The 72,089-nt window shown below is 41.0% G+C and overlaps 2 protein-coding genes across 2 annotated transcripts; both read left to right on the forward strand.

Annotated features, from left to right (window-relative positions):
* The first annotated feature begins 4,604 nt into the window (after positions 1-4,604).
* On the forward strand, positions 4,605-17,654 carry LOC127580577 (troponin I, slow skeletal muscle-like). The gene is made up of 6 exons (XM_052034165.1): positions 4,605-4,625; positions 8,237-8,278; positions 11,462-11,593; positions 14,106-14,195; positions 14,284-14,457; positions 17,550-17,654. Exons 1-6 carry the CDS (start codon positions 4,605-4,607, stop codon positions 17,652-17,654), a joined length of 564 nt encoding a protein of 187 aa, XP_051890125.1.
* A 14,000-nt stretch (positions 17,655-31,654) lies between these two features.
* bpgm (2,3-bisphosphoglycerate mutase) lies at positions 31,655-55,231 on the forward strand. Its single transcript, XM_052033880.1, has 3 exons — positions 31,655-31,790; positions 32,929-33,571; positions 53,198-55,231. The coding sequence occupies exons 2-3, from the start codon at positions 32,974-32,976 to the stop codon at positions 53,374-53,376; spliced, it is 777 nt and encodes a 258-aa protein (XP_051889840.1). The 5' UTR covers positions 31,655-31,790; positions 32,929-32,973; the 3' UTR covers positions 53,377-55,231.
* The last annotated feature ends 16,858 nt before the right edge of the window (positions 55,232-72,089 follow it).

Below are 72,089 nucleotides of genomic sequence, written 5' to 3' on the forward strand. Positions count from 1 at the left end.
AAGACCAGATAACTGTGACTTTAAATGCAAACGTTTTATAAGTTCCTTGGCTACCAAAGATCTGGGCTCACACTAAGTGTGAGGGACACTCAGTCCCTCCTGATTCCTTATTTACTCCACCCTCCAAGGGTCATTTCCACAAGTTCTCGGCAGTAGCATAAACCCACCCACCACCAGCACAAATCTGACACCATTTGTTGGGTGGCATTCACAATGCTGTGGTGTGTAAATGTATTGTTATACCTTTCTGGACTAGATGCTTCAGACGGGTTACCACCCACATCAGAGCACTCCACAAGCTGAGTTAAAAACTGAGGTTGGTAAATATGTGTAAGCAGTCAGGCATCTACAAGTGGGGAAAGTCTAACAAAGTCCAATCTGTTAGTCCCCAAACTGCTCTGTGTTGAAGAATTGAAGCAATGTTGTCAGTGAATGAGAATGATGGGTTGACCGACATTTGATACATGAGCGACCTTGAACTTTCCCAGAATTTTATCACATCATCAGGTCATCTCAAAGTGTTTCACAGCCAATTACTTTTATAAGACAGTTGCTGGTGTTAGGTAGATAAAAATGCTGCCCACAATGGTGCACAATGCCAGAAACACTTCTCATTTCGCTGTTGCTGATTGAAGAAGGAACATGGACCAAAATAATGAGAGAACTCCACGTACTTCTTTAAACAGCGCAATGTCCAATTGAACAAGCAAATAGTTTTGGCTTAATATCTGGTCTAAGTTGTTGTTTGTTGCCTAGAAATTGTAACTGTACATTGTGCGCAGATTAGATTATGCTTGTGATCATTTCCAGGTCAAATAGTGGCCATCAGGAAATTGGCTCTGACATTTCCAGGGGCAATTCAGCTTGTTCGCTGGGTGCCAGGCTTGTGTGTAACAGTATCATCCTGTGCACAGCAGCCGTTCCTGCATTTACCCACAGAAACTGGCTGTTGAAGGTGTGAACTACAACCTTTGTTTTTCACTTACAGTTCACCAAACCCCAGAATAATTCAGCAAGGAGATGAAAATTAAAGGGTCCCCGCTGAGACGTCAATGTTTTGTCTGTCTTCTCTGCCAGACTCATTTTTTCTGTACTCCACTTGTACCTAGAGGGAACACTGACAAAGATAGTTAACAATCTATGTTATGCACCTCAGTGCAAGATGCTGTAGTAACAAGGCCCTTGGTGGGTCTGTACCTGACTGTGGTCACTCATGGCACAGGTCCCAGACCATTGCGTAGTAGGTGAAGAGAACAGGAGAGCAATGTTCCACCATAGACTGGCTCCTTACCTCATGGTAGCCTCTACTGTGGCTGCTGGATAGTTTGTTCTTTCAGAGCTTGATCGCTTCCCAGCAGTCAGTGCAGTGCAGCAATGTATGAGAGCTGGAAGCATGACTGGGAGCTGCTATCACAAAATATGCAGGTAAAGATTTGTGCGTGATTTAGAGTTAAAACCAGCCTAATAGTGTTTTATTGGCCATTTCACCAATTTCCCAATTTATTGCTGGTAGCATCCATGTAACATCCATTTATTACCTCAAATAAGGGTGAACTCCAATTTCTAAGCACATGTAGTCAATTTCTGGAGTGAGGCTTGAATCTACAACCATCTGACTCGCTGGTGAGAATGCTGAGCAAAGCCAACAATAAATATGTGTAGACACCCTATAGATATAACAATGAACCAATCTGCTGCACTTCATGTTTGAACAATATGAAAGTAGGATCCAATAATTCTGTACAATAAGATACAACTCAACTTATTCAATAGCACTTGAATATAGTGTACCTTCAGGTTCTTTAAAGCTTCCAAGCAAGTATTGGAAGATAATGAAAATATAACAAGAATGAGTTTAACAGGTCACTATTTTATCATTATACAGGTTCAAAATGTCAGAGGGAAAGTAAGTATAGTTTTCAATTTAGTTTTTAAATTCTATTTGTAAATTACAGCTTTTCAATATATAAGTTCCAAAAATTATATTAATGGTAAATATCCTGTTTCCTTTTCTCCCAATATACAGCACTGAACAGGTTAGTTTTGGTTTCCTTTCAATTCCTCTCTGTGAACAGTGTTTTAACAATGAAATCAAATCAGCTCGAATGACTATAAACTATAGCTGAAAATTATTGGATATGTAGTTATGTGTAAAAATCAATAATTAGCATGCATTTTATAAATTGTACTGTTTTCTGTTGCCCTCATTTAATATGAATGTCGAGAATGGAAAATAAGGGTTTGAACTTCTGAGGGATCCATTGCACAAGTGCATTAGAGTAGAATCCCAATCTGTCCTGGGCCAAAACTCTAATCCAGTCTGCCACGATGAGCCTATTTGTGTGGTCAAAGTGGGGTTACAAACCGGCATCTGTACCTGTCCCAGTCTGCTTTGTAGAATGTATTGGATCACACCTGCTTCACCCCAGATGTACCAAAGCCTTGCCAGACCAAAAGGGAAAGCACTCACAAATATCAGTGGCCATGAAGACAAAAGATAATCAGTCATCAGTTGCAGGATCATTCAAAAGTCCGCAGCAGAATTTAAAACGGTTCTCTCTTGACAAGAATTGTGCTATGTAAAGGCAGGAAGTGTGTAGAATTCCTGAAACAGCCAATCCAGTCCTTGGCATTAGGGGACAGTAGGCAGATAAATCATCCTCTCCCTCCTGAATGCAAAATGACAACTGACAAAAAGAAAACTGCAGGATAGAACCAAGCTCTCCTTCTGAGTTTTGGACCCAGCAGAAGATTCACTCAATCTCCACCCATAGAACTGACTGGGATTTTGGGCCTTTTGTGTTAAGCCACTTTATACACCCAATGTTGTTACCATTCACAGCCAGTACAATGCAGTAAGAATGAGACCCAAAGTGAAGCTCCTTCTATACTGGTTATAGAAATATCTAATATGATCAAAATCAAGAAATTTAGTTGGCAAATCAAAAAGTGTGAGTGATTGACCAATTCACACCTCACGAGATCTTGGCAGCAATATTAATGAGGAATATTTATCATACAACTGCTCCAAAAGGCATACAGAACTTAATCCTTGAGTAAATAATTGAATAGTCAAAACTGTGTTTGAGGAATTAAGCAGTTGCTAAGGTGTGGCTAACCATTCATGGATAAGGTGTTACCAAAATTATATGCAAGAACACCTAATGATAGTAAATGGGGAAAATACAAATGTAATTTTCAATGTTGTTCTAAAGAGCAGAGAGGTTACAGAAAAGCAAAAAGCTGCAGATGCTGAAAATCTGATGTAAAACAGAAAATGCTGGAAATACTCAGCAGGTCAGGCAGCATCTGTGTAGAAGGAAACAGAGCTAATGTTTCCAATTGATGAGCTTCCATCAGAACTGAAGCAGTAAGTCTGCTTCTCTCTCTCCCTCTCTCCAGATGTTGACTGACCTGCTGAGTGTGTCCAGCATTTTCTGTTTTCATTTTGGAGAGATTATAGGGTAGTTTAGAAGGATTAGGCTGGGGCCTCACAATATGATGGACATATTTTGAGTGGGTAACTAAATGAGAGGAAGCTTGTAAACCTAACTTACCAAAGTGTTTCAAACAATCTTATATAACTCTGACTATAACTTTTCAAAACAAAGAAGGGGAATAAGACTTGGAGTTCCACAGTGTTTTTGGTTACCACAGCATGTCCCAATATGTTTTATAGTGCAATGAAATGCAGCAGCCAATTTGTTCACAGCAAGCTGCCACTGTTAACTAAATAATTTGTTTTAGGTGTTGGGTAGGAGACTTTGGATGACATGGTGCTAGTTTATGCTGCTATATTGAAAACAGGGTTGAAAATAAAAGGCTGAATGTTTGATGAATTTGGGGTGCTTAGGCTGGAGCGTAGAGATAGACAGAATTGGGCCCTTTGGCTCATTATGGCCACAGCAACCATCAACCACCCATTTACACTAATCCTACATGAATCCCATTTTATTCTCCCCACATTCTCATTAACTCCCTACAGAATTTACCACTCACTAGGAGCAATTTACAGCAGCCAATTAACTGATCAAACTGCATTTCTTTTACATGCGGGAGGAAACCAGGGCACCCAGAGAAAACCCACACAGTCAAAGGGAGAACATGCAAACTTCACACAGACTGCAGCTAAGGTCAGGATCGAAGCCAGGGCACTGAGGTTGTGAGGCAGCAGATCTGACAGTTGCACCACTGTGTTGCTCTGTTGGATGCTCTGTTCATTTTATTCTTAAGCAATCTAGACGACAACACTGATCTAATAACTGCTCACACAAAAAGATCAGGCATTTTTGCTTTTTTTTAAGCAGAAAATTTCACCTGAACTGGCCAAGAAATTGCTTTTCAGGGAAATTCCTAACAAGTAAAATAACTGCAGAATGAGATGAGTTTATGATTATTAGACAGATTTTAATGTGCATACTTCATTCATTGGATGTGGGTGTCACTGACAAGGGCCAGCATTTACTAACCATCCCTAATTTCCCCTGAGAAGGTGGTGGTGTTTGTCTTGTTGCACTTCCCTAGTGTTCTTGGATAGTGTGTTCCATGACAGTGATCCTGCAATGATGACAGAACCATGATATCATTCCTGGTCAGGATGGTGCATGACTTTGACAGGAACTTGGGTAAGTAAGAAAAGATGAAAGAGTGAGGAACTGGGGTGTGATTATTGGTAGCCTTTATGAAGGTTCCAATAAAGTTGATTGCTACATGGATATTATTTCTAAACTACTTAATAATGTTGAACTTACATATAGATCACTGGGGGTCCATAATTAGAGTATTGTTTGCAGGTTGTCTTGCACCATCATTAAGAACATTTATACAGTGGGTGTTTCAAAGAACAGTACTTAAACAATATTGGTTACAAAGCAATAGTCACAAAATCTGACTTCTCATCAGAGAAATTTGAAATGTATCGATAAGTAAATACGAACAGACCCTTTAATTTGTATTTTAAGAAAACAGAATATTGCATAACATTGAATTTGGGAGATAACGTAAAGCAGTTGATATTGAAAGCTGGGTAAGGATATGACAAGTTTAGCAAGGATATAGAAAATTTGGCAAGGATATTGGCAAGTTCAGCAAGGCAATTGATGTGGCAGGCGTGACAAACTAAGCAGCAGGGTTTCTTTCAGATAAAATGCTGTTGTCTCCTGCCCTACAAATGGAGAGATTAGCAGCCTGTTGATCCACAGACGTGCATCCAAGTGGTTGGTCTGCTGGGTTGAGGAGGAGGTGGTGGTGTGGGAGATCAGAGCCATGATTAGGAGTAAAGCCTGTGAAGGGGAAGGGAGTCAAGGAAACTTGCCACCATTGAAGAAATGGTGCAGCCCAACTCAGGGGAAGCCTGAGTCTTCCTGATGATCCCTGGAGGAGAACAACGTGGCCATGAAAAAAACAAATCTTAAGTGTTTTCTAGATCGTTTCTGCTCCAGACAGCTTTTGTTTCTTGTCGGGGTGCTGACATTGCCCATCTCCAATCCCACTCAGGCCTCTATATTTTTAAACAAGGCCACTGTTTCCTTAGTCCATGTTTCCTGATGGTTAATACAGGAGAGTCAAATGGGATTAGTGAGAGCAGCCAACTCTGACTCTTATACTGCCCAGCTCTCCTTCCTGAAAGGTGAGTCAGTTAAAATTGAGATCCATAGAATTGGCCAGGATCGGATAAGGTGGGGAGGAATACTTGCGCAACATTCTAGAGCTTTACGCTGCGATGCTGAAAAGAAACTTTTAGTGCAATTTGATTGTGGCTTTAGTGAAAGCCTTCAGGGAAGTAAATAAAGTAAATAAAGCTTATGACAGTGGGGATATTCTTGGAAAGGGTGATCACAGTATAATTGAATTTCTCATACAAATGGAAGGTGCAATAGTTCGATCTAAAATCAGTGTATAATGCCAAAGCGAGGGAGACTACAACAGGATGAGAAAGGAGTTGGCCTGTGTAGACTGGGAACACAGGCTATATGCTGGGACAGTTGAGGAGCAGTGGAAGACTTTCAAAGAGATATTTTATGGTGTTCAACAAAAGTATATTCCAGTTAAAAGCAAGGACAGTCAGGGTGGGGAGAGCTAGCCTTGGATAGCTAAGGAAATAAAAGAAGGCATCAAGCTAAAAGCTCATGCATACAAAGTCCCAAGAGCAGTGGGAAACTGAAAGATTGGGAAAACTTTAAAAAGCAACAAAGAACCACTAAGCAAGCGATAAGGAAAGGGAAGATAGATTATAAAAGTAAACTAGCACAAAATATAAAAACAGATAGTAAAAGTTTTTATAATTATGTAAAGCAGAAAAGGGTGGCTGAAGTGAACATAGGTCCCTTGGAAGATAAGGGGGAATTAATATTGGGTAATGTGGAAATGGCCATGGCTTTGAATGACTATTTTGGGTCAGTCTTCACTGTGGAGGAATCATCTAACCTGCCAAGGAGAGATGTTATGGATGCTATGGGAGGTGAGGACCTCAATAGTATCACTAAAGAGGTAGTGCTGTGCAAACTAGTGGGCCTAAAGGTAGATAAGTCCCCTGGACCTGATGGGATGCATCCCAGGGGTACTGAAAGAAATGGCGTAAGTTATAGTAGAGGTTTTTGTGATAATTTACCAAAATTCTCTGGACTCTGGGCAGGTCCCTGCAGATTGGAAGAAAGCGAATGTCATGCCACTGTTTAAAAAAGGATGTAGGCAGAAGGCAGGTAACTATAGGCCGGTTAGCTTAACGTCTGCAGTCAGGAAAATGCTTGAAACTATCATTGAGGAAGAAATAGCGAGACATCTGGATAGAAATGGTTCCATCAGGCAGATGCAGCATGGATTCAGGAAGAGCAAATCCTGTTTGACAAACTTACTAGAGTTCTTTGAGGATATAACGAGCACAGTGGGTAGAAGGGAACAGGTGGATGTTGTATACTTGGATTTCCAGAAGGTGTTGGATAAGGTGCTGCATAAAAGACTTATCCATAAGATAAGGATGTAGGGAGTTGGGGGTAAAGTATTAGCATGGATAGAGGATTGGTTAACCAATAGAAGGCAGAGAGTTGGGATAAGTAGGTGTTTTGCAGGTTGGCAGTCAGTGGTGAGCGGGGTGCTGCAGGGGTTGATGCTAAGTTTGCTGATGACACAAAATTGAGTTGGAAAGCAAATTGCACAGAGGATGCAGAGAGTCTGCAGAGAGATATAGATAGGTTAAGTGAGTGGGCAAGGGTCTGGTGGATGGAGTACAATGTTGGTAAATGTGAGGACATCCACTTTGGAAGGGAAAACAGAATTATTATTATTATTTAAATGGTGAAAGTTTGCAGCACGCTGTTGTGCAGAGGGACTTGGGAGTGCTTGTGCATGAATCGCAAAAGGTCGGTTTGCAGGTGCAACAGGTTATCAAGAAGGCAAATAGAATGTTGGCCTTCATTGCTGGAGGAATTGAATTTAAGAGCAGGGAGGTTATGCTGCAACTGTACAGGTACTGGTGAGGCCGCACATGGCGTACTGCGTGCAGTTCTTATAAAAAGGCTGCAGTACTCCAGATGCAGCCTAACCAGTACCTTATAAGAGGAGATCTTATATAAACATATAAAATTATTTAAGGGATAGACAAGATAGAGGCAGGAAAGTTGTTTCCACTGGTAGGTGATACTAAAACGAGGGGACATAGCCTCAAGATTCAGTGGAGTAGATTTAGGATGGAGATTACGAGAAACTGCTTTTCCCAGAGAGGAGTGAATCTGTGGAATTCTCTGCCCAGGGAAGCAGTAGAGGCGACCTCATTAAATATACTTAAGACACAGTTAGATAGATTTTTGCATAATAGGGGAATTAAGAGTTATGGGGAAAAGGCAGGTAGGTGGGGCTGCGTCCACGACCAGATCAGCCTGCTCTGCCATTCATTAAGATCATGGCCTACTCCTGCTCCTATTTCTTATGTTCTCATTGTTCAATTACAAATGCTATTATACTATAATTCTTTAGAGCCAGTTCTGCAGCAATAATGATGGAGGAATCATTACAAGGAATTGTCTGTTAAGTTTCTTAGAGCTCCTGCATAATATCATTGGTGGATCCACATGTATTGAGTCTGTCATTTAATAAACTGCAATATTTAAGAAAATATTTCAGGCCCACAGAGCTATATATACGGATCTGGCAATTTGCCATCTAATTTATTTTTTTATTTACTTACACTTCCTTATTTCTGTCTGATTAAATGTATTCCTATTTCTTTATTTTATACCAGAAAAGGGCCAAAATCCCGATTGCACGTAAAATACACCTCAAGGTAAGACTTTGATGCACTTACTGTGATTGTGCTATAAACTCATTGCTGTGTCACTTTATTCAATCCAGGAATAGATAATGTTCCCAAAAGAATACTCCTCGCCATCAATGTGAAATCCTGGCATGCCAGACGTTACATCAGCCTGTTGGTATTTAACAGACAATGCTGTCCATAAAAAAAAAACAGAAGCTTTTAATTCCAGAGCTATATCATGAGACAATTCCTTTGCTGATGCACATGAAGATTCACTACATTATTTCAACTAACTGTGGAGCTGTCAATTTGTGTGCAGAGCAGGGTTCCATTAATAGACAGAAGCAGCTATTACAGAGCACAGTTTGATCACTACGGATGCCAAACTGGTTCCAATACGGTTTGTTAACCTTTACACTTGCACATTTATGGTGTGAGTCATGCTGGCTTTCAAATTGGTAAGGGTTTGGTGTACATGACTCTAAGGGGGGAGTTCACCAATCACAGTAGGCAACACCAATTTGACTTCAGTGGAGCGAAATTGCCACTCAATTACGAGTCAACACGAGAACATTCTAGTATCAAGTAATTACTGAATGTTATGTGTGTCTGTGTGGGTTTCCTCCAGGTGTTCTGGTTTCCTCCCACATCCCAAATATGGGAGGACGGGGGGGAAGTTGAATAGAATGTCGGGGGGAATAGAAAATAGTAGAGGCCAATATTGTCAACCCATCCTCAAAAGACAATCCCTTTGTCTCGGAAATCAATCTAGTAAATTTTCTCTGAACTGCCTCCCTGCAAGTATATTCCTCCTTAAAGAAGAAGACCAAACAGTGTGCAGTACTCCAGTAACGCCTTCCCAACTACTTGCTGTACCTGCATGGTAACTTCCTATATTCCGTGTGTGAGCACATCCAGATCCCTCGTGTACTGCAGCACCCTGTAGTCTCTCCTCAGTTAAACAATATTCTGCTTCTCTATTCTTTCTGCTTCACATTAGCCACATTATTTTGAATCTAGCATATGTGTGCCCAATTGCTTAACCTATCTAATTTCCTTTGCAGACTCTTCTGTCCTCCTCAGAAGTTGTCAGTCAATTTGGCTAAAATATACAATTATTGTAAATAAGTGAGCCCATAGCACTGATCCCTATCATACCCCAGTACTTATAGCTTGACAACAGGAAAATGATCCATTTATCCTGAAACTTTATGTTCAATAATAAGTCCTCTATCCATAATATATTTTCCCCAATCCCAGGACTTTTGTACTTGGTGTTGTCCGTGTGTCTCAGCTGGTCAGAGATGGGTGCTAATAGCTGGCCAGAGATATGTTAATCATATCCACCTATAGCAATAGTTGAGGCCGGTCAAGGTGACTCCTGGGTCAGTGCTGCTCCCCTACTTTCTACCTGTGAGTTAAAATCCTTACCCATGCTGCTCCAAACTTTGCCCTGCTTTTTGATTCAATCCTTACTTTCTAGATCCTGTCCAGCTCTCTCCCCTTTTCCTTTCCTGCCATTTCCAAGCCCTATCATACTTTGCACCACCTCAACTCACTGGGCCCTCCTCCTCTTGCCACCATTCCTTCACCTCCCTTCCTTGCTACCCATATTTTTGGTATTCCAGAGGCATCTATTCAAATCCAAAGGCTAATACACAGTCAAGTAGCAAGTCTCTTCTCAACATTACCCCAACTGTGGTATCTGAAGTGGCTACTGTGATAACTGAAGGCAGAGGCATATAAATTACTTTACTACAACTTAATGGCATTAAAACAGCACTGTGTACCACCTTCATGCTGTTTTACATAAATTTCACAAAGATAGTAATATTCATTTGCAGTGTTTATGAAACAAGCACTGTGATGTGTCAGTTCCAGTGTGCTGTTAGTCTTTTGATCTTTGCAAGTTCCAGCAACTGTTAGCATTTAGCCTAGCAGCTATGGCTCTTGGCTCTTTGTGGGATATTCCATTACACAAACAGTACTATTCCAGGGGAGTGCTGATGCATAGTGAATGTTGCAATGGTAAGAAGGGGTGGGATAGTGCTCCCTGAGTCTGCGACCTGGACAGGCCAGCGAAGAACAATGCTAGCAGCAGACATGTTCTTTGTGAATGGAGACCATGGAAACCCACCAGACTCCTTCTGACAGGAGGTGACTAGGGAGGTCTGTGTAAGGCATAATACTATGAGTACAGTATGATATGCACTTTGAAGCCAGCAATTCTAGCAAATCCCTAAACATTCTGCTGTGAGCTGAAGGAGAAGTAGGTGAAGTCTTTTCTTGAGTTTGGAGCTAGATTGTCTTCTCCTGCTGTGCAGCAGTGAGAATCAAATAGAGGTGCAGGATTGATCAATGACAGAAGCCTGAAATGAACTTGAGAGACTAAGAAGCTGAGAGAGACGATGGCCCTGGCCTCCATGGATCAGGCATGTGTGTGAAGTTGTATTTGAGATCATAGGAGGTCACAGATCTCACAAGGACAAAGAATGCAGTGTTGGCCCTTTAAATAGCTGGTTGCCTGTGAGTCAATAAGAACAGTCATTGTTCAACCAGTAGGCTGAACATCTTATGCCAGGCATATTCAAGAAAAGCACAACTGTCAATGTAATTTGCATGGTTTTTACACTGGAAAATGGGTGCTAATACAAGGTCAGGAGTTCAACTTCCTGATGCGTGTTAAGACTTATTGAAACAGGTGCAATATTACGCCATGGGCTCAGTCATTTTTCAGCTGCCAAACATCATTTTGTTGTGAAATGGAATTTCTGGCCAGGAACTCCCAGACTTACAAGGAAACCAATATTTGTTATACTGGGATAATTAAGCTTATTATGATGATTGTGTTGGTAGGGCAAATCATTTAAAAGCATTATGAACAATTACTTTGCATAAATAATGATCTGCCCACTAAATATTGGCTTTGTCGATGATTTTAGTGCATCAGTTTATAGATAGTATATATCAGTTGATATACAAAATATCCATATTAAAGGCTACTTTAAATCTCCAATTAGCTTTGGTAACCAGTGTTAATGGTCCCCAAGTAAGCAATGGCTTTTCTGCTACTAACTTTCTAGTGTGAATCAGATTAAGAAATCATTTCCCTAAAGTAGTCAAGAATCCTTTGTTTTTTTTTCAGTCCATAATGAGCTAGTACTTAAAGTTTAAGATTTCAAATCTTAATATTTCTGTGTTTTATATTAGAGTTTGATGCTTGCAAATGCCTCCAAGAAACTGGAAAAAGAAAAGAGTGAAAGAGATACAGAGAAAAATCGTGTGCTTAAGGAAACTGTGCCAGAACTTAACACGTCAAGCCTTTCAATTCAGGAATTGCAAGTAAATTGTGGTTTATTTTTCAGTAAAAGCTCCAATCAATACAAACTTGTAAACAGTTGAATGGATGGAAGTCTTTGGATGTCAGTCAGATAGTTACTCTGCAACCATCCAAGAATAATCTGCTTTCAGAAAGTGTAGGATGCAGAACTTCCTGAATTTAGAAAATATAGTCTTACATTTTCCAACAAATAATGCTCACTTTAGTGCCTGCCTATTTTCCTGCTGTCATGTCCAGTCCACATTGAAATTACTTCTGTATAAGGGTCATATAATGAGAGAATGCCAAATGATGATTTTCTGTGTTTCATTCCTCATCACCTCATTGTTTGGACAGCAGTAATCTCACCCATGTACAACAGAGGTCCAAGGTTACTACAAACTAAGGATTGAGTGAAAATGAATCATGGATAAATATTTACAGCTCTAACAAGACACTTATCCATCACTTATAGAATTCTTCTGTTTAGTATACACCAACCAACTAGTTAATCACTGGCTATTGTGCTTCTTCCTTACTTCTTCATCATGGTTCCCCTTCATAAAATGCAACAATTTGATTCCTATTAACGGTTCTATCTACTTTTGCTTTGCAAAAAGGCTGGTGGGTTGTTCTGGTGAAGCTGTGCTGGAGCTGCACTGAACCCACTCACCACTACCCCTAGACCTGAGGAAGTAGGAAAACACTCCCATTTGCATTTGACCAAAGAGTGTCAGCAGCCACATGATGCCATGAGGTACAGCAAACTTTTTCTGGTTGCATGGTTCGTTCAAGACGCACTGATAATTTAGACTCTTGACTACCATATCTGGACACCACTGAACAGTCTTTGTACAAGTGGATGAAATGCCTGAAAGCTGAAGATATTGGTCTATTATGTGCAAACTAAAGGTCTTAAAAGAAATGCATTAAAAATCTACTTGTAAAAGAGACTAACGTCTGCTTGCATTCCTGTTCCCTGGTGAGCCAATGCCTCTTCATGCAAACTGAACAAAGACAAATTAACAACGCCATTGAGATACTAACACCTAAGAGATATGGATCTGTGTCCCAGCTCTTTCTGATTGAATATTGGAGGTGGTGACCTTCTTCAATCTGCCTTTAGTAGTCTGAGTACTCAGAGGAAACATAGATGGACTAATCATTTGGAACTTCAAATTAATTATTAATTCTAGACTAAAGTATAAATTAGAACATAGAATGTTACAGCACAGGACAGGCCCTTCGGCCCACAATGTTGTGCCAGCATTTTATCCTGCTCTAATATCTATCTAACCCTGCCCTCCCGCATAGCCCTCCATTTCTCTATCATTCATGTGGTTATATTAGAGTCCCTTAAATGTCCCTGATGTATCTGCCTCTCCAGTTAATGAAAAAAAAACAGAATTCTGATTCACAAATGAATCCATGCAAGTACTAAGGAGGTTGACTCTTAATTGTTCTCTGAAATGGCCTAGCAATTCATTCAGTTCAAGGACAAAGAAGAGACTTCCACTTAGATAGTTCCTTTCATACCCCAAGTGTTTTACAGCTGGTGAATTGCTTTTGAATTGTAGTGCAAGAAACAGCACCAAAATTGCACTTAGAAAGCTCCCACAAAAAATGTGATATTAACCAAATTTCATTTTTGTTGTTGGTTGAGAGATAAACATTGGCTGGGATTTCTTTGATTTAGTCCCATGGACTCTTTTACATTCACCTCAGAGCAGAGATGCTAAAGACAGCACCTCGACAAGTGTAGCACTTCTCAGTATAACACTAGAGCTTCAGCCTGGACTTTGTACTTGTATGTGCTGAACCTCCTGACTAAGGGGTAAAAATGACGACATGGACAATGCAGTTATGATCAAAGGTCATTGACCCGGGACATCTTCCCTGATTCTTTCACCTGACCTGCTAAGTGTTTTTTTGATGTCAGGGTGATGCAAGGAGGGAGGCAGATCATTTGACCTCAATTTGGAGTGAGGGTAAACTGAATGGAAAGTCAAAGTCAAGTTTGTCATATGCACAGGTGCAATGAAAAACTTACTTGCAGCAGCATCACAGGCACATAACATCATAAGCAGCATTCACAAGAAAAACATAAATTATACACTTTTTAGAAAGAACACTATCAGGACAAAAGAACAAAGTCCATTTTAGTGCATAGTGATCAAAGTGGTCACAGTGTTGCTAAACTGTAGTGATCAGGATTTTGCCGCTTGGTTCAAGAATTGAATAGTTGAAGGGAAGTAGCTGGAATTGCCATTCAGAGGTGTTTTTATACACCAACTTATGAAGCTGACATTTGTTAAGAAATGGTACAGAGGGGACCACTTTCACCATTGTCACCTTCGTTGTTATAAGATAGAGCAGATCATTAGTGGTCTGCACAGTGTTCACCCTATTAAAGTCAGGCAGTGAAGGTAAATAATTCCTCCTGAAGAATGTAAAGAGGAGAACAACAGCATTGCTTTTGAATGAGGCTTTTGGCTTTTCTGACCTTCCTGTTCATGTTGTTTTGGAATGTTTTAGAGTATGTGCAAAAAATTCCACCAGATGATCGATAGTGTTGATGCGGAGCGCTATGATGTTGAAGTTAAAGTATCCAAAAATGCCAGAGAGGTAAATTGGTTAGTTCTCATTTTATTGAAGAAAACTGTAGTTGTAAATTCTCGCAGGATCGGTTGACAATATGTTTTATTTTATTTAGATCGATAACTTAACCCAGAAGGTCTTAGATCTCAAAGGCAAATTCAAACGTCCAACCCTACGTCGAGTCAGAGTATCTGCTGATGAAATGTTGGGTGCTATAGCAGAGACCACCTACAAAACTTCCATGGATTTGAGGTCACATTTAAAATCAGTGAAAAAAGAGGATGAAAAGGTATGATATTGTTATAGAGCATATTAGTTATTAATATTTTTGGTTCCTCAATCTTCAGGTTATCCTGATCATTTAGTTTACTTTTGTGCTGGTTAAATTGTTATCTACATTTATAACGTTCTAGGAAAATGTTGCACAGGTTACGTTATACCTGGTTTGGTTAAACTACTGTATTTTATTTTATGTTTTATGTATTTTGTCAACATGTTAAGTGTTGAAAAATTGGTCACAGAATCTATCTGTACTGAAAGGAAGTATACAAGCATTCACCATCAGCAGATTCTGTATCCTTTTCTCTTCACAGCCTCATTTCACTTCCTTTCGTATTTCTCACTTTATCTTTTGTTATGCCTTTTCCTTTCCTCATTAGTGTTCCTGCTTTCTATCTTACCTCCTCTCCCACTCAATCTTCTTTTGCTTTATATTGTGTACTTTCTCTAGCATTCTCTTTGGTATTGGTATTGGTTTATTATTGTCACTTGTACCGAGGTACAGTGAAAAACTTGTCTTGCATACCATTCGTACAGATCAATTCATTACACAGTGCAGATACATCGAGTTAGTACAGAGTGCATTGAGGTAGTACAGGTAAAAACAATAACAGAGTACAGAGTAAAGTGTCACAGATACAGGGAAGTGCATTGCAGGTAGACAATAAGGTGCAAGGCCAAACAAGGTAGATTGTGAGGTCAAGAGTCCATCTCATCGGATAAGGGAACCATTCAATAGTCTTATCACAGTGGGATAGAAGTTGTCCTTGAACCTGGTGGTATGTGCCCTCAGGCTCCTGTATCTTCCCTGAATGGAAAACTTTCAGGCAATGTGCTCGTGAGGGTAGAAGTAGGAGGACAGGACAGATGCATGTTTCGCTAAAGAGTTGGTGCAGGAGTGAGGGCTTTAGGTACTTGGATTATTGGGATCACTTCTCAGATAGATGGGATCTGTACAAGAAGAACAGCTTGCACTTAAATTGGAGGTGGACCAATATTCTTATGGGAGGTTTGCTCACTCTACTCAGAAGCTTTAAACTAATTTGGCAAGGGAGTAGGAAGCATATTAGCAATGCAACAGGTGAGGAGAAAAAGGTAGAGGATAAATCAAGCAAGTCCTGTGGCCAGAGCAGACAGAGGCATGTTAGGCAGCATGGGGGGGAGGGGGGGGGTGGGGGGGGGGGCGGGGTGGTTTGCTGGCAGGCTCCACTGTATTTAATTTAATGCAAGGAGCCTCACAGATAATTCATGATCTTAGAGTATGGATCAGCACTTGGAATTACAATGTTATTGCGATCACAGAAACATGGTTGAGGGAAGGGCAGAAGTGGCAGCTTAATGTTCCGGTGTATAGAAGTTTCAGGCATGACCGAGGGGAATGCAAAAGAGAAGCAGGAGAACATGAGGGCAGTACATATAGAGTATTAAGAAAGGCAGCAGACATAAACCATGTAACTAGAGGCTGGTGAGCCTTGCATCAGTGGTAAGGAAATTATTGGAGAAAATCATAAGGGATTGGATTTATGCACATTTAGAAAGGCCAGGGCTGATCAGGGATAATCAGCATAGCTGTGTGGGGGAAATCTTCATCAATCTTCTTAGCCACCTCTTCAAAAACTAATTTGATTGTGTTTTTGACAAGGTGGCTAAGAAGATTGATGAAGATAGGGCAATAGATGTTATCTATATGGACCTTAGCAAGGCACTTGACAAGGTCAAAGATGGTAGGCTAGTCCAGAAGGTTAAGGCACACGGGATTCAAGGCAAGCTGGCTAATTAGATCCAACATTGACTTGGTGATAGGAGGCAGATAGGTGGGATTGCTGCTGGGACGTTTGTTATTTTTTTATTATATAGTAATGACTTGGATGTTAATGGAGGAGGTACAATCGTTAAGCTTGTGGATGAATGGAAGGTGGTGGTGTTGTGGATAGTGAATCGGATGTCTAAGGCTACAGCAGGATATAGATCAGGTGGAAAGTTAGGTGGAGCATTGGCAGATGGAATTTAATCCTGACAAGTGTGAGGTGATGAACTTTGGAAAGCCAAATAGAGGTAGGATATATATAATGGTAGGGCACTGAGGAATTTTGAAGAATAGAGGGACCTTGGGGTTCAGTCCATAGTTCCCTGAAAGTGGCAACACAGATGGGGTGGTGGAGGCATTTGCCATGTTTGCCTTCATAAGTCAGGGCATAGAATATAAAAGTTGGGATGGAATGTTGGAACTATACAAAACACTAGTTCGGCTGCATTTGGAGTATTGCGTGCAGTTCTGGTCACCACATTATAAGAAGACTATAGTTGCTCAGGAGAGAGTGCCGAGGAGATTCACCAGAATGTTGCCTGGGTTGGTAGATTTTAGTTATGGGAAGAGATTGGATCGGCTGGGTTTATTTTTCTTGGAGTGAAGGAGTTGGAGGTATATCAGATAATAAGAGGCATGGATAGGGTAGATAACCAGAATCTTTTTCCTGGGGTCAGGGTAACAAAAACAAGAGGACATAGTTTAAAGTGAGAGGAAGGAATCTGAAAGGAGATTTGAGGGGAAAGTTTTTTTTTTACACAGTGAGTGGATGATATCTGGAACTTGCTGCCAGAAGAGGTAGTGGAATCAGACAAAATCACTACATTTGAGACATTTAGACAGGCACATAAATAGGCAAGGCATAGAGAGTACAGATCTAATGCAGGAAAATGGGATGAGTACAGATGGGCAAAAAGGTTGGCATGGATGTAATGGGGCAAAGTGTCCATTTCTGTGATGCACTGTAATGGTCCCAGTAGAAAGTCTACTCCATTAATAGGGTTGAGCACCATGATAGTGGAAACATGGTGCTTCTTGGAGCTCTCCAGCTCTGGCCTCCCCCAGAGTCATTCTGCCTGCTCAATCTCCAATCTGGTAAAAGGCATCCATGTAAGAGTAACCATCACTTGAGATGTTGTGGTAAATGATGCATTTACCATTCCTTGTCTGTTTCTGATATTTCAGGAAATCACATTCACATGAACTAAGTCATGTATACAACTTAAAATGGGCATGGTTATTCTCCTTTTTGATATGAAATTCAATTTAATATGTATATTCTATTGTGATTGAAGGAACACAAACAGGTTGAAGTCCACGACTGGCGGAAGAATGTAGAAGCCATGTCTGGAATGGAAGGAAGAAAGAAGAAATTTGATACTGGTGCTCCACCTCAATAACAGGTAGAGTGATACAATTATCCAGCATGGAAACAGGCCCTTTGGTCCAAATTGTCCATGTTGACTGAAGTACCTTCCTGAGCTATTTTCATTTGCCTGTATTTGGCCCATAGCCTTCTAAACCTTCCCTATCTATGAACCTGTCCAAATGTCTTTTAAACATTGTAATTGTATCTGCCTCTACCACTTCCTCTGGCAGCTCGTTCTATATACCCACCACCTTCTGTGTGAATACCTCCCATGTACATATCCAGGAAAGAGCCAACAAAATAGGTTTTCTGCCTCCACTCTGTAAAAAAAACATGCCCTTGGTATGTACACTGGGCTTTTAAAACCCTACATCATAGCACAGGAAACGGGCCACTGAGATTCAGGAGAGGTGAGTTTGATGGTCAGTGCAGGTTACACACATGACAGCTGCTAAATCACATCTGTAACATGAGAAACAGCTGGAAGCCTCCACATCTTTCCCTAACTTTCCAGTTCTAGATGTTAATGCTGTTGCATTTTTGGTTTGGATATGCCTTTCCTGCAGAACAAACACAACATAGGATAGAGGGGGGGTAATGATGGCGATGAAGATGTTAACCATAACGGAATGGAAAATACTGTTGATGCAGAGGATGAGTGGGGGAAAGAGAATTTGTCTTCTTTTACTATGGAAGGGAAATGATGAGAATAAGTCTATATAGTCCCTGGAACATGGAACTGCCCAAAACTTCACATCCCTGCATCATTTACCTTTACACTTCAATGCAAAGGGCTAAAAACTGTAACCCAGGGGAATTAGACAATCAGTATGTGGCAACAGGTACTTCATGGGGCATAAGGGAGCCAGAAAACTGAATGAACTGTGTCCCTTTCCCAGTTGAAATCAAGGAGGGGACTTGCATTGCATCAGAGTCATCAGATCCAGAGTTCCTGATCAAAGAGATGACTCAAAGTGAGAAAATATGGACGTCAATTCAATCATCATGTTCATAAGCCTCAGGACATCCCAAAGATGGTTACAGTCAATCAATTAGAAATGCAACTGTTGCATTCAAAGTGACATCTAAAGAGGATAGACACTTGTTTTCAGTTACATGTGCTAGAAGTGGCATGTAGTGGCTCTTGTGCATTGGGCTCTGCTTCCAACTTTCAGTTCCACTAACTTGAACAAAATCAAATTCCAGAGACAGTAGAGTCAACAAGATGGATGCAAATGGTACATGTGACTGGGCACAGATTTCATTGTTCCTCTGGGCTCATTCTCCGCGGATATGCAAACACAGACAGGCAGAAACATCAGCTATGCCTTTTATTGACTAACGGTGTCAATAAAGGTCAAGGCAGCTGCGTGAGAGTCTGCAGGAATTGCACCCTGCAGATAGCTGGTGATCTGATGGTTACTCTGCCTTAGATCCACAAATAAATGGCCTAATGTTATTAAAGATCAAACAAAATCACATTCTTTGTTCTACCTTTCAAATACCAGTAGAGATGCAGGCTTCTTTCTCAGAAGTTTTCGGGGTCTGCCAACCATTCTTGCAGAAGGTAATTTGCCGATTGGTTAACGTACAGATCTAGTGCCCAGTGCAATGGCAGTGGCTGGAATTTATCTACATTAAGTTAATATTTCTCGGAATAGCAATGCTAGCTAGGCACCTGAGCCTCCCTCCTCAGCACACTATGCAAAGGGCACATGGAATGAGACGCGTTGTCATCCCTGGAAAACATCCAATAGCTAACAGTGCCTGGACCAACCTGGCATCATAGGGCTGCCTCACTCTATGACTACCAAAGGCACAGGTAATCAACTCTCTCATTACTGGTCATTAGTTCCAACAATAGGAAGCAGTAGAATAGGGAAAAAGAAAGCATGTTTGGATTCTGGGAAATTGCAGTTTGAGGGAAGAGGGGTTTCCTACTCCTTTTACCCACCCTCATGTAAACTGCAATTCTTCCAACTCTGTACACACTCTGAATATCAAATCGGACCCCTACATTTAAGTCAAAAGCATCTGATAGAATAGGTGATCATGAAACAAATGTACAGTCCCCTTTCATGCAAGGAGCAGACCACTTGGCGCATTTCCTGTTCCATCTCCTCGAAGGGCAGCACAGTGGCACGGCATTTTGTGCTGTTGCTGCACAGCTCCAGCAAACTGGGTTCAACCCTCACCTCTGGTGGAGTTGCACATTCTCCCTGTGATCCGATTTCTTCCCACATCCTAAAGGCAGATTATTGATTGATGTAAATTACTCCTAGTGTAGGAAGGTAGGAGAATCAGGGTGTTAGTGGGCATGTGAGAGAAAATAAGTTCCAGAGAAATACAAGGAATAGGACTGGTGGGAATGGTCTGAGAGCTGGCATTAACTCAATGAAACTAATGGTCTACTTCTATGGCATATGAACAAATGAGAATCCAATTAACCCCACTCCCTTGCTCTTTCCCTATAACCCTATGATTTTGTTATCTGTGAAAAGGTTTAAACATTCTCATTGCCTCAGTTTTCAGATCTGAAGTTATTTTAAATGACTTGTAAAGCCATGTTGAACCTTTTGAACATTGATTTTGAAGAGCTTCCTTTAGTCTTGCTGAGCACATCACTATTTGTGGACTGTTACGTGTCACGTACTTCTACCATAGTTAGTGGGCTAGTCAGCCATGAATTCCTTAGCATCCACCAAGTGGACTGAGCTTTGGGTCAAGGAGCTTGCTTGTAATGCAGACCTAAGCAATCTCAATGTGAATAGCTTGGAGATCTACAAAGGACCTGTCTTACAATTCTTTTTAATTTGCACAGCACTTTACTCAAGACACTATTGTAAAACCTTATTCTCTCTCCATATAACAAATCAGAATTCTAAGTCTCTGTAGAATTTTGGACAAGTTTTTCTAGATATCACCCTTAAAATTTAATGTGACTGGAGTTGATATATTTGCTTGGAAGATGATACTTCTCAAACTCTAAACTCAAAGACGATCTGGCTTATAGTGCTGAAATAAAAAGCAGAACATGCAGAAAACACTCAACAGATCAGGCAGCATCTCAGGAGAAACAAATAGAGTTAATGTATCAGGTTGAAGATCCTTTGTCAAAACTTGCTCAAAGGCTTGAGCGATGATGACAATTATAAACCTAAATCTATGAGAAGAATGCTCTTCTCTCTCATTCTTGGTTAGATATTACCATTATAATCTGCTTAGTTTATTTTACATACGATGCCACGTAATAATTTGGATATATTTACAGATATATTTTCAGATACAGAAATATTTGGTTTTTGCATTACCTGGAGGCTTTTAACTCTTTAAAGACAAAAATCATACTTTATGATGGAATTCATTTGGTTAGTTATTATTGTGTTCCATGTGTATATCTCTGTGCAGTAAGAAAATAGAAACAGTTTCAGAGGGCCTCAATTCCTTTGAACAAATACAAACAGGGTTGAATTCAGGTTTCAGCACCGTTGGAGTAATAAATGATTTCATGCCCACTTTGATTTTTGTTCTAGTGACTTAACCTAGGGCTTCAATCACTATCAGAAATACTAACACACCTATTCAAAAACATGAGTTATAAAGTAATTGTCCACAAATGGGTAAATTCTACAAGAAAATTCCTCACACAAAACAATTCAAATTGCACCAAACCAGCAATGAAAATAATGTCACTGAACTTTTATTAGGTCCAGCACAAATTTAGAAATATCTAAAATAAAAACAGGAAATGCTGGAAAAACTCCATAGGCCACGTAGCATCTGTCTAAAGAGAGACAGTTAATGTTTTGAATCTGAGGGTCTGCATCAGAACTGGGAAAGAGATATGTTAGTATCCACTGTGACTGTGTCTATGTGTACAGATGCAATTACGTAAAGAAAAACTGACTGGTTCTTGGATCTGTAATTGCACCAGCTTTTGCTGGCAAATAGTATTGACACCATTTATTCCACAAGATTTGGAACAGATAGCTATAATTCACAGTTTATTACAATAAATCTAAAATATGGCAATCTCTTTCATTGAAGATCATTTTGGAAGGTGGATATTATGAGAAGCATATCTGAAAGACAATAGTCCAATTGAGATGGAACATCATACACAAGGCTGAATGACATGTTCAACAAGAAGAGTCACTGAATGAGACTCTGTATCTGAATTAATGAAAGACTACAAATAGGCAGTTTTAACTCCTCCTACACAAAGACCTTTTCAACTTTGAAAATAAGCACGCATTTGCCTTTCATAGAAGTTAACTCATGTAGCTTTGCATTGAGAAATGTTCTAATGTTAGAGAAATATCCAGAATCAAAGAGTACTATTTAACTCACAGCCTTTAAAAATAATGACAAATACTTGGTAATATTTGGAAAGTAAATGATGGACTGGTATTCAGATTGCAAAGGATGTTGTGAAGTCAACATTTACTTTGGTCTCTTGAAAGAAATTCGAGCATTTGTGGAATATTGCAATGCATTGCAGTTTGCATTTAGTTTACAATCCACGTATTGCTATTTCAGCACAATGATTCAGAAAATAAGTGTAAATGATGATCGTTGTAGTTAGATTATCTCAACAAAAACAAGATTCTTCTATTTATTTAGGTGTACAATTATTCTCTTTTAATAAAGGTGTATGCACATTGGATATCTTCATAGTCTTTTTTTAAAGAAAACCTTTCTCATAGGAATTCTGACCTCACTCATTTTGTAGTATGCAAGTCTGTGTTAAGATGGGCTAAGGACACAGGTACACAAGTACCATACACCTTAGGCCACAGGGTTAGTGAGGGTATAGGGAAGTAAATGGAAGTGCTTAAATAGACTGAAACCATCATGGCAAGAGTGAGTATGAAGACTCAGGAAAATTAACAACTTTTCTGCCCCAATCAATCTCTAAAACTGTAAAATATGTCAGAGAAACTCAGTGTTAAATAATAAGTATGTAAAATAAAAGCAGAAAGTGCTGGAGATACTCAGCAGGACAATCAGCATCCTTTGGAGAGAGACAGAATTGCTACTTCAAGTCAATGACCTTTCTGATGAAATATCACTTGCTACGAAACTCCAACACAATAAGAATGTTTCAAAAAGGCACAGTCAGAATTTATTCTGAGAAGTTTGGTAAGTGAGTTTTACTCTCCTGTTGCTTCTGAGGTTCACCACTTTCAAAGGCTGATAGGCACACCACCAGGCTTGTTGGAATTTGTGTTTGCTTGTAAATCATTGATAGTCACACTATGGATGATCAGAGAAGAACACAGATTGTTAAATTCTAACTGTATCCTGTTTATGTTTGCATGATGGGCTCCTTCAGCATTTCCTGTCAGCCCAGAGGTTATTTTATAGAGCTCTTGGTTCTTCACGTATTAAGATAGAAATTTTGGTCAACTTTTAGTCTATATTGGTTTACCATGAGTTAAGAGTATACTTCTGAAGACTAACTACATCTTTCATTCAAGTTGGGTAATCAACCATGGTTCAGTGAGGAATGCAGAAAGGCATCACCAGGGACCAACCACTGATCCTGGAGGAGCTGACTGGCTCCGTCCATTCCTTTGATTCAAATAAAACTCCCGGAAGCGATGGCTTACCGGTGGAGTTGTACTCGGCTCTGTGGGACTGGATGGGCCCGGACCTGCTGGAAGTGTACAATGCTATGCTTCGGTCTGGCAATATGTCCGTCTATGAGGAAGGGCACCATCACCCTCATCTACAAGCAGAAGGGGGAGAGGGGGGACATCAGAAATTGGAGACCCATCTCACTGTTGAATGTGGACTGTAAGATCCTGTCCAAGGCCATCGCCAACAGGGTCAGGTCCGCTCTGGGACAGGTGATTCACCCGGACCAAACCTGTGCTGTACCTGGCAGGAAGATCTTTGACAGCCTTGTGCTGCTCAGGGATACCATCGCCTACATGCAGGACAGAGGGGTGAACACCTGCCTGGTCAGCTTGGACCAGGAGAAGGCCTTCGACAGGGTATCACACACATACATGCTGGACGTGCTTTCCAAAATGGGCTTTGGGGAGGGAGTCAGGAATTGGATCCAACTGCTCTACGCAGACATCTGTAGCGCAGTCCAAATCAATGGGTGGGAAACAGACAGCTTCCCCATCAAGTCTGGAGTCAGGCAGGGCTGCCCTCTCTCCCCTGTCTTGTTCGTGTGCTGTATAGAACCCTTTGCCGAGTCCATCAGGAAGGACGAGAGCATCAGAGGGGTGACGTTGCCAGGCAGTGAGGTCACCCAGGTGAAAACCTCCCTGTACATGGACGACGTCACTGTCTTCTGCTCGGACCCGAGGGCAGTTCGCAGATTGATCAGCATCTGCAACCAGTTTGAGTTGGCATCAGGGGCCAGAGTCAACCCCGCGAAGAGCAAGGCCATGCTCTTCAGCAACTGGCCTGACCGATCCATCGTCCCCTTCACCGTCAGGCCTGACCATCTGAAGGTGCTGGGGATCTGGTTCGGAGGGGCCGGGGCGTGCAACAAAAATTGGCGGGAGCGGATTGGGAAGGTGAAGCAGAGACTGGGACTGTGGAAACGGTGCTCCCTATCGATAATTGGGAAGAACTTAGGTCATCAGGTGTGAGGTGCTCTCAGGGCTGCTGTACTTGGCGCAGGTGTGGCCTGTTCCTCGCTCCTCTGGCTTGGGAATCACCTGCGCCGTCTTCTGGTTCATCTGGGGATCCAAGATGGAGCGGGTCCGATGGGCCACCACGCACAAGTCCCTGGACAATGGGGGTAAAGGTGTCCCCAGTGTCACCCTCCTCCTGATGACCACCTTCGTCTGTGGCTGCATCAGACTGTGCGTGGAACCGATGTATGTGGGCACCAAGTGTCACTACGTACCGAGGTTCTACCTGTCCCTGCTGTTGCAAAGGATAGGCCTGGCTGCATGGCCACACGGCGTCCCAGTCAGCTGGACGCTGCCGTGTTACCTGTCCTTCGTGGAAAAGTTCTTCCAGACCAATACCTTTGACCACAAGTCCATCAGGCAGTGGTCAGCACGGAACATCCTGCAGGCACTGCAGGAGAAGGACTCAATGAATACTGTGGGGTGGTTCCCTGAACAGACTGTTCAGACCATCTGGCAGAATGTCTCATCGCCAGAACTCACCAACAAGCACCAAGACCTCACTTGGCTGGCAGTGAGAGGGGCCCTCCCAGTCAGATCTTTCCTGTATGGTTGGAACCTCATTCCCAGTGCGCGTTGCCCCTGGGAGGACTGCGCTGGGGATGAGACAGTCGCCCACCTCTTTGCGGGCTGTAGGTTTGTGAGGAGGGTGTGGCGAAAGATGCAAGGGTCCTTGTCACGGTTCATCCCAAGCAGCAGCATAACAGAGGATTCTCTGATCTATGGGCTGTTCCCGGGGACACACACACAGACGGACATCAGCTGCTGCTGGAAGGTCATCAACTCGGTGAAAGACGCTCTTTGGTCTGCCCGAAACTTGTTGGTCTTCCAGCACTGCGAGATGTCCGTAGGGGAATGCTGCCGGCTGGCACATTCCAGGCTGCAGGAGTACGTGTTGAGGGATGCACTGAAGCTGGGCGCAGCCAACACAAAGGCTCGGTGGGGAAGGACTACAGTTTAGGGTTCTTCTGCCACTGGAGAGGGAGGGGCAGGGTCAGGGAGAAAGCCCCTAAATATTGCAAATACGGGACCGGTAGTTTCCAGGGAGCCACACATGTGGCATCGGTGCTGTTTTTCTATATAAAAAGGTAACACTAATGAATGATCTGTACAAGAATGTAAAGGCTTGCACTGTTTTGTAATTGTATATAGTTTGTCTTTTATTATGAATAAAGTTTATTTTGTAAAAAAAAAATCACCAGGTAACTGACGAATGAGTTGCCAATGTGGCAAAGCTGCAACATAACCAGCAGATGGATAAAGCTATCCTACAACCAACTGATCATATCAAAGTGTTGCAGTCCAGCCAGATCTTGTCTTGAATGGTGGTGGACAATTAAACAACGAACAGGAGTTAGAAGCTCCAAGAACATCCCTGAATTCAGTGATAGTGGTCCCCAGCATGTGAGTGCTAAGGACAAGGCTGAAACATTTGGAAGCATGCTTAGTCAGAAATCTCAAGTGGATGATCCATCCTGACTTCCTCCTTTAATCCCCACTATCATAAAACCCAATTAATTCAACACTCTCCATGTGATTTCAAGAAGCAGCTGAGAGCATTTGAGACAGCAAAAGCTATGGGACCAGATAGCATCCCAGTATGTTCCAAAATTAGCTGTGCTTTTAGCCAGGTTTTACACTACAATTGCAATGCTGCCATCATCCAACAATCTGGAAAATTGCCCTGGTATGTTCTTTTCACAAATAGCAACCCAAGTCCAATCCAGTTACTATCTGATCAGTCTACTCTCAATTATCAGCAAACTCATGGAAGGAGTTCACCATCTTCCAGCAGCACTTTAGGTTTGTCCCAGTATGCATCCCTGGGGACAGTCTGTAGATCAGAGTCCCAGGCTACGCAGACAAGGATCCTTCCATCCTTTTCCAGACCTTGTTTGCAAATGCACAGTACCCAAAGAGGTGGGCTATCATCTCAACTTTATGGCAGCCATCCCAAGGGCAGCCAGCATGGGAGTGAGACTCTAACTGTGCAGGAAGGATCCAACAGGGAAGGCCCCTCTCACTGCTGGGTAAGCAAGGTCTTGGTGTTTATTGAATTATGGCCATGAGGCATTCTGCCAATTGGTTTTGACTGTCTGCCTGGGCAACCACCCAATAGGATCCATCGTGTCCTTCTCCTGCAGGACGTTCCATGCTGACCACTGCCTGATGGATGTGATCAAAGGTGCTTTTCTGAAAGAACTTTTCTACAAAGGACAGGTAGTGTGGCAATATCCAACTGAATGGGACATTGCATAGAAGCAAGGCCAGGCCCATCTTTTGCAACACCAGGAACAGGTAGAGCCTCAACACATAGTGACACTTGGTGCCTGCACACTTTGGTTCTATGCACAGCTTGATGCAGTCACACACAAAGGTGGCCATCAGAAAGAGGGCATACAGTGTTTACTATCCACAAAATACACTGCAGCTTTACACCTAGGAGGCTCAAACAGCACTTCAAATTCACATTTACCACCAAGAAAGACACGGGCATTAGGCATTTGGGAACACCAGGATCTGCAGGTTCCCCTCCAAGTAACAGTCCATCCTGATATTGAAACATATTGCCATTCTTTCACCATCACTGGGTCTAAGTCCCAGTGTTGTGGGAGCACTGTTACTGGGTACACTGCAGCAGTCCAAGAAGATGGCTTTGCGCAAACTTCTTAAGGGCAGTCAGGGATGTGGAATAATTACTAGCCTTGCCAGTGATGTCCAGGTTCCAGAAAATGAATAAAGGTGTGTGGGTGGTAGGAGAAATAGTGGAGAGTTGATGAGAATGTGAGTGCTTATATGGAAATAAATGGGACAATGCAATGGATAGGAATGCTGGCAATAGATTGATGGGCCAAATGGCACGAGAAATATTAGAGTGATGGCTGGTATAACCACTACTCAGTGAGGACCTGATACATATTGGAACCAAATACACGGTGCTCCCCTATGATGTGTCACCTATAAAGTGTCCATTGCATAGCCGAGTTATCCCAAGAGAATGCAGACGTGCAGGGAACAATGAAACCACAGCTTCAAGTGTGTGGGTGCATTGTCAGTCCTGCTCAGGTGTTGTCCAAATTAAGCATCCCTGGGACCTCTCTGGACTTGTCCAGGTTTTTAAACATGCCACGTAAATAGAAATACTTGTTGGTGTAGATGATGCATGCAGCCTGAAGGGTGCAGATCTCTGGTGACTGCAAGAGTTTCCTGTTGCACTTAATACTATGTTATAAAGCAAGGAACAGAACAAGTAAAATAGTCTTAACTATTCATCGATTGTGCAGACCGATGCTGACTTCTTCACCAGGTCTTGCCACTTATTTTAAAATAAAAACAGTAAATTTTGGAAACGCTGAACGGGTCAGGCAGCATCAATGCAGAGAGACACAGGGGCAAGGTTTCAAGTTCAAGACCTTCATCAGATGAAGGATCTCTCCACAGGTGCTGCCTGACCTGCTCAGAATTTCCAGTAGTTTCTGCTTTCATTTTACATTCCCAGCCATCTGCAGTTTTGTTCTGTATTTTCCACCCACCACTTATCTCAGATAGAGAAACAAAGGACTGCAGATGCTGGAATCTAGATGAAAAACACTATGATGCTGGAGGAACTCAGCAGGCCAGGCAGCATCCGTGGAGAAAAGCAGACAGTCAACGTTTCAGGTCAAGACCTTTCTTCAGGACTGAAGATAGGAGAAGGGGAAGCCCAATATGTAGGTGGGGAAAGCAGAGCAGTGATAGGTGGACAAAAGAGGGGAGGTGGGGTGGGCACAAGGTGGAGACAGGAAGGTGCAGGTAAGAGATATTGATAGGAAGGTGCGGGGAGAGCAGATCCACCAGGGGATGGGTCAAAGGTAAGGAGGAAAAGGGGGCAAGGGTAGAAAAAAAAAGAAATAAGCTAGGAAAGGGAAGAAAAGGTATGGTTGGGGGTGGAAGTGGGAATTACTTAAAGTGGGAGAATTCAACATTCATGCCGTTAGGCTTCAAGGTTCCAAGGTGGAAAATAAGGTGCTGTTCCTTCAGTTTGCGCTTGGAATTCTCCTGGCAGTGGAGGAGGCTGAGGACTGACATATCTGTGATGGGGTGGGAGGGGAAGTTGAAGTGACTGGCAACGGGGAGATGCAGATTGCAGTTATGGATGAAACGCAGGTGTTCTGTGAAACAGTCACCTAGTCTGCGTTTGGTCTCACCAATGTAGTAGAGGCCACACTTGGAGCACCGAATGCAGCAGATGATATTAAGGGAGGTGCAGGTGAATCCCTGTCTCACCTGGTAGGACTGTTTGGGTCCCTGGATGGAGGTGGTGTAGCACCTATGGCGGGGCCAGTGGAAAGCTCCTGGGCTGGGCGCGTAATTGGGGGGGGGGGGTTGGTGGTGAACCAGGGAGTTGCAGAGAGAGCAGTCCCTGAGAAAGGCAGAAAGGTGTGGGGAGGGGAAGATGTGAAGATGCGCTTGGTAGTGGGGTCCCGTTGGAGATAGCGGAAAATGATGTGTTGGATACATAGGCTGGTAGGATGAAATGTGAGGACAAGGGGGACCCTATCCTCGTTGAGTCTAGGAGGGGTGGGAGTGAGAGCAGAAGTGTGGGAAATGGCAGAGATGTGGTTGCGAGCTCTCTCGACCAAAGTAGGAGGGGGAAGCCACGGTTAGTAAAGAAGTTGGACATTTCAGATGCCCTGGAGCAGAAAGCCTCATCATGGGAGCAGATGTGGTGGAGGTGGATAAATTGAGAAAAAGGGATAGCGTCCTTGCAAGAGACAGGGTCGGAGGATCTGTAATCAAGGTAGGGGTTCAGTGGGTTTGTAGAAGATGTCAGTGGATAAGGAATCTCCTGAGATGGAGATGGAAAGATCGAGGAAGGAGAGAGGGGTGTCAGAGATGGTCCAAGTGAATTGGACAGCAGGGTAAAAATTTCTGGCAAAATTTATGAAACTGTGCAGTTCCACACGGGTGCAACAGATGGCACCAATGCAATTGTCCACATAGCAAAGAAAGAGTTGAGGAATGGGGCCGAGTAGGCTTGGAACAGAAACCATTCAATGTAGCCAACGAAGAAGCAGGCATAGTTGGGGTCCATGCAAGTGCCCTTAGCTATGTCCTTGGTCTGTAGAAAGTGAGAGGAATTGAAAGTGAAGTTGTTCAGCGTGAGGACAAGTTCAGCTAGGCGGAGGAGAGTGTTAGTGGAAGGGGACTGGTTCTGTCTCTGGTCAAGAAAGAAGCGGAGGGCAGTGAGGCTGTCATGATGGGGAATTGAGGTATATAGGGACTGGACGTCCATGGTGAAAATGAGGTTGTGCGTGCCAGAGAACTTAAAGCTATGGAAGAGTTGGAGAGTGTGTGATGTGTCATGGACGTAGGTGGGGACTGGACAGAGGGGACAATATAGTGTCCAGGTATGAGGATACGGGTGCCGTGGGGCAAGAGCATGCAGAGACAATAGGTCTACTGGGACAGTTCACCTTGTGGATTTTGGGGAGGAGATAGAAGCAGGCAGTCCTAGGTTGCGGGACTGTCATGTTGGTAGCTGTGGGGCAGAGATTTCCCGAGGTGATGAGGTCAGTGATGGTACAGGAGATAATGCCCTGGTGGGGTCATTGTTCAGGGGTGGGTAGGAGGAAGTGTCCGAGAGTTGGCACCCAGCCTCTGCAAGGTAGAGGTCAGTAGGCCAGACCACCACAGCACCACCTTTGTCAGCAGGTTTGATGACAATGTCAGGGTTGGTGTGGAGAGCAGAGCTTTCAGAAGAAGCAAGGTTGGAGTGGGTGAGGGGATCTGAAAAGTCAAGACAGCTGACCGTTGGCTATGAATTGGTCCAGGGAAGGTAACAGGCCTGATGGGGGAGTCCAGGTGGAAGAAGAGGGCTGGAGGTGAGAAAACAGGTCATCAGAAGGGGGAGAGGGCTTACCAAAGAAGGCAGCACAGAGGCAGCGGAAAAAGAGCTAGGCATCCTGCCAGGCTCAGAATTCGTTGACGTGGGGGCGTAGAGGTACGAAGGTGAGGACAGACCACTCAGCCTCAGAGAGGGGGAGGTCGGAGGAGATGGCAAAGACCTGGCAGGAGTTAGAGTTGGGGCTAGAGGAGGAAGGGTGGGGGGAGGGGGGTAGAGGGGCTGGTGAGAGGAGAGAGGTGAGAGGGGTTGGGAGCAGTAAGGGGGTGAAGAGTGCGATGAAGGATAGGTGGTGGATGTAGGGGAGGGAACAAGAGGGGAAGAGGAGGAGAGGTCAGGGTGGGTATAGGGGATAAGGAGGCTAGGAGTGGGCTGTTGGAGGCGCAAGGTCGGATGCAGAATTAGCAGAAGATGGGGGAAGAAACAGAGCAGAGGCAACAGACAGGGAAGCCTGGAGAGAGGTGGGAGGAGCAGAGAGTGGTGCAGGGCGGGGGTGTCCGGGCGGGTGAGGGAGGGAGGGAGGGAGAGGGGGAGGGGAGAGGGGGAGGGAGGGAGAGGGGGAGGGGAGAGGAGAGGGGAGGGGGAGGGAGGGGGGAGAGATGGAGGGGGGAGGGAGAGGGAGGGAGGGGGGAGGGAGAGGGAGGGAGGGGGGAGGGAGAGGGGAGGGAGGGGGAGGGGGAGGGAGGGGGGAGGGAGAGGGAGGGAGGGAGAGGGAGGGAGGGAGGGAGAGGGAGGGAGAGGGAGGGAGGGAGGGAGGGGGGAGGGAGGGGGGAGGGAGGGGGGAGGGAGAGGGAGGGAGGGGGAGAGATGGAGGGAGGGGGGGAGAGATGGAGGGAGGGGGAGGGAGAGAGTGAGTGAGGGAGGGAGGGAGGGGGAGAGGGAGGGGGAGGGAGGGAGGGGGAGAGGGAGGGAGGGGGAGAGGGAGGGAGAGGGAGGGAGAGGGAGGGGGGAAGGGGAGGGAGGGGGGAGAGATGGAGGGGGGAGGGAGAGGGGGGAGGGAGAGGGGGGAGGGAGAGGGGGGGAGGGAGAGGGGGGGAGGGAGAGGGAGGGAGGGAGAGGGAGGGAGGGGGAGGGAGGGGGGAGGGAGAGGGGAAGGGGAGGGAGGGGGAAGGGGAGGGAGGGGGGAGAGAGGGAGGGGGAGGGAGAGAGGGAGGGGGAGGGAGAGAGGGAGGGGGGAGGGAGAGAGGGAGGGAGGGAGAGAGGGAGGGGGGGAGAGAGGGAGGGGGGAGAGATGGAGGGGGGAGGGAGAGAGGGGGGAGGGAGAGAGGGAGGGGGAGAGGGCGAGAGGAGAGGGAGAGAGGGGGAGCCGGAGGACCTCCGACTTGGAGCAAGTAGAGAAAGAAAGAGAAGGCCGGAGACGGACGGTCCCTCTCGGCGGTGAGGGAGGCGAGCGATTTCGAAAGCAGCGACCTCCAGCAGTCAGCAAACGACAACACATTACGGGCACTCTGATTGGTTCGCTGTGGGAATGTTGAGCGGCGGTCCCTGATTGGCAGCGCTGGTTGCTGGGTTACGGAAACTGTGCGATGAGGGGGAAGCGACAGAGGTCATGGCGATTGCGCATGAGTAGTTGGGTGGCAACGGGCTGGTGTGAGGGGAGGATAGGTTCCTGCAGAGGGATCCAAATGTAAGTCTGGGGTTTACAGATGAGGAGAGAGGAAGAAAAGAAAATGATTGGGGAGAAGATGGGGAAGGAGGGAGGAATGGGGAAGGAGTGGGGGTTGGGGAAGGAGTGGGGGTTGGGGAAGGAGGGGGAAGGGGGATGGGGGGAGAGGATAGGGGTTGAGGGATAGAAGGGGTCAGTGAATGCATTCCATAATGTAAACTTCTGTAACTTCAAAAAAAAGGTTCCAACCTGCTCAAAGTCTGTTAATTTTTTTAGAAAGAGAGCAGTTATTTTTAATATTGTTGAATTTTTACCCATCCTGGTATGTATCCCTGTCGAGGATTTCCATGTCCCTTTGAGTGAATCTGGGAGCTCCTTTCCCTTTCTCTCTCTCCAGCGGTAGCCCTGTGTGTTTTGCTGCCACGGGGAGTGTGTGTTTAAAGGCTGATGTTCTCGGATTGATGTGCAGCTAAAAAGCAGAAGCCTTGTCTAGAAGGAAACACAGGTTACATTTTAGTGGATGTTTCTGGATGTAGGCATCCATGTGCCATTTGCAATGCCTTTTTGGTCAATTTTGCATTCTTTTCTCAGTAACAGACAATCCGGTGGAAGAAACCGGTGGGTCGAGCAGCATTTGATGCAGGGTTTTGACCTGAAACATTGACAATTCCTACTCTTTCCCCACCCCCACCACCTCCCACCACAGATGCAGCTCTTGTTCTAGATTCCAGCACCCACAGTCTCTGGTGTCTCTTGGGATCTGGCTAGGTGAAGTCCAATTTCTTGGCATTTACTTTGTAACATGACTGTTTCTGAAAAGGCCATGGTGGGACCAAAGTGGAAAGGGGAAATATTACATAAGGGATGAGTGTATGAGTAAGATATTTGAATTCTCTAAGCTAGTAGGGCACTAGATAACTGTACCAGGATGAACTTTGATCTTACTCTTTCAACTAAATTTAAAATAGCAAACTATTTAAATATAGTGTAGTGATTGAGGTATTTGCTGATGCAAGAATAGCTGTCTCATATTCTCCCCATAAGGAAGTCTCTCCATGTATCTTAAACTTGCTGTGCTTTTAATATATTAAGTGGTTATGTATCCAATCTGTAATGATCCATGCAATACCTCCAACAGTTTATTTTTCCTGTTTTGCAGTGATCTTTGAAGTTGTGCACTGAATTGAATGATATTTGTATCAACATGACATTCAAGCTTGTGTTGCTAAGGCATGGCGAAAGTGCTTGGAATAAAGAAAACCGGTTTTGCAGTTGGGTTGATCAGAAATTGACCGAAAATGGTATAAAAGAAGCACAGACATGTGGAAAAGTTCTGAAAGAAGCTGGATTTAAATTTGATCTTGTGCTTACATCCATTTTGAGTCGATCTATTCAAACCGCTTGGTACGTGTTGCACGAGATGGAGCAAGAATGGGTACAGATTGAAAGTTCATGGCGTCTAAATGAACGTCATTATGGTGCATTAATAGGTCTTAATCGGGCAGAGTTAGCCTTAATTCATGGAGAAGAAAAAGTTAAACTTTGGAGAAGAAGTTATGATGTCACCCCTCCTCCTATTGATGAATCACATCCTTCCTACCATGAAATTTACAATGATCGAAGATACAATTTTTGTGATGTTCCAAAAGACAAGCTACCCAAAACCGAGAGTTTGAAAGAGGTTCTTGATAGATTGCTGCCTTACTGGAATGATGTGATTGCTCCAGAAGTGAAAAAGGGGAAATGTATTCTAATATCTGCTCATGGAAATAGTACCAGGGCTCTGCTCAAACACCTGGAAGGTAAAATTGTATTGATTCTTGTATCGAGATTTAAATAGATTCTTAGTATATGTTATGCTTTGGCATGTAATGTTGAGGTGAAGTAGACCCATTGATTGCATCGTTTTAACTGTGGCTGGCAAAGGGAACACCGTACTCTGGGAAGAATAGGCAGCAGACTTTTCCATTAGCCTCTGGGTTCAAGTGGGCCACATGGATAAAAAAGAAATTAACGAGATAACATGTGATTAGGGAATTTTTACCTCTATGTAGTCAAAGCTATATGTTGTACAATAACTTAGTTTCAGAACAATTGGCTGAGATGAAACGTATTGGAGTTAAATCGTATTAATAGACACAGGAATGTGGTGTAAATCCTTGGGAGATATTATTGATGGAAGTTCAGCTGCATTTGCAATTTGGTTGCTTAAGAGAAGCCCAGGTTATCATGAAGAAACTGGAAAACGTGGCTAAACAGAAACAAATAGCTAAAATTCTACCAGAGATTAGTTTGGATGATTTGATTGGCACAACTTGCCTTTCTCTTTTTGTCTTTTAGTTGAGTGTCTGCACCAGTTGTTCAGGATTGATTGCTTTTCAACTTTATCAACTTGTTTTTCTGTGCCAGCCTATTCATTGGTGATTGCTCATTTTATGAGCATGCTATTTGAACCAAAAGGATGAAAACATGAGGTGAAAAATTCCTGATGTATGAAATGGCATCAAAGTACATTTGCTAAATACTACTAGCTTATAGTATTACAAATTAAATATTTCAAATGTATAGTAGAAACAACATCTGAAAAATATTGAATTCTTTAAAGAGTAGATGAGAATCTACAGAAACTGCACTGAAACAGGTCCTTTGGCCCAACTCGTCCATGCCAACCAAGTTGTCTGACTGAGCAAGTCCCATTTGCCTGCATTTGGCCCATATCCCTCTTAGTATTTCCCATCCATGTAACTGTTCAAACACCATTTAAATGTCATAATTGTAACTGAGTCTACCACTATCTCTGGCAGCTCGTTCCACATGCTCACCATTCTCTGTGTGGAAAAAGTTGCCTCTTGGATCCCCTTTAGGTCTTTCTCCTCTCGGTTTAAACCTATGCTCTCTAGTTATGGACTCCCCTGCCCTTATCTATGCCCCTCATGATTTTCTATACCACTATGAGATCACCCTTCAGCCTTCTATGCTCTTGGGGGGAAAAGAAGTCCTAGCCTATCCAGCCTCTCCTCATAACCAAAACCCTCCAGTCATGGTAACATCCTCAAATCTTCTTTTGTACCCTCTCCAGTTTTATGACATCCTCCTTCCTTCCTATAGCAGTGTATCCAGAACTGCATCCAGTACTCCAAATGTGGTCCTACCAACATCAAATACAGCTGTAGTATGACATCCCAAACCCTGTACTTAATATTCTGACTGACTGAAGTCAAGTGTGCCAGACACCCCCTTCACCACCCTGTCTATCTCTCACTACTTTCAAGGAACTATGTCTCTCTGTTCTACAACACTCCCTATGGCCATTTACTGTGCAAGTCCTGCCCTTATCTTACAATACCTTATATTTATCTCAATGAAACTCCATCTGCCATTCCTTTGCCCATTAGGCCAGATGATCAAGATCCCATTGTAATCTTAGATAACCTTCACTGTCCTCCATACAACCAACTTTAGTGTCATCCACAAACTTGCCAATCATGCCACCTACATTCTCATCCAAATTGTTACAACAATGACGAACAACAGTGGACCCAGGACTGATCCCTGCAGAACACTGCTAGACACAAACCTTCAGTCTGAGAAACAACCCTCCTTCTGTGGCCAGGCCAATTTTGCATCCTATTGGCTAGCTTGCCCTGGATCCTATATGGTCTAACTTTCTGGACTAGCCTACCATGCAGTCCTTTGTCAAAGGCCTTGTAAAGTCCACGTAGACTATCTTTGTAATCACATCTTCAAAAAAAAACTTAATTGAATTTGTGAGACATGACTTCCCATGCACAAAGCCATGCTGGCTATCCCTAATCAGTCCTTGCCTTTCCAAATGCATGTAGATCCTATCTTTCAGAACCCCTCCAATAACTTACCCACCACTGAAGTTGGACTTGCCAGTCTGCAGTTCCCAAGCCTTTTCTTGCAACCTTAAATAAAAGCAGAACCCTCCAGTCTTATCGGCAACTTGCCCGTAGCTATCGATAATACAGATATCTCCACAAGGAACCTTGCAGTTTCTTCCCTAGCTTCACACAATGTCCTGGGATACACTTGATCCAGCCCTGGGGATTTATCTACCTTTTATGTGTTTTAACATCTCCAACACCTGTTCTGTAATATGGACTCTCTTCATCTCTATTAACTTCGTCAGGTTCCTTTGCATCCATGTCTTTTCCATGGTAATAATGCAATAGATTAATGCCATGGATTTTCAGATGGCCTTTCAATAAGGTACACCAAAGTAAACTCATGAACTGGGTCAAAGTATGCGGAGTCTGGTCAAGTAATGGAATTGATAGAAAGTAAGCTACAAAATACAGAATCATCCAGGGTTTAGGGGTGGTTACTCAGACCAGTGAAATATGGGAAGTGGTAGTTCACAAGAATTGATCTTGCATAAATAAAAAGATCATTTGCCATTTTGCAGTGTTTGCATCAATTTCCTGGTGGAAGACTAGCCATTTAAGATGTCAGATTGTGTGCTTCCTGTTGTGATTAATTCTAGTGCAGGTTTTATTTGCCTGTTTCCTGCATGTGGTGATGTCATGAACATGACTGGCTCATCTACATGACAAAAATTGGGTTGTGACTTTGGACTGTGTAGTTTAATTGAAAGGAAGAATGCATCAGACCTAAAATAGTGAATGTCATTCAAAAGGAGATTGTTATGTTTTATAAGTTGCCATCCATGAACTAACCATGGCATCACACTGGCATCTTGACCTTGTCTGAGGTGTGGCTGATGTATTTTCTCTCATTATAAAGATTCCTAGTTGTCTGTTTTTTTTCCACTATTTGCCTGCTCAAACTGCCAGTGTGATGGTGTGACCTTTATCCCTAAATCATGCATTTAGTGTTTCTTTCTGTACTTGGGCAGCCTATCTATTCAGATCTCATGTATGAAATCCTCTGCCTAGAAATTGCTCAGTGCTGCTTTTCAATGCTGCTTTGATTTCAATGAAAACTAAAATATGGAAGATTCAGATGAACTGTGAGTTGCATAAAGTTGACAATTTTACTTCCAGGACCTCTGAGTCAGATGTCATGCTCCCTGAACTTGCACAGTGATGTACATTAGCAGCCACACATTCCTGAACATCATTTCCCAAAGTTTTCATCTATTGATGTGATGTGGGGGCCTTTACAAAAACAGACTTGCACAATGCCTGAGATCTATTTTTCCTGTTTATCCACACATCATTCCCAAGTTTCACAATGAAATTTCTTCTCTGCTTTCCTCTCTCAGCTTTTTCATTGAATGGGTGGTTTCAACCTTAAGTTCAATTTTTCAAAATTTGCTGTCTTTTTTTTATTACCATATCTCCCCACTGCATTTAAGCTCTTCTTGCCATAGTGATGGCTATCCCTTGACCTTGCCATTTCACTGGACCTTTCCATTCTGATTGTAATCATTACTGATAAGGCAGTTTCTGATTTTGTTTTTGCTTTGCGCTTCGTCCATATTTTTTCTCCTTCATGCTGTGCTTTCAGTTCCCATTTATGGAATAAAGTTCACTCCAATTCCTTATTGTTACACATTCAAATTTCCAACTTTCTAGTCTTTGGTCTACTGTCCATGACATCTCAGCAGCTACTGATCTGGTAATTCACACCCTCTGCAGCATTTTTGATTAGTCGTAATCCACTAAAATCATTAACACTTTTCTTGCCCTGATCTTTCCCCCTATAATCTCAGATCCTTTAAACTCATGGATTTTAGACCAGAACGTCTTTAGCTGAAAATTGTTTGCATTGTCAGTTTGGCAGGGATTAACTGGTTCTGGTATCACCAAAAATGATCATTGCTAAAAATTATTCAGGAATGCAGAGTGGGAGGTTCTGATGAAAGTCATTGACCTGAAATGTTTCTCCCTCCATTGGTACTGTCTGACCTAGTGAATATATCCAGCATCCTCTGTTTTTAATGTAATGATCCCTGACTTATCACAATCTGTAATCTTAAATCATCATTGTCTCTGACAAGCATGAGAAGTTTATGGATTTTTTTGACTCCAAGATCAGAATTTTCCATTCATCTACCTCTTTCACCTCCCTCCCTCCCTCCCTTTTTACCCACCAGGCTAAAGCTCCTTAAGTATCGGAGCTAAAAGACAGAAGAAAGACCATAGGAAGAGAAGTCCTGATGCAGGGTCTCAAACCGAAACATCGACTATCCCTCTGCCTCTGGAGATGCTGTCTGCCCTGCTGAGTTCCTCTAGCAGTTTGTTTATTGCCCCAGGGTCCCACACCTGCAGTCTCCTGTGGCTCTCTAAATATTCCTTTCTGCCCAGACCTTAGAATGTACTTTTCGTTATGCTATCTAACCTCATCCTTGCAGCCCACCTCTTCACTTAATCCTGTTCTGTTCAAACTGCTGATGACTCATCTTTGGCCACCAGAAGAGAAGTTAAATTACTGCCTATTTTCATCCTTTTTCCTATCCAAAAATCAAGGAATGTGGTGTTGCCATTCAATCTGTGCCCATTTTTCTTAGCTCCATTTGAATCCCTCCAATCTGGTTTTTGGCCCTGAAATTCTTTGCGACCTCGATTATTAAAAAAATTGTCCTCTAACTTGAACAATCTGCAACCTTCATAGCTTTTCGCTTCATTCTTCCTCAAGACCTCTTAATATTGTTCATCTGGATGGTAATGCTTTTGCCTGGTTCTACTTTTATATATCTAGACCTGGTCACAACATCATCCATAATGGTATCTCTTTGTGCTCCAGCCCTGTTAACCCAGGAGTTCCCCAAGAATTAGTTCTTGGCACCCTCTTACTTCTCATCAACTTGCTGCCACTTGATGCATCTTTAAACAATATCACCAAGTTCTATTCATGGATGTCACTTGGCTATTCTAAATTTTTTCTGCTGAATTAATCACACCATCCTTATCTGATGATCCATGTCGAGGAACACATTTTTCTCCGTATTTAGTTGAAGGAACAGTCGGCTCAAGAAACTCTGTTCCATGGCCACTAATTTCTTTCTGGGAAATTGTCTGATGCTAAACCAGATAAACACAAAAGTTTTGAACTAAGTTGACGAGTTCTGTTTCTGTCCTCATTTGTCCCATTTACTAAAACAGCTCATTTCCATCACCCGGCTCCACTCTGGCCTCCCCTCTTATGCTGCAGAAACCCTTATGTTTCTTTATCTGTAGGCTTGGCTATTCCATTCCTGGGCTGTCTCTGATTTGCCACCCTGTAAACATTTGCTCAAATAAAATTATGCTGTGTGTATCTTGCGCCAATTCAGCTTCGCACCTTGCACTTGCACATTACTTACCTACGTTTAGTGCTCTGTTTAGAGATGGCAGTACAGCTCCCCAGATCTCTTCTCCATCAACCCCCACCTCCCCAAGTCGATCACTGCACTGCATCCAGACCTTCAAGTCTACTAGATTTTTACTCATTTAATTCTGGTCTTTTGCATGCTCCAGATTTTAATTGTTCTGCCATTGGTGGTATTGATCTTGGATGTTTTTACCTAAAGCTCTGAAACTCCCTCAGGCAATCTACCTCTTCTCCTTTTATGATGGCCCTTAAAACTTGCCTCCTTGACCAGATTGTTGATCATCTGTCCTGATGTTTTGTGCTGTAGTTGATGTTAAATGTTGTAAATCTGAATGTTTTGGGATTACATTAAAGACATCACATAAAGATGTGATGCTGGTGGCTGTAGGGTAGTAATGAATATTGAGGTTACCACTGTATGCAATTGCTTGGACTCAAGTATGTTTATTGATGGTCATTGCTGTATGAAATACAGGGAACCATGGAATTAAGTTTGAATAGTTAAGTGTTCTGCAGTTGGCTGATTTGAAGGCATTAAACTCTCAACTTGAAGTTATGCCTTAACATTAGCACTTTTCAACCAAAGTCAGTGATCAGTTGGAAGTTTTTCCCTGCTGGGTCAGGAACACTGAAGCCATTCTACTGAAATGAAGAGCAGCTAAATCTGTGTGGACTAGAATTGAACAAAACATTTCTGGTGCATACGTCTGTACTGTACAATTCATTTTTTGGTTCATTATCAGAGTAGTTTCCTATAACCCTATGTATTAACCTGGTGTGCTAAACAAATTGCTTAAAAGATTGCTTAAACAGTGTTTATTTTAACATTTGGATATGCCATACAGCTGATATTAAAGTGAAATGACCTTTGACATTTAGAGATGGCAGTGCATCCAAAACTATGCTTGCTTAACCTTTATTAATAGATCACTGTGTGGGAGTATAGCCTGAGTGCAGTTAACTGCTGCTGTGAGAAAAGGCCAATAAATCTAAGATTAGATTAGGCTGAGAACTGCTTTTGCTTTTTTTTAACAAAGCAAGAGTATCTGCAGAATCTCTTGTGTTTCAGCTCAAACTGTTGCAAGAAATGGCACATTGTGACTTTTTAGAAACCAGAAGCCAACTGTCTATGACACCATGTTGGCAAAAATGTGACTTGTGCAGCCTGAGGGGATGAGGTTACTTAAAACTACTCTTCAATTTTTCCTTGATGAGCATCTTTAAGCTTCAGATACAATGTCCATAAAATATGAATAGTGTTTAAAGGACATAGTACTGCATGAAAGGTAGAATTAAACGTGATATTTCATCTGTTTTAACAGCTTTTAAATTCCTCCTTTTGGAGTGGCTGACTTTGCCATAGTCACACAGTTCATTGCTACTTTTAGAACTGATGAACTTGCAATGTATTTCCAGCAACTTAAGTGACATTTTTCCCCTTTTACCGCTGATTTTCCTCTGGTATAAATATTCTTGAGCTAACTGCATTTCTTGAGCTGTGCAATTTTTGATAGTTTGAATGTTGGTGTGAGAAAGAACAGGGAGAGAGAAAAGAGCAAATGTTATTATAATACACTTTTTAGAGAAGAAAATAACCTTTTTATAAATAGCAGGGTAGGTTGAATCAGTGTGGATTTGTTATTAACAGTGGCAACAACATAATCCATTTCAACTCAGGATGCTGGTCAACCAAGTACCAAACTTTCAGCAGAGGTACCATAAGACCCTGTACTGACCCTTTAAGCTTGGGATTGCAATGGTTCATGAAAACGCCACAATAAATTCTGAACTTGCCAGTGATACTTGGATGCCATAAAATGAATAAATAAAAGAAAATAAAATGCCCTAGGTCATCAACTATTTTGTCTGAAGAGGGGTAAGAGATTTTCTTTTGAAGCTTAATATGAAGATTGTGCATTTGTTAAATAGGCAGACCCTATTGACTGTGCTGGAGAAGGGACGTACAGCATTTAATGCATCATAACCGACAAGGCAACAGATTGATTAATAGGAAATGGGAAAAGAGTGACAGCCATGGGTGTGATTGGCCCAGTGGGTTCCTATGTGTTATGATTCTGCATGTGTGGAACTACCATTGTTTCCAAAGCATGCTCTTGAAGCATGTGGGTCTTGGAATATTGGCTGCTGCATGTTGAAAGGTTCTGTGTACAATACATGTCAAGATACAGCCTTGTTCCCCATTTTCCCCCTGCTCTTGCTCCCCTGTGCTTGATGCATCATTCATTGCACCTCCCATTGAATGGCTTTGATGCTGAATCAGGAGTACTGATGGAGTGCTTGATGAGATGTGATGCTTGCTGTCATTTTGTGGGGAGTGGCATTTCGTGGCAGATGGTGTCCCAGCCATTGAGAAAGAGGAGAATTGGAAAGAGTAATGTGATCAAGAAATTACAGGGCTGATATCTTCAGCAGGATTTGTGGAATTGTAGTGCTCCAGTAGACATTGGTCCGTTTGAATCGGTGTGAATAAAGGGCTAGGTGTGAGCTGGTGTGGACTGGAAACGGAGATGTGCATCTTCAGCATTTTTTAAAAAATTCCTTGGTGTTTGTTTGAAACCACTTATTTAATCTATGTATCTTATTTCTTCTCCTGTATTTTAAAAAACATTTAAATCGTGGAGGAATAAAAATGCAACATATCATGTTTCTCCATTTTGTTATCATTGCACCTTCCAAAAAATTAAAATTTTGGGTATAGACAAGAGAGTCAGTTTTATGTGTAATTTTAATGGCAGCCAGTAGAACAAGCAAAGTAAAATCATAAATTATTTTATCCTCTCTTGCATTCAGAAACTTGCTCACTACCTTCTCTGTAAGATGTCTGGTAATTGAATATGCTACACGAGTGAGCTGTTCTTTGGGATAGAGATTTGTCATCTTTTATTCCATGATGCAGAATCGTATGACGTAGGAAACCTGTCGTCCCTGTAACAACTCTTAAGAAGAAATTTATACTTAATTTTTCTTCCCTGCTTTCTTCTTAGCCCTGCAGATGTTTCCTTTTCAAGGTCTCAACCAATTTTTTTTTCTTTACAGTTAATATCTAATCTGCTTCCATCCTTTCAGGCATTGCATTCCAAATATGCTGAGATTGGTTATTGACCTTGCTGTCAATGAAAACAGTTGCTCATGTACTTTAGCAATCCCCCCAGTTTTAAATGCCTCACTAAATCTTCACTTAACCAAAATTTCCTAGTATTCTTGTACATCTCCTTTGCATCCTTCCTTAAACCCTAACCAGTGATAGATTTAGCATCGTGCATTTGTACTCTGTTTTTGTGTTTATAAACTGAACGTTACAGTTTTATAAACCTCTGAAGACTTTTCTGTGAATACCCCTGTTCCCATAGTCTCTTTAAAATTGAGCCTTTCAATTTTTGTGCCTCTTCGCATCCTCACAAACTGGATTACTTCACATTGCTTTGCAATGTGCCATGTATCTGCCCAATTCCTTCTTCCAAGTATCCCTGCTACCTGTGCTTCAATTTTGGTGATGTGTACCCTGTAGCACATTGCAAAAAAATTGTTCAATACATACCATCACACATTAAGGATACTGTACGTATCATTTATACCTAAAGCTTTTGCCAGTTGTAGCATGGTTTTCATTTTCGTAATTTCACTTGCTAATTTAGGATTCCCATGGCAGCTGATCTTGTATAATATTTGTGGGTTTGCAAACACATTTTAAAGCACATACTATGAAAGCAAAGAATTGTTGCTGCAAGTCCTGGATTGTCCTCTAATTAAGAATAAACAAGTTGCTCATTAGAATGAGGGATTTTACAGCATTTCAATTTGGTTTATGATACAAGGTCCAACATGAAAATATTTAGTCTAACACAAAAATATCCTAAGCTTGTCTTTTGTACAGTCAAAAGGAAATGTGGGTGTCTCAACTATTTGAAAGGATTGCAGCATTATACTTTTATTTGCCTGTTTTGTGTATTCATATTTGTTTTCTATTATAAAGTATTTTAATTGAGTACAAATCCAGGGGATGAAAATCTCATCAACTCAAACTGAGAAGCTGGACATGAATGCAGGGTGAATTGAGGCTCTTTGGGTCTTGGCCAATGTTGTGGAGAGAAGAAAACACTATCCAGTGTCTGCCACCAGAGGGTGACAGAGTATTTGCATACAGTTTGTATTTTTTTTCTCTTGAACTACAAGAAACCTTCAGTAATTTTCAAAAGTAAATTGTTTTGTGTTGGCAGAGGGTGGCGTTGTAATAAGGAATGCCACTGTTTCATTGTTAAGGACAATGGTATCTTTTCGCCATGAATGAATTAAGGGAATTGTCCGAGAAAGTGACTGCTCCCTTTTGCTTCTGTGGTTACCTCCCTGAAGAAACAGGAGACTGAACTACTCCAAGAGTGAAAGTTACCATTAGTACTGAGATATTCACTGGAACAACTCCTGAGACAGTCTGCAGTCTTAGGTAGACCCTTTGATAGGTTATAGTGAAAACCACTGCTTTGGTGATCAAATGTGTATGGTTTAAATTGGAGACAATGTGTTAAGGTTAGTTTGTTCAATTAGATTCTATTCTCCCTAGCACAGAACAGATGATTAGAATGACAGTGCTAAATCTTAATCTTCATATTTTTGTCCAGACACAATGGACTGGAAACCATGATCGGCTAACCTGGTTTCTTTTTAAATGGGTATCCTGGCCAGACCGTTGTGGTAATGAGGCAGGTGCATTCTGCAGGTTTCTAGTGAGAGCATATTCCAATGCTTGTCTAGCCTCTGTGAATACTAACAGAATGGAGAGCTCTGCATTTTTAGACTTCCAATGATAGAAACATCTGGAAGTCTTACAATGAGCTATTAGTGTCTTGTAGCTGAACTAATTTGAATGATGATGATTATCATCCACTGCAGATCATGACGCTTGGTCTAACCTGTGGTTCAGTACATCTTTATTTATTCTAGTTTTCCTACCCAGGTCTAAGACTGAGGCAGACATGCTTTACTCTTTCAGAGTCTCTCAGAAGTCCAGACATGGCATAAAATCTTGGTGGAGCCTGGATTGCTTGCCTGCTGACGAGAGGGCTGAGACAGTAGTGAACAACTCTGACAGTCCAAATTACCTTCCACCTGAAAGGAGTATTAGTAGTTACAGTGGTGACTGCTAGTTGGCTGGCTGGATGATCTGGCCCCATTTGTTCCAGCAATTCAGTGATGGCTCACTTCTTGGTTAGAAGGCTTTGGGTTTAGGTACCACTGCAAAGACTTAAGAACACCACTGAGACATCAGCCTAGCTTATTACTGAGGGAATGCTAAATATCAGAGGTGTTAACTTTTGGATGAAATGTTAAAACAAGGATCTGTTCTTTTCCCCCTTGGCTTAACAAAATGAGAACAACAGGAGTGTTCTTCTATAATTTACCAGTGTCCCTTGATCAACAAGTTAAAACTGATTTTATTATTTGTCCAGATTGACCTGAAATGTTTACTCTGCCTTTTTTCACAGATGCTGCCTGACTGAGAGCTATTCTAGCATTAGCTGTTTATATTTCAGACTTCCAGCATTTGCAGTGTTTTCTTTTCATTCTCAGGTTACCCTATTGTTGAAGTTTTGATGCAAATTTCTGTTGCATGTCTCTACAACAAAATAAGCAGTCCACCTCAAAATACTTGAGTGTGAAGTAATTTTGGGTTGATTCTGCAGTCATGACTGTACAATAATCTTTCTAGCTGCACTTCAGTATTCTGCATAAAAGCAGAAGTTCACTTAGAATGCAAGTGCTTCTGTTGATTGAATACGTAGGTCATTTCCTGCTCCTCTTTGTCGTAGATCAGTGAGTTATTAGGAGCTTGCATTTGGATATATTATGATTCTCAAAATATTAACATGTTCTGGAAATAAATATAACAAAGTTTTATAATACAAATACAGGAAAGTTATTAAAATTCATGTTTTGCATCACAAGGCCATTTAGTTTTGAAAGATTGATTAGGTTAGTTCTATTCCCATGCTCTTCCTTGTGTCCTTAAAATTGCTCATTTTGTTTTTGTCCAGTAGTTAGAGTAAAACTAGTCCACAATAGGAATAGCTGGGTAGTTTTTAAATGTAAAATTATCTTGGGCTTTGAATTATTGTGATGTAATAAAGGTCTTAAACTTTAAGCAACTTTTCCTTTTAACGTAGTAGGGAGAATTGCAGTGCAACTGGAAATAAATTTGGTTGGGTCAAGATATCTGATTGCATTGCCAATCCAAGGGTTAACCTTGGTTCATAATGAGCCTTCGGTGTGACAGCCAACTGGCTTTCAGGGCAATAAAGTGATTGTGGCCTTTTATGGAAGTAATATGTCCTTCGTCTGATGTTTAGGACAGATCGAGTGTTCTAGAAATATTGTACAGTGTGTTCCACAGGAAGTATTTAAGTATGTTTAGTGTTCAATTGCAGCAAAGCAGAAATAATTCTTCCTGTGACTAATTCTCCACTTGTGAATGCAAGTTTGTTAAGTGTTACTTAGTTTCAGATAGTGTGGAAGAGTGGGGATTTCAATTGAACACAACGCCTGAGATGAAAGGGGGGGGAGCGAAGTGCTTCTGTTTATACTCGCCCCAGTTGACTGAACAATGTGAATTTCAGTGGACTGTGCCTAAGGAATGGCCGTTCGGATTGTCACCATTTGTGTAATTGTAATCCCACCATTAGTCTATTATGGAGTGGGACAAAGCGCATGATGGGAATGTAGGAGAGGAAACAAAGTGATATTTTGTGCTTACATTGCAACTTTGAATTCTAATATGCTGGATACCGTATTGCTTTCTTATTTGGGCACTACTGATTTTCCTTTACCCCTACCCTCGTGTCAATCTAACTGCCGGCATCTACCCTTCAGCCAAGTACTTAAATGTACAAATCTTGTCCTGAGTTCCCACAGCTTTGAATTTGAACAAATGACTTCTTTGACTAGTATCGTCAAAAACCTATGGAAAATTGGATGCATCACCTTTGTAGGGCTGCGGGGGAAACCTCTTTTGTGTAGAGGTGGAAAGGGTTGTAAATAACGTTCCTTTTTTAAGTCCATGCGAGTTTGCATTAGCTGTTGAATAATTACACCTGATGAATGTTGTTAGCATGCAGTAGTTTAGTGATCAGGAACACAAGTTCAAATCCCACCACTGCACCTGTCGAACAATTTAATTTGTAAATAAAAAATAATTAATGAGCGTGAAGTTACCGGATGCATGAATTTCAGATTATTTTTTGAAACCCTTTATTGTTTACTGATGCCCCTACTTCCTCAACCAGAAAATCTCTATTCAAATGAATGGACTTGTGGTTTCTGTGACAGGTCTCAACTAATTTGAAACTTTGGGATTCCACATTCATAAGGGAGTCACGGATTTTCCAGTACTTAAAGTAACTGCCAACAAAATTTGGACTTGCATCATTCATGTACATTGTTACCTCCTCATTGGTTTCCATTGTAGGTTGAGAGTGTTTCAGACTGAATAGAATTAACTCTTTTTACAAGTGCAACTTCTTAATTTTATTAACTTGTATTCTGCTGCCACTTACTTGCTGTAAGTATTCTTGCTTTTGAATCCACTGTCACCTTTATGAAGTACACTGGCAGAATATAAAACTTTTGATGTATCTCTGAATTGTTCGTATGTTCTGTTCACCAATGCCTACGCATTGGTGCAGGCAATATTTTAATCATGATTATTGGTTGTAGTTTAAATTGCCAATTAAACTAAGTGCTGGCATTCATCCCATCATTGGAGCTTTTAATAATCTTGGGGAAAAATGCACAGCTATACCATGTATGGTAGAGAGCTGCATCAAATTATGGAGTTTAACTATGTCATGCGTAGAATAGCGTTTTATATTTAGCTGCATCAGTACTTGGTTTTGATTGTTTTCAGGGTTTCTTTGTTTAAACTCCATTGTATAGTTTTGCAGCAGTTGGCTTGTTCTGCCAAGTTTGCTGCTGTAGGGCAATTTATGTTTTTGCAACGTCAGCATAAAGCATTAAGAGTGGTAGAGGTCTGTTTCTCTGAAATTCCCAATATAGTTTTTCTAGGTTATGTAAATTTGTAGGCTAAATAGGTGTTTGTTGCTATTTCAATCATTTTATATCTTTAATATTTAGAAATTAACAATCTTAATTTTTAAAAGAGACCAAAACATTTCCTCTTTAAATTGCAGTGGTTTCTTCAGATTGGTGAGAACAAATTGTCTGGTACCTTAATTGAGGACAAGCAGGTTTATCTTGTATTCTAAAACCTGGCAGGTTTTAATGGGATGATTTTCTCCCAAGTCTTTTTAGCAATAAGAATGGAGAGGAGTTTCATTGATGAAATTTTGTTCAATTTCATGGCATTCACAAACATCGACCAAAGAGCTAAATTCCAGACGTAAGGGTAACTGCCCTTGACATCAAGGCAGCGTTTAGTTGAGTGTAGCATCAAAGAGAGTTTGCAAAACTGTTAAGGGCATCAAGGGCATTATGCATCACACAAAGATGCTTGTTGTAGGAGATCAATTTTCTCTACACCAGTACATCGCTGCTGGAGTTCCACAGGACATTGTGTCGGACTCAATCACCTTTAGCTGCTTAATTGATGACCTACCTGCCTTCCAACGTAACATCAGAAGTAGGGATATTTGCTGCTGGTTGTGAAATGTTCAATTACATTTGCAAATTCTCAAAATGAAGATCTCTATCCCTACATGGAGGTATGCTCACAATATTCTGACATTAGTAAGTAATATTTCTGCCTCAAGTGCCAGCCAACGTTTATCTTCAAAAAAAGAATCTCTAACCACATAGCCTTGACGTTCAATGGCATTGTCTTTGCTGAGTCCTCCACCATCAACTTTCTGATTAATTATTAACCAGAAACTTAACTGGACCAACCAGATAAATACCATAGCTATGGTATTATGTGGCGAGTGTCTCGTCTCCTGACACTCCAAAGCCTTTCTACCATCTAAGGGCTTATGAGATCTTTTGTGTCCAGCTTAGAGCGAGACTTTAATGTCAAAATCAGAATATTGCACATTAATGCTGAAAACTCTGCCATGTTTGACCCATATAATGGGAGCTCTTATTTTGGATCTATTTTGACACCTAAATAGCTTCAGTGGGCCAGATACTGCTTTTATTTACACTTGCCACCAAACAGTAAGTACTGGTGCAAAACTGGAGACAAAATCACTCCAGCACCCACTGCAGGAATATCTGTGATCAGCATATGCAACTGGGTATCACATTGGCCAATCACCCTGAAGAGGTCCATGGTCTTACTAGAAAGCATCAATCTTGAATTAAAAATTCTGTCAATTGGGTATGGAAAGTGAAATTGAATGGGGAAACATGAAAGTTGTCAAAAACATTTTATAATTAATATTTAAAATCTAAATATTAAATACTAGAAATTGGTAGAAATTTAGAAATCAAGTCGTTTTGAAAAAAATATTACATGGAATAGACAAACCACAAATTGGAATGTGATACAGTTTATTGCACGGCTTCTTGGAGAGCAACTTTCTGAATTCTCTAACTTATGTGCTCATGAGAAGCTGCTGTCCAATCTACTCTTTGTAATTGTTAACACCTGCGTTTTGCATTTTCTTCTCTGTGGCAAATTCCTCCAATTTCTACGCATCTATGCAAACACTCTTCCAATTTATAATATTGTAGTAGTTTAATTAATATACAATTTACAACATTAATATTCATACATTGGACATCAGTGTAGATAATTCTTCTGGCAATCAACCTCAAAGACAGGGATTGAACTTTATTTTTATTGCTAGCTTGTTCTGTTTGAACATTGTACATTCAGATCTTTGTTTTAATTATAAAGTGATCTTAATCCTGGACTAATTCTAAATCAACTTGTGAATCTAACCCTTTCCGCAGTTTAGATTTATTCCTTTCACATTGTGTGGTCTACAGCTTCAGAGCTGCTAGAAACAAGTATTTAAGCATACCAAGTATCAACTAATGTTTCTAGTTTGGGATCATGTTAGAAGTGAACTACATTTTAAAAGTACTTTTCCAAATTTGGATTGATGCTGTTTTTCTGGGGTAAATTGAAACCAATGCCTTCAGACCCACTACTGTACATTCTTTTGTTTCCACCTGGCAGCCACAAGGTTGAGTCCGATCATTAGATCTTTAGTGATATATTTGAATCATACATCTGTACCATTGCTCAGGTTACCCATTTCCATTTCTGTAACTTTGCCTGACTCTGCTTCTGTTGCAGCTGATCTGTGCTAAAACCTTCATCTGCAGCATAGTTGCATATAGACTTGGCTGTAGCAATGCTATCTTGGTCAGCTTTCCTTGATTTACACTCCATCAGCTTCAGATCTCAAAACTCTGCTGCCTCTATCCTAACCTACATCATTTGATTTGCCTTTTGCCTCTGTACTTGCTGACCTACATTGAAACTCCTGGAAATCCTTGGATTTTAAGATCCTTATCCCTGTTTTTTTAAAATCTCCCTTGCCATTGTCCTTGTCTCTGTAACCCCGTCCAGCTCCATTAGCTGCTGATATATCTCAACTTCTCCAAATATGACCTCCTGGGTTTAGTAAAAACAAAAGTACAAATACAAAAGTGGAGTGTTTTTTTTCTATGGTGAGAGATTGCAAGGTCTTAGTGTTTGTGTCCTTGTACATGAAACACTGAAGGTTCTCATGTTAGTTCAGGAAGCACTTATGAAGGCAAACAGTATATTGGCTTTTAAGAGGATTTGAGTACCAGAGACATTTTGCTCCAATTATATAGGGCCCTGGTGAGACTGCATCTGGAATATTGTGTACAGGTCTCTTCTCCCTAGAGGAAAAAAAATGGATTTACTTGCAGCAGAGTGCAGTGAAGGTTCAACAGATTGATCCCTGGGATGGCAGATCTGTTGTATGAGGAGAAGATAAACAGATTGGGCTTATAGTTTTAAGTTTGGAAGAATGAGAGATGACCTCATTAAAAAGTCCAAGATCCTTCCTGGATTTGACCGAATGTGGAGAGAATAAAATGGAATTAGTGTAGCATAAGTGTAAATGGGTGCTTGAATGGCTGGCGTGGACTCTAGCTCGGGTGGGGGGAGGGCTTGTTTCAGTGCTGTATGACTCTGTGACAAGTAGATGCAGAATGGGTTTCCCCAGCCAGTGTCCAGAGGTAGGAGTTGGTCATTCATAACAGACGAGAAGGAATTTCTTCACTCAGAGGACAGTGAATCATTGCATAGAGACTTCCAATAGGGCTATATAGATTCAGTCACTTTAACACACAGATTTACAGATTTCTGGATATTAAGGGAATCCAGGAATACAAGGTTAGTGCAGGAAAGAGAAGTTAGGGTAAAAGCTCAACTTAATGTTTAATGGTAGAGCACTATAAGGGGTTAATGGCATACTTCTTCTATTTGATGGTTTTATAATTTTTACTATTCCTTTATCATTGCTCTTTCACATGTATATCCATTTATCTGGGCCCTACATACAATTAAAACCTGATGATCCACTATGCTTGGGATTTTGGTAGCAGATGGGCGGATTTTCCAGACTTGTGAATGTTATTTCTATTAATATGTCAATTCACTTTTACTTCACTCTTTAAGATATTACACAGTATTATAATAAAATTTACAGTGAATCAGGTGAGTGGAGAGGGAGTGCGGGAGCCTGGGCCCCAGTGAGTCGAGAGGGAGTGTGGCAACCATCACCTGATAAGCCAGATAGAGAAACATTGGAATTTCCAAATAGATAATAGCAGATAGCAACAGTAAGATAGCAAATAGCTTTACTGAAAAGGTGACCCCCACCTTACGGAGGGATTGATTTCCTGGAAAACCATCTGTGTCACCTGTTTCCTACTGAATCCCATGTTATAACCAGAGATACATTCCGAAGGGATATTTTTCTCTCAACACTAATGATAACTACTGCAGCTGCTGGTTCATAGTGGGGGACCACATAAGAGATTTGCTTTGGAAACAGACAGGGCAATCTCTCAAGTGGCCAGCAGCTACATCTGGAGATACAAACAATTGTCTGAATGGAGACAAACACTTGACCGCACATCAAATATAGGTAAGATGGTTTAATGATATAACTTGCAACAAACAGGGCAGGCACGGTAGTGTAGCGGTTAGCATAACGCTATTACAGCACCAGTGATCTGGGTTCAATTCCAGCCGCCGTCTGTAAGGAGTTTGTACGTTCTCTCCGTGTCTGCGTGGGTTTCCTCCAGGTGCTCCGGTTTCCTCCCACATTCCAAAGACATACGGGTTAGGAAGTTGTGGGCATGCTATGTTGGTGCTGGAAGCATGGTGACACTTGAGGGCTGCCCCCAGAACACACTACACAAAAGACTCATTTCACTGTGTGTTTTGATGTACATGTGACTAATAAAGGTATCTTACCTTGTCTTACCTTAAATGACAGTGGTTTAGGTTACAACTTTTTCTTAAACTTGCTGTCCCTATTTCAAATAATTTGAGGGTAAATAATAGCTCACTCCCAGCTATTAAATTTTATATATATCCTCCCTGTCTCTAACTCTCCTCAAACTCCCTGATTAAATTCTAGCCTGAAACTTATTCCCTGACCATATAACCCTTGATTGGAATCCAACCTGTAACTCACTCTTGGTTATCTGTTATTCAATATATAAACCTCCCAGAATCCTTCAATTAGATCCAGCCTGTAACGCACTGCTGAATATCTTTTATTCTGTATATAAATATCACCAACCTTTGATTGAATGCCAGTCTGTTACTCGCTCCTAGGTATCAGTTACCCATATATCCCTAAATCCTTCAAGTAAATTCCAGCCAGTTTCTCTCTTGCCTATCTGTTATTCTGAATCTAATCGGCCCAACTCCTCAATAGATGCCTTTTGTTTTGGGTTGTATTGTCTGGATATCTTGTTGAAGCCCTTTGCTGGACATGTGGACAGCAAGCCTTTGGCAACTGTGTTGATTTTCCCACCACATGCAAACTTTAACAGAATCTTTTGATTTACCATAATCTTTCAATATCCAGGACTACAGCAACATTTAAGTCATTCATAGGCAGCAGGTCAGATATTTTACACCAGCAGTAAGATTTTTGTAAAACTACAATAATGAAAAATGCTTGGCTGTGGGGGGGGGGGGGGGGGGGGGTGAGAAATTGCTAAACAAAGTTAACATGCCGCACTTAAAAAAGGGTATAGCATCTACTCCTGCATCAAGAAATGCGAGTTGTAAAACACAAAAAAAAATTTGTTGTTTCTTTTGCATTTTGCTTTTTTAAATTTTTTTCCCTCACATACATTCCCTAAGAGTGAATTTTACTCCATATCTCAGATTTTTCAGTTACAGGGATGACCGTAATGTGGGGGTCGCCTGTAGTATAATTCTGCCATGGAAAGCATCTTTACTGCATTGTTCTTTTGAGACTCTCAAACTTCTCTTGATCAAGGTTTTGATTTTTTCTCTGAATATCTTGTGGATGGATGTCGATTCAAAAAACAAAATTAAAAAAAGTACAGATGCTGTAAATCTGAAATAATAAACTGCTAGAAATGCTCAGCCTCTTGGGCATCATCTGTAGAGAGGACAAAACTCAACTTGTGTTTTGGGTTATGACTTTGTATCACACATTTTGCTATGTTAAAGATGCTATATAAATAAACAGTTGCAAGTATAAACCTTTGCAGTTCATTTTGTCACTTTCACCATAAAATATTTATCTGTTGAAACTAAACTGGTTTACTTTTTGATGTATTGAATTCCTGTACTAATATTTATGCATTTAAGCTTTTCCCTTTTATGTTGGACTTGGATTTCAAAAACAGCTCATTTTTATTGGAACAATTGACCTTAATCGCAGATGTGAATCATGCAAAGACCAAGAGAATATCACTGCCACGTTTGAGATGCAGCTAAAAATAGCAGCAGTTATATCACTTGACAGCCTTTTTTGGTGCTGTACTTGTTTCGCATACAGTGAACTTTTGCAAAGATTTACTGTTACTCTTTTCCCAACCTTGCCTCTTGTCTAAGGGAATCCTTGGGATGCTCCATCTATTTTCAAGTTTCCACTCCCTAATCAATTTTTTTGTATTTTTTTTTCCAGGGATCCCAGACGATGAAATAATTAATTTGACACTGCCCACTGGAATCCCAGTTCTCTTGGAGCTGGACGAATGTCTTCATCCAGTTAAACACCATGAACTTCTGGGTGATCCACAGGCCATTCAGGCAGCGATCAAAAAGGTGGAGGATCAGGGCAAAGCAAAAACTCCATCAAATTAACTCTTGGAGGAGAGATGCAATTTTAAAAACTGAAATTCACTGCAACCTCAACATAGCTCACCTTGTTAGATTGTGATTTTGGATATACTGTGGGTATTATCATGTCTCCCAAGACAGGAATTGGGTAAATGTTAGTTTCACGGGTGTTAATGTTGCTCTTGCCACCCATGTTATATTAAGATTGCATTGTTTGTGATAGCAACTTTATTGTGGTAGTATCTTAGCTGCACAGTGAGAATATGCAAGCACTGAATTATGTTCACTTTATTTGTTGCCTTGCACCAATACCATCAGATTATTTATTTGAGAAGCTAAAATTAATATCTTCATGTATAGTTACAGTATTGTATTGAACACTTCCTAATTGCATGGCAAAATTGAAGAAGTGTCATGTACACTTTGGAATGTCTTTCGAGCTCTTGTTATTAATTTAAATGCAAAAAAAAACTATCTTTGGACTATGACTTCCATGTCGCTCTTTCTGGTAATCATTGTGCTGAAGATATAGGTTTGATGGGAGAAAAGGAACATCTGTTCTCTGGCCCTCTGTAGCACAGCTGGGAGGTAGATTCCTCTAGGTTCTTTCAACAGTGCACCTCAAATGTAAATAAGAAAAATATGCATTAATATGGGCTTTATTTGGCATTTCTTATTAAACAAGATTGACAATTGGTGACAAATTATTGTAATGTGTTGTTAGACCCGGGTGTCCTCTTGGCAGAAACCTGCCCAAACCAGAGGAAATTTTAGTTCAGGTTTCCTTCCTTTCAACTGATGGCCATCCAAATGTGATCTGGATTGCATATGCACTGTAAGATTTGTGGAAACTCCATAAGAGGCAGGTGCTTGGTTGAAGTACTGAAGGATGGCTCGTACACATTGAGCTGCAGTCCACGTTTGATGCTTTTGGGTATGTAGAGATAAATACAGAATTGACACCTTCAAGGATGAAGAGCGTACAGTGGGTAACTTGTGAAGATAGCATGGCTGTTGATCTATTGCACTGTTTCATGAGGTACTTCATGGAGTGGGGCACTTGGGTAGCTGGAACCCTGCAGTTGACTGTTGGTTCATTGTTGTAATGAGCTTTCAGGTTCTGATTTTTGCTCCCTTCATTGCTGTTTTAACTTGTTCTGATACACGAATGATCTATGAATAAAAGTAAAACATTGAACAATTGACTTGTGTGATATGTGACTGGATTAAAAGCCATGGATAAGAGTTCAAAGCCACCATGACATTTTGGGAATTTAGAATTTGGTTTAAGAAAATATATGTTCAGATCAGAAATGACCATTGAAGAGTTTGTGGATTGTCATTAAAAGTACAACTGCTTGTCCTATGTCCTTTAGGGGAAATGTGTATGCCTTTTGATCTGACCCATACGTCCCTGTCTTCTGAAGTGGTCAAACAGGCTATTGTTGTATCAAACTGCTGCTAAAGAGAGCTGGCACCTGCATTACAGAAGGCCTGCCACAACTACTGCTTGGTGACTGAGGAAGACCAATGTTGACCACCTCCACCTGTCCACAACCTGAGAATGAATAGAGATGTCAGTTTAATAAAAATATGAAGAACTCTTAGTGGCAGTAATTCTGCCTCCCTTTTGGTAAGCTACACATCTAAATATGTGCCGTATTACCAAAACTATTCAGTTTTTCACTCTACGGTATTTGTATTTTCAGTATGTTATGTTAATACTATAGAATGTCAGTTTGCATACTTTAAATGTATTGTTTTTGTAAGTATTGCATATGAAAATATTATACAAGTAAAACTACTTTATGATATAATGACATAGTTTGTGTAAGGAAATGTGATCTGTCCCTTCTGCCAAATAATATTGTTCACTGGCAAAATCATTTGAGTAGTCATTTTATCTTAAATGTTTTAATAGGAGGCCTCAGAAGTTAGGACAAAGACAGTAGTGAGTCCTTCCTCCAGTCAAAAGGGAAGAGATAATGCTCAAAGGTTGTGGAGGGGAAGAGTGTGGTGCAGAAATTGATGCATTAAGCTGTACTTTTACAGCCAAGCCTGGTTCATTTCAGGGCAGCAGTCTATTTCCTGGGCAGTCATGAAGTTGTACCAGTTTTTTTTATTTCTATGTAGCTTCCAGTTTTAGTTCTTCAGGAAGTAATTTGCTCTCCTGTCTGAGAAATGGTCAGCCTGAATTGTCTCCATAATTTATCTTTAGTAATTAATTGTGGGAATTGATTGAATGCCAAATGATGTACTATGTATTCAGTGCAGTATCCATGATCCAGTACTGTAACTGCATTTAAGCACCCAGTGTGCCTACATCATGACAGTGATCTTACTGCTTCTGTATCATCTCACTGCAATAATGAATACAGTGCCTAGAACCAGTAATTGAAGTTGAATTTTAGAATAATACTGGGATGTTCAAAGCTCCCTGGTTTGAGAACTCCCATCCCCAGAATATTTCATAGTTTTCATAGGAAGTTAACTCCAGTCTAATTAATCAACAGAAAAAGTAGGTGAATTATCACTGTATGGAAGGAGAGAAAATTAACCCTGTACCTTTTTTGACAAGAACTTATTCTTGCAGTATTGAAGAAGCACCCACCTAATTCAATCCTGAAACGAATGTTGAGAAGATCCCCAATGTGTATTGGGTTTGAACACTGAGATGACCAGTATTTTCTTTCAATGAAACTTAAATTTCAATTATTAGTGGGGGGGGGGTAATAAGAACGAACAATATTTATTCCTAAATTTAAAAAAACAATATGTCCTGCACATCTCCTTTGAACTTACCCCTTAGTATTAGACATTTCAACCCTGGGATAAAGATACTGGCTCTCTACTCTATCCATGCATCTCATAATCTTATAAACTTCTATCAGGTTTCCCATTAGCATCTGTCACTCCAAGTTTGTCCTACCTCTCCTTATAGTACAGGCCCTCTAATTCAGGCAGCATTCTGGTAAACTTCTTCTGCACCCTGTCCAAAGCCTCCACATCCTTCCTATAGTGGAGCGACCAGAATGGAATGCAATACTCCAGATGTGGCCTAACTAGAATTTTATAAAGCTGCACCATAACTTCCTGACTCTTGAACTCAATGCCCCGATTAATAAAGGCAAGCAAGTCATATGCTGCTTTTACCACCCTATCAACTTGTCAGCCTCTTTCAGGGAGCTATGGACTTGGACCCCAAGATTCCTCTGTACATCAACACTGATGTACTGTCATTAATAGTATCCTGTACCTTTATATTTGATCTCCCAAAGTGCAACACCTCACATTTGGTCGGATTAAACTCCATCTGCCATTTCTCTGGCCATATCTGCAACTGGTATCGTTTGGCAATCTTGTACTCTATACACAACACCACCAATCTTTGTCTGCAAGCTTGCCAACCCACCCATTGACATTTTCATCCAGCTCATTTATATATATATATCACAAACAGCAGAGGTCTCAGTACAGATCCCTGTGGAACACCACTAGTCACAGATCTCTAGCCAGAATGAGCCCCATCTACCACTACCCTCTGTCTTCTATGAGCAAGCCAATTCTGAATACAAATGGCCAAGTCACCATGGATTCCATGCATCTTAATCTTCTGCATGAGCCTCCCATGAGGGACTTTGTCAAATGCCTTACTAAAATTCATATAGACAACAACCACAGCTATACCTTATCAATCACCTTTGTCACCTCCTCAAAAATCTCAATGAAGTTAGTAAGACACAACATGCCCCACACAAAGCCATGCTGACTGTCCCTAATTCGGCCATGGTTTGTCAAATGTTCATAAATCCTATCCCGAAGAATCCTCTCCAATAGCTTTCCTACCACTGACATGAGACTCACCAGTCTATAATTTCCAGAATTATCCCTATTTCCCTTCTTGAAGAACAGAATAACATTAGCTACTTGCCAGTCCTCCAGGACTTTGCCTGTGGCTAGAGAGGACACAAAGATCTTGATCAAGACCCCAGCAATCTCCTCTTGCTATTCTCAATGACCTGAGGTATATTCTGTCAGGCCTTGGGGACTTATCCATCTTAATGTGTGGGACACAACACTAACTCTTTATCTCAAAATGCCCCAGCATATTATCATGCTCCACACTGATCTCACTATCCTCCATGTCCTTCTCCTTGGTGAATACCAACACCAAGTACACATTTAGGACAGTGTCCACTTCCTCCGCCTCCAAGCACATATTCCCTCCTTGAGTGGACCTACCCTCTCCCCAGTAATCCTCTTGCTCTTGATGTGTGTATTTCTGGTCATTTTCCACACTTTTCACCCAATTATTTTGGGATCCAAAACAAGGTAAATTATGCTAAAACTTTTTATTAACATAAAAACACAGGTTCAGCCTCAGCTGAAGTAATGTATAATTTTTAATATATAGTAACACTTCACTTAATAAAGGCTTTGGAGTGCAAAAGGGGAGATTTGCTTATATATAGAATATGTTGCTATATATACTGATATCAGAAATGAAAGACTTGAGTTTTATGAAGTAACTGGAGTTGTTCTTGATGCTGAAAAATTTAAAGAAGTGAAAGGCTTTGTTTCTATCGCAATTAGGGTCAGAGCTATCAATATTAACTTGATCAAAAATATTCTCCCATCCATTCATGGTATTTCTTAATTATGAAATAGATTTGAATGGGAATAGGTACAAACCTGATGCATAAATATTTGTAGGACTGTATCAAATGAGCAGATGAGTGGGGCTCGTTAGACAGTTGTATCAAAGAGGACTAGGGTCAGATGGGCCAAATAGCCGCCTGGATCATTACCTCCCTCTCCAATTCTGATGTGACTCAATGAAAAATTAGATTCACAGTAAAAATTTTATTAACAAAAATGAATAAAAGTTGTGATTATCGGAAGTGAGGTGAATCTATACAGAAAATGAAACCATAATCGAAGAGTTTTTTAATAATATAATGAATTCAAATGTAATTATTTTAATAAGGAACATGTTAGGTGAAGAGTGAGTTGTCTGTTAGAAAATTCAGTATGTAGAAAAGAACAGTCGTATAAATAAAAATAAGGAAAATATGATTTGTTCGTCAAAGCAAAAATGGTACCTATTAACAGAACCACCAATACTGATTTGTGGGAACATTCTTGTCCTTAACTCAGTGAGATTGGAATGCAGTCTGATGGTCTTGTATCTGGTTATTACCAGCCAGGCATGCTTTCCCCAGGCTCCCTTTGGAATTTTCAAAGTGAGTATCATCAAAGCTGATTCAACATTTTAACTTTTTGGAAAGAGGCAAAGAGAAGGCGAAGGTCAGTTTGTTTCCACTCCAGATACCAGCACTCAGATATGTTTCTTGATAGTAATGAATTCCTGAGTACTGATATCTCAGGAACTTTATCTGCTAACACTATGCATCAGCTTGGTCCAATCCTCATTCATGCTAATCAGCGTGACTGTCTCTGATGTGTCTGATTAGCAAGTCCAGTTCTCTAAGTGCATTATGGTCTGCTGTACCAAGGATGGTCTCTCAACATTATAACTCTGGGTATTGTGTGACTTTTTCACAACGTGTTTAATCTTTCCTGTTTGTTGTCACCATTCAGTTTGGTTATAATTCTTGTTGGTATCTTTTCCACATATCCTTTTCATAATATGGAAACTAGCTGTACTTGGTGGTCTAAGTATGGTCTAAATGAGTTGCAACATAAGTTTAAAAAAATATTTCTGATCTCTTCTAGAATTGAACTCCAGTGCTATGACTGCCATTTATGGCTTTAATGGGTTGCTGTTTTTACAGTCATACAACATGCTCCTTGGGCCACCACATTTAGGCCAACCATCAAACACCCATCTAATTGATCCTATCCCATATTTCCACTTGCAATGCCATCAACTCCCTCACCCACCCCTTTCCTCCTCTTACCCTAGATGAGGGAAAATATTTACAGTAGACAATTAACCTGCCAATAAGCATGCCTTTGGCACGTTTGGAAGAAAACCAGAGTACCTGGGGGAAATCAATGTGGAGAGCATGGAAGCTTCCCACAGGTAGTAACAAGATCACATTGAACAGGTCTCTGGAACTGAAACAGCGGCGCTAATGGCTGTGCCATTATGCTGTAAATGTGTATACTTTGTCCACTGTGTCCCTTAACCTTAATAGACCCTTGTTTACCAAATAATATTGGATCTTGTTATTCCTCCAATCAAAAAGACTCCACCTTGTGCTTGAAATTAGTTATCATTTTGCCAAAAAAGTGAAGCTATTCGCAATGAGTCCAAACTTTTAATTCTTTCAATGTAGTCCATATACAGATAGAGTTCCAAAGATATAACATCAAAGGTTGTAGCTAGTTGGTGCTAGATGGTTGACACTTAATAGATGTTGGTCAATCAAGCAAGTTGCTGAGCTGAACTATTCTTCATGATGAAACCCCACCTTCACTCACACTGGGTGTGGTGGCTTAGAATGGAGGCTTTCATCTTTCAGATGAAAAATAGATGTTTGGGGAAAAAACATTTGATTAACTGAGCTATTGCAGGCAAAACTAAGGAAGTTAGCAACTGTGAGAAAGGTATTAATGCAGGTAGTTATGCTATAATACGTGTTTCCATAATGCGGATTAGTTACAATGCAATTGATGGATTAGGGAACACTATTTGCATTACGCAGGCTACATTGGTTATAGTGCGATTGGGAAAACCCGTTTAAATCTGCTTTGAAGGCAACTGCAGCCTATTCTGCTATAATGCAACTTTCTATAATGCATGGGAATGTAACTATCACATTATAGCAGCACAACTTGTATTAATGACACAAGTTCTGTTGTGTTCTAAAACAACCCTAGTTTAATCAGAGACTAGTACATTTTCTGGTATATTCAGGTACACTCGTTGGTTTTGTTGACCAACCATAGATAATTATATATTAACATTCTTTTTAATAACGAACATTTCTTTGGTTTGTTTAAAAATGGAACAATTTTGTTTTTTAATTATTCGAAGTGTTACATCAAATAAAATTCTGAACTTTCTCCAACTTCTTAGGGCCTTGATTGTAAGCAGTTTATTTGTTCATTTTATCAATCTAATCTCAGAGTAAAATGAATAGTCTGTCAATTAAGGTGGCTAGTAGAACTAATGTACTCAATAGACACCTTAAAGACTCTGTTGCTGTAGCAGCAAGAATTCCTGACTCATGGCCATGTTTCTCTGACCCAGGTGCTTTACTTGAGGTTGGTGTATCAAGCAGAAGTGGAAAAGAAATTATGGGAGATGAACAGAGGTTCCTACAAATAAGTATTGCAGTTTTTTCAATGTAAAGAGCAAGGTTCAGGGTAATTAAGATTAGGGTGGTTTCAGAAGGCTGCAGCAAAACAGCTCAAAGCTCTATCACTAAAATGAAGAGTTAGAGGAAGTGGAGAAGGAAGCAGGACTGGAAGGAGATGGCATACTGCAGAAGAAGTTAAGAAGAAGATCACAGCCAGGTTTAACAAAAAAGTGTGGAGGCATTTGCAGTGGAAATGCAGATATGAAAATGGGAATGGCTTTTGGGTCATTTAGAATAAAGAAAACAAGAAGGGTTTGTGGGAATCAAACTCAGAACAGAAGTGAATGACTTAAAGGAGATTTGAGCAGGTAAGCTTGAGGAGTGATTAGATGTAGATCAGGAAATTTACCTTAGCTGGTAAGCTTTGCTCACCATTGTGACCTGACTGATTTTTTTCTGTAAAACTTGATTGTTCTCTTTAATTTTTTGTAGAGCTCACTACTGAATTATTGACGGAGTAAAAACCTGAGTATATTGGAAACATTCTTGGATAAGGCTGAGACAAAGCTTATGTATGGAAGGTGAAAGGACTTGCTATACTTCACCTTTTGTTTTAAGACTAAAATGAATGGAAAGATTATTCCAAACTGAACGTCACCTTGAATAGACAGATGTGTCAGCCTTGGGAAACTGGTCATGCTAAAAACATTTTGGGACTTAAGTGTAATTATGAGAATCAATTGGAAATTGTGTGAACACCTTCAATTCACAAAAAGAATTTCTGTGAGGTTTATTGAAATCATTCAGTCACTCTGAATGGGACTTAGGCCACTGGGGCACTTGCTGATTGTATTTGCCAAGAAGATATGCAGTAGACTAATGTTATTTCTTTTGAGGACAGTTATTTCTCTTAGCAAATGTCGAAATTACGGGAAAATCTGATCCAAACAGGTGACAAAATGAGCCCAACTGCCCATGTTAGAGCTCTGGATCTGCTAATCATTTACTAGATAGTTCATTACATCCTCGAAGAATATTAAATGTTGATCATGTGGATGATACTCTAACGGATGATCTTAGTGACATACAAAACTCTAAGATATGTAGGTGCCTTGGAATATTCTATAAAATACTATATAAATTCAAGTCAGCTAGTCAATCGACCTGTATTTGACTATTCTGGCTGAAGACTGTAAAACAGAATAAAGGAGCATTTTTTTAGGTTCAGATGAAAATAGATAAGGTAGGTATGAAAACTACCTAACAAGTATTGGCATGTATTTGTCATTTTACAAGGGTAATACCAGCATCCTCATCCTATTAACTTCACACAAGATGCACATTCTATGCAAAGCAAAATAAAAACAAGGGTATGCCAGAAATGTACAGCTGGTTTGTAACTATCTGACTGGAAAAAAGATGTGGCATATTAAAATCTTCTCCACACGTCCAGTCTGCAGGAGCTCCTTATTTGTATGTGATATTCAGTCTCGCATTCAGATGAATCAAGCCAGATTACTTGTCCCTCAGGCTAGATTGGTGACCTAAGTGCCACATTTTCCAACAAATAGCGAAAGGGCTGTGATATCCAAATGGATTACTTCTATTAATTAAAGATGCAATGAAGGAAAGGAGTTCTCTATGCATCCTTTATCAACATTCCAAAACGGTGGAATAGCTAACTGTTCATTTACTGTTTAGGATCATTCTGTGCAGAAGTTGCCTGATATATTTCCCAACCAAACAGTGAATGCATCTTAATAATGATTCACCAATCATACTTCAGGCTCTCCTGAGACACAGCATAAATACAAATCTAACTTACGCAACGATAACTATTGTGTAGCAATGAGATATCCCAATAAGAAAGTTTAATTTTTTTATCAGCATTATTTTCTATCCTCTGGATCCATTTGGCCAAGCAATCTATTTTTTAATTCTCTCAAAACACAATCTGCAGACCCTGGAACTCTGAAGTTTAATGCTCTATTAATAGCCTTTTAATGATTGATGGCATGTCTTTGCTTGATTACACATGGTGTGGAGAGTGAATATTTATGGTCAAGCCCAAAATTATTCCCCCCTTTTTCCTACTGTGTCCTTTCATCTTCTGCATAACACAAGCAATCAGGAGTGGGATCCAAGGTAATTCTCTCCACCACCAATTCTTCCTCTGTCCAATGACACCTTGGCCTTTGAGCTCTGATGCCAAATGTAGTGATATTTGTTGGAGTTTAGTTAACTAGTGTTCTTCATTGGAGTTCAGATAATTTAACATTGACCAGAAATAAGACACGATTTTCTGGTTTGTACAGCTATGCCTTCTCCACCTTTTGGTTCCATGATATTTAAGTACCATTTCTGACTATTTTTCACAATTGTATGTGGATTTTTATGTTTAAGCTTTCTGCTTTTTTTTCAGGTTTAGCCAAATAGATGTTGAATTTCTACCAGGGTTACTATCATAAAATTGCACCCAGAATGTGTTGGGCACTGCTGATTTTGCTAAGGTGCAGTATCACTTGAGTTTCCTTCATGTCTTGTTAACATAAGCCCAAATACATTACTTATAAGGAATAGCACAATTGAATGTGGTCGCTTGGTGCTTAAAAGAGGACTTCCTCCAGCATCACAGCAAGGAGTGAAAATGCCAGGAAATGAAGCAGATTTAATGCATTGCATTGGCTTCAACTTGACTGCCAGTGGTCATAGGTCTTAATGAGAGGTTAGTGTGAACATCGATACTTGAACTTCAAACTGAAGTTGATATCTTGTCACTCCAATCTGGGGCCGTTTCCAGTTTGTTTGTGATGAACAAACTATTACAACAAAAGTTAATAGATTTGAGTAAAATGATAATAGATTCAGGTCCTGCTTAGAATTTCACAAATTTTTGCGGTATTTCATATTGCCCTGGTTGCTTAGAAAATCCAAGCTATAGGTAACAACAGTGCTATGGGCTGAATTTCAGGCATTAGTATTCCAATGTCCACTGAGACTTGGTGAGATAGTGTCTTGATATTTGGATGCAGAAAGTAGGGTATAAATTTCTGGGTTTTGATTTTAATAGGTGGCAAGCATATCAAGGAGCCATTGCAGCATCCTAACCTTCTGTTCTTGTGCTTCATCCTCATTGTGTACAGCTACACATTGTTAGCAGTAATTTGCAGATTAGATCATGTGGCAATAAAGTCTTCTGCCTGCTTCAGCACTGTCTTTCTCAGCTACTTCACTGAAAGCCCGGGGAAAACATCCATTTATCCAGCTCTTCTTAGCCTAACTTGTTGACCATAGGAGCTTGTGGGATCAGGTACTCCAGTTTTACATGCTTTCAAATATAACTCACAAATGGAAAAGTAAAGGTGACAAAATGGGTACAGCTTTAAGGCATTTCTGGACCACAGACAATGTGGTAAGTCAGTAACTGTTTGTGTGTTTCCCAATAACTTGTCAGTCCTGGGCTTTATCCATATTACTGTTCCTTTCAGTACATTCTGCAAGTTGGAAATTCGCATGGGAACTGTCTAGCCCTTCTGCATCCAGATTTTAAAAAAAAATTGGATTATTTTAGAATAAAGAAGGAGAGTCCCAATGATAAGAAAACATGAAAACTGTGCCCTTTTCTTTTTAATTCAAATAATCCTTACCCTCATTCCCTGCTCCATCCCACACATAGTTTCTTGTACATTTTATAATCAAGTAGGGGAAATTCCTTAGATAATTAGAACATAGTTGGCAAGGCAACTGGTTTTCATAGTAAAATGAATGCATTATGGTCTCTAATATAGCTACTAAAATCAGACCTTTCCTCAGAATTTGATAACCATCATAGCTCTGCAAGACTGCTATATTCAGTCATGAATGATAGTGAATAACTGAACGATTAATGGAAAGAGGAGTTCCTGAAGATTCTCAAATATGGTCAAGACCAACATGTAAATGCAAAGGACAAGGCTGTAGGTTCATTTCTAGTGATTCCCACCATAACAGGAGTCAGTTTTCACACAATTCGATTTACTACAAGTAATATAAAGAAACAGCTAAATTGACCAGATGCAGCAAAGGCCACAGCCCCTGATAGCATCCTGTGGAAGGTCAGTGCTCTAGAACTACCTATGTTCCTTGGCGAGTTATTCCAGAGATAAGAGGTTGTTGCTGACATCATGGTATCATTTGGCCAAGAAAAATGCATTTTCTCTGAAAGTGATGTCACAGGTAGATGGGGTGGTGAAGAATGCTTGCTGGCCTTCATCAGTCAGGGCATTGAGTATAGAAGTTGGGATGTTACGTTGCAATTGTACAAGATGTTGGTGAGGCTGCATTTGGAATATTGTGCTAAGTTTTGGTCACCCTGCTATAGGAAAGATGCCATTAAGCTGGAAAGAGTGCAGAGGAGATTTATGAGGATGTTGCTGGGACTCAAGGGACTGACTTATCGAGAGAGGTTGAGCAGGTCTTTAATCATTGGAGCATAAGAGAATGAGGGGTGATCTCATAGAGGTGTATAAAATCTCAAGGGCATAGATAGGGTCGATGTGCACAGTCTTTTTTCCCAGGGTTGTGGAATCAAGAACTAGAGGACATAGGTTTAAGGTGAGAGGGGAGAGATTTAATAGGAACCTCAGGGGCAACTTTTTCACCCAGAGGGTGGTCCACATACGGAATGAGCTGCCAGAGGACATGGTTGAGACAGGTACATTAATAACATTTAAATGGCACTTGGACAGCTACATGGATAGGCAAGGTTTAGAGGGATATGGGCCAAACAAAGGCAAATGGGACTAGCTTAGATGGTAATCTTGCTCGACATGGACCAGTTAGGCTGAAGGGCCTGTTTCCGTGCTGTATTACTCTTTGACTCTATAAATATGGCATCAAGGAGCTCTAGTAAAATGGAGGTCAATTGTAATCAAGGGAAAAACACATCAATGACTGGAATTATTCCTAATACAACTTAGCTTGTGGTTGATGGAGGACAATCATCTCAATTTCAGGCTTTAGATGCAGGATTTCCTCAGAGCATTATCCACCTTCATCTGTTTCATCAATAATTTTCCCTCCATTATAAGGTTAGAAGTAGGAATGTTCATTGATGATAGCAGAGTATTCAGTTCCATTGAAACCCTCCAGAAAATGAAACAGTACATGCCTACATGTTATTAGACATAGAAAACAATAAGGTATAGGCTGATAATTAGCAAGCAATGGCCATCTCCAACCAGAGAAAACCTAACTTCATATTCATTGACATTACCATAACCTAATTTTCCCACCATCAATATCCTAATAATTCACTGCACTATTGACAGAAACTTAACCAGAACAGCTACATAAATACTGAGGTTGCAAGAGCAGATCACATACTTAATATTGTGTGATGAGTAACTCACTACCTGCTTTCTCACCATCTACAAGGCATTCGTCAGTTTTCTGGTCAGATACTCTCCATATTCCTGGATGAATGGTGCTCCAAAACTCAAGAAACTTAACATCATCCAGGAGAAAGCAGTCCATTTGATTGTACAACTTTCACAACCTTGAGTATTCATTGTCTTCAATGCTGGTACATCATAAATGCATCATGTGCCTCATGCAGGATACACTACGGCAGCTCGCCAAGGCTTCTTTGACTGTTTCTTGCTCACTGCTGTAATGCTGGTGGAGTTGTTGCACAGTCCCCAGTAAAAGAGCTGAAATAGTTATATTTCCATAGTTCTTTGGGTGTCACCTCTAGCAAAGACATTGTTCATGATCCAGAGATTCCTTCCAGCAACTCACCACACAAGTGAAATTGAAATCTATATCAAAGAAACAGAAGTTGGCTTTTTAAGTTTGTACATTCTCCCCGTGTCTGCGTGGGTTTCCGCCAGGTGCTCTGGTTTCCTCCCACGTTCCAAAGACGTACGGATTAGGAAGTTGTGGGCATGCTTTGTTGGCGCTGGAGGCGTGGCGACACTTGCGGGCTGCCCCCAGAACGTTCTACACAAAAGTGCATTTCACTGTGTGTTTCGATGTATATATGACTAATAAAGAAATCCTTTAAAAAATCTTTTCAAGTCCCCATTAACCAGTAACCCTGGAGGTAATGACTATCTGGTATCCTCCAATCTTTTATCCTATTGTTAGAGTGATGTACATTGACCTATCAAGGTCACATCTATGGTTCTCAGGGAGACCTGCAGCATCCTGGGCACCAACTGAGGATGAACAGGTAACCTCACCGATGTCATGGCCAACAAGTCATCTTCTTAGGGAGCCTGTCGGGAGTACAAATTGCTTCCACTGTGGTTCTGTGGGTTCAGAGATGACTGCTGAGACCATAGTGAGCACTATTGGGAGCCAGCATCGACCTGACAGGTTGAATGGCCTCATTCTGTGTCATAATTAGTAAGTCACCACAAATTCTTTCGCGGATGGGTTTTTGCCTAATGGGGCAAGTGGATAGGTAGTTGTGAGGTGTTGCATTCCTTTCACTGTTTACACAGCAACAATTAACCCATAATTAATACCATTAAAACAGACAACAGGTAGTTATGCTATAACACGTTTCCATAATGTGAATTGTTATAACGCAATTGATGGATCAAAGAGCAGTATAACGTGATTTTCTATAACGCAAGCTTTCTTGGGAACGTAACTCTCACGTTACAGCAAAACTACCTTTTATTTATGTCATTGATAGTAGTGGGATCAACCTGTGGTCAAATTGGTTCACACATTTTCTGATATTACAATGGTTGCTACAAATCAAAATACTTAATTGACTACAAAATGCTTTGAGTTGCCCCTGAGTTGTTCTGTAAGAGTAAATGCAAGACCCTTTTTTACCTTTCTCGCCTACCATGCTATTTTAGAGTATCTGTGAACACTAGTCGCATTAGTGAAACTGGTAATAGTCAGTGATACGCCCTAGAATTCTGATATCTAATTTGAAGGTAGGGGAATGAAAAGTAACTGCTATAATTAAGAGAGGGCTGATTTTGCAAATGCTAGGTGGCCTCACCCACCATCTGTGCACATTGGGAATTGCAGGCAAGCTGCCATCATTTTCCTGTCTTTTGAATAGAAAAGCTTGGATAGTGGACCCACCAGTTTCCTGACAGTACCATGCAGTCATTCCTTTAGTCTTAAAAATGGACAGGAGATATTTCTTTCACAAGTTGTATTGGATTATTTCACAAATAATCCTTCAGCTTGGAATGTACTGATATATAGATTCACATTTAATGCAAAAAGTAGTAGAATTCTTTGGGGATATTATTAGCATATTTCAGTATTATTGCTGAGTAAAACAAACTTAGGGATATCTGAAATATACTCAAATATGGTGCTATTGTGAATATATAACTTACAGATTTTGTTAATGCTCATGACCTGCTGTTTAAAATTTTTTTTTTATTTCTTCTGGAACCATGTTCTGGAACTCTGTGATCCATTAACAACAACAATATCTGGCATTCATATAATGCCTTTACAGAGGAAAATTTCCCGAGGTTCTTCAGGGGAACTCCTGAAAGAAAATTTAATATGAAAACACATAAGCAGGTTTTAAGGCTTTACAGAACATTCTAAATGGCAAAAGAGAGAAGGGGGAATATGGCCCTTTGAGCCTGTTACATCATTCAGTGAGATCACTGCTGATCTGATCTTGGCCTAAGCTCCATATTCCTGCTTTTTCCTCATTGATTATTTCCCTATTGACCAAAAATCTGTCCATCTTGGCCTTGACCATTTTCAATGGTTCAGCTTCCACATATCTCTGGGACAGAGAGTTCTAAAGATTCACAGTCCTCTGAGAAAAGAAATTACTCCTCATCTCTGTCTTAAATGGTAGGAGTGTTTACAAAAAATAAAGAAAACACAAATGATTAGAAAAACATGCAACTTTCCTTATTTGTATTTTGTTTACCTGCAAACTAACTATCCCCATTCAAGTAAAAGGGCTCACAGTTCCTGTGCCAGGTCTAACTTGGCATGTGGTCCAAGAATAGATTCCCCAGCATAAATTCTCATCAAGTGGTGGAGTCTTATGCTGAGAAATACCAGAAATTAAGTGTGGAACTGCCAATAAGCTCCAGAAAAATCTGGGTCATTGGGTTCTTTCTCATCATTGAAGTGATTCACCCTAAATTACGAAGGCTACTCCTCCCTCTCTGTCCATTTCACCATCTCGTGTATATGTCTTACAAGCTGGTATATTTTAGCTCCCATGGAGACACAAGAGACTGAAGCTGCTGGAATCTGGAGCAACACACATGTTGGAGGAACTCAGTGGGTTATGGAAGGAAATGTATAGTCAATGTTTCGCGTCAAGACCCTTCATCTGGACTAGGTTCCTCCAGCGTTTTGTGTGTTATTTTAACTCCCAGTCCTGGATGTCATGTATCCAACTATGTTACACCCTTCATGATGAACTTGAACATTTCATTCAGTAACCAATATGGCGTCCGATGTGTGGGCCCACAAATTGGGAAGAGCATTGGTTCATTTGATTCTTGCATCTGGTGGAAGCACACAGAGTGCTGACACAGGAAACCATGGAAATCCTTCTCTCTTTGTGGAACTGGTTGCTTTTATTACTAAACTCACACCTACAGGTTCTTAAGCCATGACGCACTTCCCCTTTAAGAGGTGCAGGATGGCCTTAAGAAGTGCAGTCTAGCCTCAAACTGCACCAGCTTCTTGTGAACTTAGGGACTTCCTATTCATGTCTAATCAACAATGCTTCGAATAGTACTGGGTAGAATCTATGATCATGTTCATTAGTAAGTTAGCATGAAGTTGGGGTGCACTGCCTGCACCTTATTTATAATACTTGAGGTTCTATTCTTTATTTTCAGTCTTTTCATCTTAAAACTTGTTAAAATGTTAACCTTTGCCAGTTCTGATGGAAGGCCATTGAGCTTGAACACTAATTTGTTTCTCTTTCCAGAGATACTACCGGACCTGCTCAACATTCTCTGTTTTTACTTTTGTTTTCATAGACTTCTTACTTGACAATATGCCAGTTGTACCCCAGCTCAGGGCTTTCCTAACTCAATAGGAGCTGTTCTGTTCATTCTCTTATTGGCCATTTGTCCAGCAGAGCCCATGTCCAGTCTTGTCCTACAATGCTAGCTTAAGATAGTGTGTGAGATCAGTGATTGGGTCATCACTGATGAAGCCTTTGAAGATGCTGATGCCCTTGTGTAACCTGCTTCCGGTGGCATGTGCATCTAAAGCCTTCAGCTCCCAGGATAAGAGGTACTATCCTACATTAAAAATGGAGGGGGCTGGAGCAGCACAGGAGTATAATGAGAAACAGCAAAATCTGTGACCACTCCTGACAGCCTGCTGGCACTGAAATGCCTTCAACTGCTGAAATAAAAATCCAGCATGCATAGAAAGCATGCATCAATCTGATTATCTGTCCTTTGACAGACTTGCAAGTGAATGAAAAGTAAAAATACCACCAGGTGCAGAATTTTATTGAACTATATAATTTTACAGAGAAAGGAAGAGAGCACAAATCAAGTAGGAAAGCCCAAAGAGGAGAAGGCCAAAAACTGGAGATTTCAGAGCAGTTGTAAAGTATAATGAATTTTTCAGCTCAGTGCCATGAAACCACATGAATTCAACATTAGATACTGCCCGGATGTACAATGAACAGTAAAGCAGCAAGCAGCAATAATTTCACCATGGTCTGCTGGGCTTTTCAGTACTGACAAGAGACCCAACATTTGATAAAGAGAATCATATCATTTAACTTTATCAGTTCAATATGGCTATTGTTGAAATATTGTTTTACAAGATAATAAAAAAATACTTCTGGTGTAAAACAGAAGGACGTTTCTCTATATTGATGTATTCCCATGAATTGTTTCTTCATGTGACATCAAAGGTTGGGGTGGTGTTCCAAATTCAAAATTCCTCATACCCTGATTGTAGTAGGTGGCAATGTAGAATATGTTTTTAAGCACTAACAGGAAAAAAAACTGTCTCAATAATGGGGTAGATACTGGTATTTATAACATTAAATGCAATTTGGCACTGTCTTTCTCTGTGCGAATGACTGTAAGAGCTTAAAAACAATTGTATTACTGGTTGATTGAAGCCAAGCTCCTTGTTCACTTTATTATGCTCAGTATATCTTAGAGAGGTGTAGAGGTGGAGAGATCCTCAATGTCTGGTGGCCCAGGAAGCTCTCCATCTCCATCTTAAAGGTCCTTTGGCAAGACATGGCTATCGAGTCAATGATAAGGACGGGGTGCCCAGGACCTTGATGGGAGTGCTAGAAAATATTTAATGGCTTCACACACTTGGTTAAGGGCCGTGAATACCTCAACATCTCCTCTCCAAACAACTGCACCACGAGACTCGCACATTGTTTGATTGAATATACTGAATTATTTATCCACCAATCATTACTCTTACCGAATATTCAGTTGTCCAACCATACATACTTACAACTACTCCAAAGTTCACACGCACAAAACCTGCATGTTCACCTAGCTATTCAACAGCGACGGTCACATTAAACATTTGTAGTACTAAACACTGACTGCCATACATTAGGGACAAGGTGTCACATAATTTCTGTAGCAACAACACTGCCAATGAATCCATAGGCTCAGCAGTGGGGAGGAGAGAGTGCTGAGTGTAGCTGGGATATTAACCATAGAACCTCTGGTCAGCAGCATCATAGTGATTGTTGATTATAGAAGACAGTATCCTGATACTTCTTTATGACAGTACAATATAAAGAAATGTCCTTTTGTTTTACACAACAAGATCCATTTTTAAAGCTATTTTGAAAAACTAAGAGCATTGTTACCTTTATAAGGGCAGTAATGGATGGGCAGTAATTGCTGGCATTGCTGGTGATGCTCATTTCCCATTAATGAATGAAATGCTTAGAGTAGTTGGAGGTAGCAATCCAACAGGTCATTTTATCCTGGCCGTAGCAATGTAACAGAGCATCAGTGAATTACCTAGCATAGTAGTGCATTGAAAAGTGAGGTTGGGAGATGCTATGCGCAAACATTGTTGTGACAGTGCAGACCCTTTTACTACAGTCTCATTCCCGAACATTGCAAGAGGCTTGTCCCAGACAACCTTGACCCACTGCAATTCACTTACTGCCGAAACAGGTCTGCAGTGGACGCCATCTCTTTGGCTCTACACTCATCTCTGGAACATCTGGACGGTAAAGACACCTACATTGGACTATCATTTATTGACTACAGCTCTGCCTTCGATACTATAATTCCAAGCAAACATCACCAAGCTCCGAGCCCTGGGACTCAACACCTCCCCCTGCAACTGGATCCTTGATTTTCTGACCAACAGACCGCAATCAGTGAGTATAGGCAGCAACACGTCCAAAACGATTTTTCTCAACACTGGTGCCCCACAAGGCTGCGTCCTCAGCCCTTTACTCCCTATATCCTCATGACTGCGTGGCCAGATTCTGCTCTAACTCCATCTACA

The sequence above is a fragment of the Pristis pectinata genome, chromosome 19 (genome assembly GCF_009764475.1).
Source record: "Pristis pectinata isolate sPriPec2 chromosome 19, sPriPec2.1.pri, whole genome shotgun sequence".
Classification (NCBI taxonomy): Eukaryota; Metazoa; Chordata; class Chondrichthyes; order Rhinopristiformes; family Pristidae; genus Pristis; species Pristis pectinata.

Coding starts and splice junctions, on each gene's coding strand:
- LOC127580577 (XM_052034165.1), top strand. CDS start 4,605: ATGACTTTGACAGGAACTTGG. Junction 8,279..11,461: donor CACGTAAAATACACCTCAAG/GTAAGACTTTGA, acceptor GTTTTATATTAG/AGTTTGATGCTTGCAAATGC. Junction 11,594..14,105: donor TTTCAATTCAGGAATTGCAA/GTAAATTGTGGT, acceptor GGAATGTTTTAG/AGTATGTGCAAAAAATTCCA.
- bpgm (XM_052033880.1), top strand. CDS start 32,974: ATGACATTCAAGCTTGTGTTGCTAAGGCATGGCGAAAGTGCTTGGAAT. Junction 33,572..53,197: donor TCTGCTCAAACACCTGGAAG/GTAAAATTGTAT, acceptor TTTTTTTTCCAG/GGATCCCAGACGATGAAATA.